Source organism: Cryptomeria japonica, chromosome 4 (assembly GCF_030272615.1).
Source record: "Cryptomeria japonica chromosome 4, Sugi_1.0, whole genome shotgun sequence".
In the NCBI taxonomy this organism is placed as follows: Eukaryota; Viridiplantae; Streptophyta; class Pinopsida; order Cupressales; family Cupressaceae; genus Cryptomeria; species Cryptomeria japonica.
The window spans coordinates 81,405,120-81,477,208 of record NC_081408.1 but is presented as its reverse complement, the minus strand read 5'-3'; positions in this window follow the sequence as shown (position 1 = coordinate 81,477,208).

Sequence of the window (72,089 nt, the reverse complement as noted above, 5' to 3'; positions counted from 1 at the left end):
TCTCTACAAGGATGACTTCAATCAATCAGGCGATTCATCGCTCAACTAGCAGATAAAAGTATCCCATTTAACCATTTGTTGCATAAAAATGTACCATTCAGATGGGAAGCCAAATGTGCAAAATCTTTTTATCAAATCAAACAGTATCTGATGAATCCACCAATTCTAGTACCACCAATAGCGGGAAAGCCACTCATTTTATACATTTCAACAACAGATATATCACTGGGGGCACTATTGGCACAAGAAGATCAACACGGAAAAGAATGAGCTATATACTACATCAGCAGGACTTTGAATGGCTATGAACTCAACTATACATTCATTGAGAAGGCCTATCTAATAGTAGTCTTCGCTTCTCAAAAATTCTGACATTATATGCTAGCACACACAATTAAGCTAGTGGCAAAAATTGATCCTCTCAAATATCTACTCAGCAAGGCAACTCTTATAGGCAGATTGGCTAAATGGGTCATGATTCTCAGTGAATTTGATATCCACAACACAGAACGAAGAGCTATCAAAGGACAAGCAATTGCAGATCAGCTAGCTGAAGCACCACTGCCAGGAAAACAAACTATGGAGATTGAATTTCCAGACAGGGACATTCTTGCTATTTCTACCAAACAATGGACCCTATACTTTGACAGATCCTACACACAACATGGTTCAGGTGCTGGCATTCTATTCATCACTCCTGAAGGACACACTATACCAAGATCATATAGGCTTATGTTCCCATGCACAAATAATGTGGCTGAATATGAGGCATTGGCTATAGGCATCAAAATGGTCGTATAATGGAAAATCATAGAGTTAAAGGTCTACAAAGACTCACAACTAGTCGTCAATCAAATCAACAATGACTATCAGACAAAGGATGACAAACTGCTACCCTATAAGCAAATGGTGGATGACTTCAAGCAATACTTTGTACACATCATCTTCAAGCAAATACCAAGGTTGAACAACAAAGCAGCTAATGCAATGGCTACTATTGCTTCATTACTACAAATTCCAGAGCAACAGAGTCATTATGAGTTTCTGGTAGAGCAACTATTCTCCCCCACCTATGACCACTCTAAATCCCATGTTATCTATGCCTTGACTAGTCCAGATTCTCCGTTATATGGATCAATATACGACTACCTTGAGAACAATATCTTACCCATTGACCTATCCAAAAACCAAAAATGTAACTTTATCCGACAAGCCGCCTATTATACCCTCACTGCTTTATACCGTCAAGGTCTAGATGGTACTCTTCTTCGTTGCCTTGATCGTAATGAATCTGACTTCGCTTTACATGAGCTTCACAAAGGTATTTGTGGCACACATTCAAGTGGTACTACTCTTGCTAAAGAGCTTCTGAGAATGGGATATTATTGGCCGACAATGGAAAAAGACTCTTATCACTTTGCAAAAAAGTGTCTTAAATGTCAGATCCATGGTAATCTGATACATGCACCAGCACAGGAACTGCAACCATTCACGACATCCTGGCCCTTTTGTCAGTGGGGACTAGACTTGGTCGGAAAAAATCATCCTTCATCTTCAAATGGACACAAGTTCATTATAACTACAACAGAATACTTTACCAAGTGGATAGAAGCAGTCCCAATGACTACAGTGACTGGGAAACAAATTGCCTCTTTTATCCTAAATTATCTGATCTGTAGATATGTTATTTCAAGTTCCATTATCACTGATAATGGATGACCTTTCAAAAACCAAGATGTCCAAGAACTATGTGAAAAATTCAAAATACAACATCGATTCTCTACACCATACTACCCATAGGGGAATGGTCAAGCAGAAGCATCCAACAAGACAATATTGAAAATCCTAAAGAAAATAGTGAATGATGCAGGCAAAGATTGACACATACAACTCAATCCAACACTTTGGGCATACATCTATACACCTATAGGAGTGACACCATACTCATTGGTATATGGATCAGAAGCTATTTTACCCCTGGAGGTAGAAATTCCATCTCTCAGAGTCTCTCTAAAAGGCTTAATCCTAGATGAAGAGTATCGAGTTAACCAACTGCAAGAACTTGAATTGCTAGATGAAAGATGTCAACATGCCTACACTCATCTCAAAGCATATCAACAATGCATGTGTAGAGGCTACAACCACAAGGTCATTCTCAGAAATTTAAAAGTTGGTGACCTAGTATGCAAGGAAAATCCTAGAAATTAGCAAGATCGAGAAAAGAAAGGGAAATTTGAACCTAACTGGTTAGGTCCCTATGTCATCATATCAGTCTATGGATCAGGTGCTTATCAGCTAACAACTTCAGAAGGAGATGTGCTCGACGAACCAACTAACAACATCCATCTGAAGAAGTACTACACTTGAGTAGTCTAATAGACGGAAAAAGTCAAAAAAAAAAATCAAGAAAAAGCAAATAAAAAGGTATAATAAAAACAATTGGTGAAAACTTGGCAAACAGGTGCTATTGTGAGAGGACAACTCCTCTATCTATCTTTATTCTCAAGCCTATTATATAGCCATAAATCCAAATACTAATGGCCATTGCCCAACACCTTTATCAAACTAAACACTATCCAAGACATACTTAGCGTAGTCACTATCCTAGCCTATCGACAAATCATTTCATCATATCCCACCATGGCTTGGTAATCACTGTACATATCCACATCAGGCAATAAATCTAGCTAGGGGCAACATTGATCTACATCCTGTCCTATAAATAAATCAAGAACTTGCAGCGAACCAATAGAATCATGTTAAGACAAACATTCAACAAAACACGAAGATAACCAAACATGGATACACTTAACGGATTCATAACACATGAGGGATGATTTTATGAAGTATCAAATGTTGCATCTTGCATAAAGTTCTTACTATTTTCGCACTTAACTCTTTTTGAACTATTGGATCCTCTACATTTCCTCAATGATGCATCGAGCTAGAGAAAGTCATGGAGCCTCCAATATCTTTTTAGTTTTCTATCTATGAGGCGATCATTTGTACTATGTAAATACTTGTCTCAAGATGTGATTCAAAGCATATCACTGAAGACATGAATCCACTTTGCGCATACAAATGGTTTAATCTTGTCTGTTTATACGCAATCGGCACTCAAGTCATCCTGGTTCAATTATACCTTGACGCTTGTGCCATCTTGCAAAATCAAAAACCATGTAAATTTTTCTCAAGTCATTATGGTTCAATTATACCATTATGCTTGTATAAATTTTCAACATATCCCACACAAATCAATGCTCAATGATAATACCTACAAAGAAGGCAAAAACATGTGACTATACAGGGATGACAAACGCAGAATGAGGATGCTCAAATTAGTTGCATATCATTTTACAATTAGTTGCATATCATTTAACAATTAGTTGTGCACAGCATATCATTATCATACATCTCATTTTCATGATACATCTCACAGCATATCATTATCATACATCTCATTTTCATGATAATTCTCACAGCATATTATTATCTTACATCTCATTTTCAAGATACATCTCATATATCATGCATTATCACATTATATTCATCACATATCAAATCACATGCATCTATCTAAGCATTGCATCATCATCATAGAAGCAATAAAATCATATAGATAGCATCATCCATAACACATCACATGAGGATCAAAGATAATGGTGTCATATATATCTCAAAAATGATCAATATGCCAAATATGTCATGTCTGTGCCAAATACAACAAAATGATAAAATACAATAGAGACAACATCTCTCAAGTATGACTATCTCTTAAGGGTGATGGTCTTGCCGCAGATATACCAGCACCAAGATCCCCAGGTGGATCCTGACGAACAGACCCTGTCATGCCTCTACTCTTTGTCCTCGACCCGATCTCCCTAGATCGACTGGATCTCAAACCTGTGAAACTCATAACTCGATGCTCCCTGGGAACCACATCCTCATAATGCCTCCAGTAGTAATCCACCTTCTTGGCTCTCAAAGCCAACTCCCTCAGGGTATCTCTCATCGAGCCACCCACCACTGCTCTTTCCAAAGTCTCTGCTTGAGCCACACCTCTCAATGATATCCCTGTCAACCTGCGTCAATCGTGGTATCAATGACCATGGTCTCAGAAATCGCTCTCATGACTGAACAACTCCAAGTCACTCCTATCAAAAACAATACAAGTCCAATATCAGTTTCTTCATCCAATCAATTCATATCACAAATCAGATTCATATCAACTTGAAACATTGAACATCTGATCAAGTTCCACATCATCTCTAATCCATTTCCATATCACATCATATCAACTTGTAACCCAACTCAAGTTCCACAATCATATCAACTTGTAAAACAACTCAAGTTTCACATTCATATCAGCTTGTAAAACAACTCAAGTTCTACAACCATATCAACTTGTAAAACAACTCAAGTTCTACAACCATATCAACTTGTAAAATAACTCAAGTTCCACAACCATATCAACTTATAAAACAACTCACATTCCACATATATATCAACTTGAAACATTGCAAATCAAATCAAGTTATCTATCCAAAAACCATATCAGAACTCATATTGGACAACTTAGCAAAACAATGACAGCAGACACATAGACTACCACTTCGCACTTATCCCCAGAAAACTGGCAAAAACCTACCTATTTTTTTCTTCATCCAAAATCCCACTTTACCCAAGATTTTCCACTCACCGCTGCGCTATCCTAATCTACCCAGATGCTATCGTATTTCATTAGACTCTACGCACTACGCAACCAATCGTATGCACTACGATTTAACCCAGACACGCTAAACCGTTAAATTCATGTGGAAAAATTCCAAAACATGATCAAAAATGACAAAACAAAAATCGAAAAGGGGTCAAAAATGATGACTTACTAGTGGTCCATACGTGGCAAGCCTTCGATACCTTCGAATGTGCTCAGATCGATGAGATGCAAACATAATCGACATTTTGTCTTTTCTCCAAGTGTCGCTAAATCCAAAGTCAGTAAGCACAAATGAGACAAAATAACTCACTTTTGCCCTTTTATTGGGTAAATGAAAATTAGGGTTGCATGGACAAACACGTAAATTGCTCGTGGTCTCATATCAAACCCTCACAAACATCATTATCAGAAGATGAATCAACTTCTTGCATTCAACATAGACAAAAATTTACAATGCAAACAAAACACATCAAATTTTCAAAATTTTGATTCATCTCCCGAGGGGGCATTATCAACATCATTTATCAAAATCTAGGGCACGACATGAACATCTCGACAAGACATCACACTGATCATAACCAAATTATGACAACACATCATTTTCTTTGAATCAACATGTGCACACATGTCACTTCAAAGAGGGGCAAAATGTAGATATATAAAAATGACCATATTCCTAAATGAATATTTAATATTCATTTTATTCTTATTCCTCTATTTTAGTTAAATCTAATTTAATTAAATCACCACATTCTTCTATTTAATTAAATAAATTATTCAATTTATTTATTTAAATTCACTTAAGCCCTTTATATCATTTAATTGAATAAATCATTTTATTTAATTAAATCCCTTCTCTCTACTTTTAATTAAATTTACATTTAATTAAATAGTTTACCCTAATTAAATAAATCTAATTTATTTAAATCTCCAACTTGCAACCAAATTAAAATAAAGCAATTTATTTTAATTAATCCTTTATCCTCCACCCACTTGTATTTTCCTACAAATGCAAGTTGCACAACTATTTTAAATAAAAATTATTTATTTAAAATCCTATTTATCCTCCACCCTCTTGTATTTTCCTACAAATGCAAGTTGCACAACTATTTTAAATAAATAAATTATTTATTTAAAATCCTAATTATCCTCACCCACTTGAAACCTTTAATGGTTTCCCTTAAAGTCTTCAAACTTAATGGCTTCCTTCTAGAGTCTTCTTAAGCCTTTAATGGTTTCCCTTAAAGTCTTCAAACTTAATGGCTTCTTTCTAGAGTCTTCTTAAGCCTTTAATGGTTTCCCTCAAAGTCTTCAAGCATTTAATGCTTTATCTTCCTTTTTCTCATGTAAATAAATTAAGATTTATTTAAATCCAAAATTCACATTCACATTTAAATAAATTAATATTTATTTAAATATTTATCCAAATACAAATTACACCATTTAATTGAAATAAATGATATTATTTTAATTGAAAATCCCAAAATTCCTCCCACTTGCATTCTCCTACAAAATCCACTTGCATGCCTAAATCTCTTCTAGATTCTTCTAACTCCTTCTAATTAGCCTAATCCTATCCTAATCATTGTCACATCCCTAAGCAAAGGGAAGTCACTTCTCAAACCTTCAAAGTCTTTGAAAACCATTAAAGGCTTTAGGTCTTCAACAACTTAAAAGTCTTCCAAACCATTAATGGTTAACTCAACCCTCTTGCATGGTTAGAGACTTTTTGACTAACTTAACCCTCATGTAACCCAAGGGTCTCATCAATCCTTTAAATGCTTTGACCATGGTTATTCCTTAATCCCTTGCACAAGAGTTTATCCTTTGGGTAAAAGCTTTATCCATTGGATAAACCCTAATCTAATCCTAATCCTTACCTCTTAAGGTAACCATCATGTCCCCTCAAGCATTTAATGCTTCCTACCTCTCCTCTCAAACAGTCTTATGTTGACAATTGTCACCATTTCATTGGTGAAAATCGTAAACATGGATTGATAACTTTCAATCCTGACCCTTGATAACTCCTCCAATCTTGACCCTCCATTGCCCTATTTTTCACTATAAGTAGAGCTCTCCATCCCTCCATTTTATCATCCAAGCTTTGAGTATCTCATTTATGCTCAATTTTAGCTTGCATCTAGCCTCTCTTTGCAATAGGAATTAATCTAATATAGCATTTTAGAGTATTTCTATTATCATTAGCTTAAAATCATTAACTAGTATATCATGTTAGGATAGTATTGCTACTAACCTTGTCATCTTATAATCTAGTTTAATCCATTTTTTAGAAACATGCATAAATAGGATGCATTCATGTTAGAATTAATCTAAAGCATTCCTCATTCTTGCATTAGTCACCCCTAAGTCACTTTTCTCAATGATCTTAGAGCAAAGACATTGGCTTGAGGGACCTTGTGAGATAGAGAACTATGGAACCAACCTTGGGAAGTTGAGCTATCCTTCATAGCTCCATAACTTGCACCAAGAAGTCAAGTGTGTGTGTGGACAAGTCTTTTGGAATATTTTCATATATTGAGTTTCATCAACCCACTTTTTCCGCATACAGTTAGATTCAGTATCGGTGTAGTTCTGATATGCCTTCACAAAAACCTTCCTTCAACCTTCAAATGATGTTTGTGTGTATAGCTCTTCTTATTCTCGCATATACCTTCTTATAATTCATTTTCCCAATCGCATATCGATCTTACAAATAAGATCTTACATATATACCATAACCTAAGACCAATTATAGTAGGTCGGCTCTAAAAGATATTACAATAAAAACAATTTACAAGTAATTTAATAACCAATGCAATAACTGATACAACATGTCAGCTTAATGCATTTACAACAATAATAAACCATTTTCAAAGAGTGCCATGCTGATCTGGAATAGATAAGTCTGTCGGTGCTTATTCTGGACCTATTTGCCAATAACAACAAATATGCAAATACGAATATATCAATGAACAAATCTCCAAGACAAAGTGTCCAAATGATGTCTTCAACATAACCAAGTGTTTTCCATGTCATTCCAAGTGTCGGTGAACATTATATCCTATCGGTGAACCAGATATCGGTGACTGTGCATAAAGTCACTTGCTTGCCGATGATCATTGTCAGTTCTCCAAAGTGTCAGAGTTGATAAGTGTTAATAGGTGTTGACATCAATGATGAAACCATATCAACATATCCAAAATACCAACAATCTCCCCCTTTGGCATTGATGGCAACACAAGATGGAAAAACCATCAAAGTACCAAAATAGAAATGCCAAATACCAAAAACCAACAATCTCCAAAAGAGATCATAACCAGAAATCAAAATTCTGATACAGAGAGTAATCAATCTCTCCCAAAGTAACAATCTCTCCCCCTGAGAGTAACATGTGTTTTCCTTGTGTTTTTCCATATCAATCTCTCCCCCTTTGACATCAAATGCCAAAGCTAATACAAAAACCAGGTTCAAATACAAAATACCAACCAATTCAGTATACCAACTACTCCCCTTGAGAAGTAGCTCTCCTCATCAAAGTCAGAGTAAAAGATTTCGCTATTAATTCTGTCAATTGATGACAAACATCAACTATCTAAGTCTCTACCGGAGAGGGTATGACCCCAAGCTAATCTTTGAGATATTCAAAAGTCTCCTTAGGCAAAGGTTTAGTGAAAATATCTGCAATCTTCTCTTTAGCATTCACATAAACCAATTTTACTTATTTTGCTTCAACATTCTCCTTTAGAAAATTCAGTTTGTTAGAAACATGTTTAGTTTTAGAATGTAGTACTGGATTCTTAGATATATCAATTGTTGCAGTGTTATCACAAAATATAGTTATAGGTTCCTTGCATTTTACTTTTATGTCCTTCAACATTTTCTTAAGCCATAATACTTGTGTATAGTTAGTTGTTGCTACAACATATTCTGATTCTGCTATTGATAAAGATGTGCAACTTTGTTTCTTACTCAACCAAGAAATTAGTCTACTTCCAAGAAAAAATGCTCTATCGGTGGTGCTTTTTCTATCATCCACATCTCCTGCCCAATTTGCATCTGTGTATGCACATAATTCAAAGTTTTCATCTCTAGGATACCATAAGCCAAGATTAGTAGTGCCTTGTAAGTACCGGAAAATCCTTTTTACTACTAATTCATGATTTTCTCTAGGATTACTCTGAAATATTGAAACAATACATACTGCATTCATAATATCAGGTCTTGTTTGTGTCAAATACAGTAAACCTCCTATCATAGATTTGTACCTAGTCGGATTAACAGGTGTAGATTCATTTTTTTATTAACTCCTTCAAGTACTTAGATTGACTCAAGAATATACCTTTATTAGTCTGTGAAATCTGCAATCCTAAAAAGAATTTTATCTCTCCAATCATATAGATTTCAAATTCTTGATGCATTTCAATAGAAAAGTCTTTACATAAACCATCCTCTCCTTTAAAGATTATATCATCAACAAAAACTTCTATAACCAAGATGTCATCATTAGTTACTTTATAGTATAAGTTATTGTCAGCATTACCTTTAGTAAAACCAATCTTCAAAAGATATTTATCCAATCTATTATATCAAGCTCTTGGAGCTTGCTTCAGTCCATACAAAGATTTCTTTAACTTGCAAACCATATCTTTATTATCTGTTAAAGAAAATCCATCAGGTTGCTCAATGTAAACTTCTTCTTCAAAATCTCCATTTAGAAATGCACATTTAATATCCATTTGATATACTTTATAGTTCTTGTGTGCTGCAAAAGCTAAGAATAATATGACTATCTTAATTCTAGCTACTAGTGCAAAGGTTTCATTATAATCAATTCCTTCTTTCTGAGAATATACCTTACACACTAGTCTTGCTTTATTTCTGATTACCTTACCATCTTCATTAAGTTTGTTTCTGAATACCCATTTTGTTCCAATCACATTTTTGTCTTTAGGTCGGGGAACTAATGTCCATGTGTTATTCTTTTCAATTTGTTCTAATTCTTCTTCCATAGCTTTAATCCAGTGTTTATCTTTACATATCTCATTAACTAATGATGGTTCAATTTGAGAAATAAAACATACCTCTTCATTTGTCAGTCTTCCTCTTGTCATAACTCCTTGATGCTTGTTCCCAATTATCTAATTTTCAGAGTGGTTCAATCTTACATACCGGGGTGTCTTTGTTTGCTGCAATTCCTCAGTTACAGTGGAATTTTTCAGATGATACCGGTGTAACTAGATCTTCATTTTGTACCATTGGGTTCAATGTAGGTTCATTTGTCAGTATCTCTATTGCCAATTCAGAGTCTATATACCTTGAAGTTCCTCTAAACTGTTCATCAATTTTCACATTTGTACTCTCAACAATTTTTTGTAGTCTCTTGCTAAAACATCTATATGCTTTTCTCTTAGATGAATAACCAAAAAATATTCCTTCATCACTTCTAGGATCAAATTTTCCAATATACTCATCTCTTTTAATATAGCATTTACTTCCAAATATTCTGAAATATTTAAGAGTAGGAGTAATGCCAAACCATAGTTCATGAGGGGTCTTACCGGTTTCACCTTTGATGTGAACTTTGTTGAATGTATAGACCATTGTACTTACTGCCTCTCTCCAATATACATGTGGTAGATTTGCTTCAGATGACATACTTCTAGCTGCATCCAAGATAGTTCTATTTTTCTTTTCTACAATTCCATTCTGTTGTGGTGTCTGGGGTGCTGATAATTGTCTTCTGATTCCATTTACTTCACAGAATGCATTAAATTCCTTAGATGTAAATTCACCTCCTTGATCTGATCTTAGACATTTGATTTTCTTACCGGTTTCATTTTCTACCATTGCTTTGAATAGTTTGAATTTGCCGAGTGCTTTTGATTTTTATTTGAGAAAAGTAACCCAACACATTCTAGAATAGTCATCAATGATTAGCACAAAATATCTATCACTTTGTAAGCTTTTAGTTCTAGCTGGACCACATAAATCAGTGTGAATTAAGTCAAGAGCATTATTAGATTTTTTTGGAATACTTTAAAAAGATGCTCTAACTTGTTTTCCAAATTGACATTCCTTACATACCAGATTATGAGGTTTAACAATCTTAGGTAAATCTCTAACTGCCTTAGTTGTATTGATTTTCACAATGCAATCAAAATTTACATGATAGAGTCTCTTATGCCATAGCCAACTTTCATCAATATGTGCAATCAAGCATGTCTTTTCACTGTTATTCAAATGAAAGATGTTACCTCTAGTTTGATTACTAGTTGCTATTTCCAAACTAGTTCTGTTCATAATTTTGAATTTTCCATTCTTGAATTGTAACTAAAATCATTTGTCAACTAATTGACCAACACTCAAAAGATTATGCTTTAAACCTTCTACATAGTAAACATTGTCGGTATGATGCTTACTATCAAGAGATATAGTTCCTTTTCCTTTTATCAAACAAGTTTTATCATCTCCAAATCTTACTAACCTCCATTATATTCCTAAAAGTTCAAGAATTTACCTTTATCACCAATCATATGATGTGAACATCCTGAATCAATGATCCATTCATCCTTAACTTCCACTTTAGCTGTCAGGGCCTGCTCTACCGGTTGAACAATAGGTGTCAGTTGATCTTCTGTTATAGCAACAAAAACCCATCCATTGTCTGTCGAATCCTCATCAGAATCATCAGTGACTCCTTCATCAGCAAGATAACAAGATTTATCTTTATTCTTCTTAAATGTGTATCTCTGATATTCAAGATTAGGCTTGTACGTTCTTCTAGCTTCTTCTCTTAATCTAGCATATCTATTAGGGCATCTTGTAGCCATATGACCAATCTTATTATAGTTAAAATATTTAAAAGGTGTTTTACCTTCATACTTACTTCCAATTGGGCCTTTAGGCATTTTTCTTGCAAATAGTGCTTCAAGTTCTTCATTTTCTCTCCTGCTTTCTTCAAGTTCTCTTGCATAAAAGGCTTTCCAATTAGATTTGTCAAATGATGGTGCAGATGATGTTGATGCTTTAAAAGCTAAGTTTGTCTTTATAGTAGCAACAAGACCAAATTCCTCAATTTCAAAAGTTGAAAGTTTTCCAATCAATGTATCCCTAGTTACTGATGTATTAGGCATTGTTTTTAACTCATTTATAGTAGTAACTTTCATTTTGTATGCCGGTGGCAATCCTCTTAAAATTTTTGAAACAATTTTATCTTCACTTAAGGTTCCTCCACAACATTTAATACCCAAAACAATTTCATTTACTCTTTCCATAAAAGTAGAAATCCTTTCATCTTCTTCCATTTTCAGATTTTCGTACCTGGCTCGAAAGCTTTCAAGTTTTGCAATTTTGACTATGGAATCTTCTTCATTTAGTGTTTCCAAATGGTCCCAAATAGCTTTAGTAGTAGATCTATCTGATAATCCCATGATTTGCTGATCTGATAATGCACTCAAAAGTGCTTCTCTCACTTTACAATCATTTTCCTCATCTTTTCCTAAGGTAGGTGGACTAGGCTGATTTTGAGTAGGAGCAATATAGCCATTCTTTGTAACTTCCCAGATTTCCTTCCCAATGCAATTCAGATGTGTCTCTATCCTGATCTTCTATATCCCATAGTTGGTTCCATCAAGTTTAGTAATGTCCTTTCTGAAATAGTTAGAAGACATTGGATCTCCTCAAGCTGTTAAACTTCTGCAAAAAGAGCACTAGGCTCTAATACCAATTGTTAGGTCCCGAAGACAACTGAGGGGGGGGGGGGGGGGGGTGAATCAGTTGTCAAATAAATTTAAACCAAAAACAACTTATCCAAATTAAATGCTTAATACCGGTAAACCAAACTTCATGTCAGTAGACAATTTATCAGTTAATTACAGTACCAGTAAAGATTAATGCATGAAATGAAAAGACAATAAGATCCACAACACATAACACCAATATTTGTACGTGGAAACCCTATAAGGGGAAAAACCACGGTGGGAAACCTTACCCACAATCAGATGATACTATTGCAGATAGTATGTGTATACAAATGGGGTCTGCACATGCAGAAAGGCCAAGCACCTAGAGCTCATTGCTCAAACACAAATAGGAGTCACACTGACTACAATTGGATGGTTAAATCCAATAATAATGTACCACTCAAAATAGCATCTTCATATGCTGGACTCAATACCGGTGTAGTTCTGATATGCCTTCACAAAAACCTTCCTTCAACCTTCAAATGATGTCTGTGTGTATAGCTCTGCTTATTCTCACATATACCTTCTTATAATTCATTTTCCCCATCACATATCGATCTTACATATATACCATAACCTAAGACCAATTATAGTAGGTCAACTCTAAAAGATATTACAATAAAAACAATTTACAAGTAATTTAATAAATGATGCAATAACCGATACAACATGTCGGCTTAATGCATTTGCAACAATAATAAATCATCTCCAAAGCGTGTTGTGCTGATCTGGAATAGATAAGTTTGTCGGTGCTTATTCTGGACCTATTTGCCGGTAACAACAAATATGCAAATATGAATATACCAATGAACAAATCTCCAAGACAAAGTGTCCAAACAATGTCTTCAACATAACTAAGTGTTTTTCATGTCATTCCAAGTGCCGGTGAACATTATATCCTGCTGGTGAACCAGATACCGGTGACTGTGCATAAAGTCACTTGCTTGCCGGTGATGATTGCCAGTTCTCCAAAGTATCAAAGTTGATAAGTGTTAATAGGTGTTGACATCAATGACAAAACCATATCAACATATCCAAAATACCAACATGATATAGATGATATGGATGAGGAAACACAAGAAATGGCAGTTGAATGTGTCAAAAAATATCCCCATGTGTCAAAGGCCCTTGATATTGATGAATATGCTAGAAGTGTGGAACAACAAACATCTAATAAAAAGCGGGAAACTCTTGCTGACATAAAAATTGAATCGACAATATGAATATAAACAACAAAAATTAATTTCTACAATTCATGGGTTAAACTCTATTTTAGTTGCTCTTTATATCTCTATGCTATGGAAATGCACTTAAGTTTTTTTTAAAAATAGTTTTTGTCTCTTTTTCTACAATTTGTTATGTTTTTTTAAATCTGATTTTTTTTCGATTTTTTCTTGATTTTTTCATAAAATCTTATACTTTTGGTTTGTCAATTTTTTCCCCAAACAATTTTTGCTACTATTTTATAAAGAGCCATCCCAGGATGAGGAATTTTATCTGCTAACTAAAGAAAATGAAGAGACCCTTTCAGTGGGGAAAATTGTGCAAGCAACTGCCCGTAGAGTCCTAAATAATCATATAAATGCGGCAAAAATCATTATTTTTCTACAATTCATTAGTTAAACTCTATTTTAGTCCCTTAAGTTTTTTTAAAAAATAGTTTTTGTCTCTTTTTCTACAATTTTTTATGTTTTTTTTAAATCTGATTTTTTTTCCGATTTTTTTCAGCAGCTTCTAGGAACCATGTTATGGATCCATTGGATGATACTATAATTAATCCAAAGTCATATGGACTAGCCAAGAAAATAGCTGAGGATGTATACTATGAAGATGCAAGGCATGATATAGATGATATGGATGACGAAACACAAGAAATGGCAATTGAACATGTCAAAAAATTATCCCTATGTGTTAAAGGCCCTTGATATTGATGAATATGCTAGAATTGTGAAACAACAGACATCCAAAAAAAAGTGGGAAACTCTTGCTGACATAAAGATTGAATCGACAATATAAATATAAACAAAAAAATTAATTTTCTACAAATCATGGGTTAAACTCTATTTTAGTTTCTCTTTATATCTCTATGCTATGGAAATGCCCTTAAGTTTTTTTTTAAAATAGTTTTTGTCTCTTTTTCTACAATTTGTTATGTTTTTTTTTAAATTTGATTTTTTCCGATTTTTTCTCAATTTTTTCAAAAAATCGTATGCTTTTGGTTTGCCAATTATTTCCCGAAACAATTTTTACTACTATGATATAAAGAGCCATCCTAGAATGATGAATTTTATTTGCTAACTGGAGAAAATGAAGCAACCCTTTTAGTGGGGAAATTTTTACAAGCAACTACCCGTAGAGTCCTAAATAATCATATAAAAGCTGCAAAAATCATTAATTTTCTACAATTCATGGGTTGAACTCTATTTTAGTTGCTCTTTATATCTCTATGCTATGGAAATGCCCTTAAGTTTTTTTAAAAAATAGTTTTTGTCTCTTTTTCTACAATTTTTTTATGTTTTTTTTAAATTTGATTTTTTCTGATTTTTTGCCAATTTTTTTTCCGGGCAAGCAGCTTCTGGGAACCATGTTATGGATCCATTGGATGATACTAGAATTCATCCAGAGTCATATGAACTAACCAAGAAAATGGTTGAGGATGTATACTGTGAAGATGCAAGACATGATATAGATGATATGGATGAGGAAACATAAGAAATGGTAGTTGAACATATTATAAGAAATGGTAGTTGAACATATCAAAAAATATCCCCAGGTGTTAAAGGCCCTTGATATTGATGAATATGCTAGAAGTGTGGAACAACAAACATCCAATAAAAAGCGGGAAACTCTTGCTGACATAAAGATTGAATCGGCAATATGAATACAACAAAAAATAATTTTCTACAATTCATGGGTTAAATTCTATTTTAGTTGCTCTTTATATCTCTATGCTATGTAAATGCCTTTAAGTTTTTTTTTTTTAAGTTTTTGTCTTTTTTTCTACAATTTGTTATGTTTTTTTTAAATCTGACTTTTTGCCAATTTTTTCCCAATTTTTTCAAAAAATCTTATACTTTTGGTTTGTCGATTTTTTCCCCAAATGATTTTTGCTACTATGATATAAAGAGCCATCCTAGGATGAGGAATTTTATCTACTAACTGGAGAAAATGAAGAGACTCTTTTAGTGGGAAAAAATGTACAACCAATTGCCCATAGAGTCCTAAATAATCGTATAAAAGTTGTTTCCATACAAAGGGCTATTTTAAGGGTTGGAAGGGTTTACAGTCACAGAGAATCGTCGAACATGTAATGGTTACACTAACCAACCAAGTTGGTGTTGACATAAACCTAGCAACATCACATGAATAGATATTTTCTCCTCTGCAATTTGTAGCTGGCCTTGGACCTAGAAAAGATGCTTCCATACAAAGGGATATTTTGAGGGCTGGAAGGGTTTACAGTCGCAGAGAATTGTTCACCCCTATAGAAGCTATGAAGCGACTTGTCTTTGTAACTGGCAGCCATAGAATGGAGAGGTTAAGGAGGTTGAGGATCCATATTTTTCCAAAGCAGATACCATTAAACAAAGTGAACAAGAGAATGCAAGGAAAGCAAAGGAACTTGCAAAAAAATCTTGATGACAAGAACGAAAGGACCAACCTCTTGTACAGTTGTTGTTAAGCATCTATCTGCAGCAATCAAGTGCCCTAATTTTAAGTTTTACTCATTATTGATGCATTTAATCTTATTCTGTAGACGTTTTAGGGTGAAAGCATAGTGTTGTGTTGCACTTTTAGCTACGTGCGAGTGAAAAAGAAATCCTACTTGGTCGAGTCTACGTGGCGCTGCATGGCTCCTATGTGGAGGACGGGTGGCGGGGCTCGGCCAAGTCCTACTCGATTGAGTAGTATTCGACCCTACATATACCCGTCGACTGCACTTAGCCCCCCATTTGCATAGTCTGAAATAGCTAGAGTAGGAGGGGGGCTAAGAAGTCTCTTGGCCGAGCAAGGTAGGGCCGAAAGGCTTTTTTTTTTTTTGGTTTTTAATTGTTTTAATAATTTATATGTATAGACTTTAATTTTTTAATTATTTTAAAAATAATATATTTATATATATTGTTTTAATTACATATAATTAAAAACATATACAACCAAAAAACATATACAACCAAAAAACCATATAATTACAAACAATATAAGAGAATATAATTTACAAACAATCTCTCTAATTACATTCAGGCATCCATGTATACCTTCCAAGAGTTTGGGAGATCTTTTAGTTTCATGGAGTACCAAAGAATATCATATTTAATAAAGGTAACTTTGATAAGATCATATTTGAGACACCTGGATAATGTCAAGGTTTTGGAAAAACATACACATAATTGGGAAGTAAATTGGACTATAGATCAACCCATCACCTTAAGATTGATAAAAAAAAAGAGAGTGAACCAAATTCTTAAGGACTTGTGAACAAAAAGATGAGAACTTACTTATCATTAATTGAGTTTGCATATGATAACACTAACCATAAACACATTTCTCATTTCTTCATTGGAGGTTCGTAAGCTCAAGTATTGTATCCTTAACAAATAGGCTCAGACATGGTAGTTGTGATTGAACTAGAAAAGATGAAAGACCAAACTTAGATTGATTAGCAATTGGGAAATGTAGTGGTTTTTAGAAAATTTATAAATGACAAAAAAATATACATCAAAATAGTCATGTATCAGAGAGAGTGTTCTAATAAATTAGCCACTGACAAGCTTGATTAATTTTTGTCTTCCAAACTTGCATATCACTTTGTGGAACCTTTTGAGATCCTAGAGCCCTTTGGTGCAATAAATACTATATAGTGAACTTCATCATTTCCACTTCTAATTATAACTTTAGTTATTTAAGTCTTGGCTCCATATATCCCCCACTTCTCTCAAGTTATACCCCCAAATCATGATTCTAAATGTTGGTTCCCTCCCATTAATCATTATTTTGATTAGAATTCTTAGAACATTTTAATAGCTTCAATGACATTTCCTAATTGTTTTTGGTCCTTTGATCTTTGGTTAAATCCTTTTGTGTGAGTTTGATTTTGTTTGTCATATTACCATGGGTTTGGGAGTAGGTGGTGCAGGAGCACCCCATTGTAGAAACACAATCAGGATGTTCAAGGTCACTATCTGATTATATTTGGGTCATTTATGACTAGTAAAGAATATATGTATGTATTTGAGTTCATTTTTATCCAATGTAGTCATAATGTAAGGCTACTTGAGCCATTTGTGTAAAAGTTGCATAGTTGTCCATTTAGGACCTAGTGGGGTCAAAGAGTCAAAATGATGTAAACATGCCATGAAAGGGCATAAATGCTTGTAAAAGGTCATTTAAGTGTTATTTGATATGTTTATAAGGTTTTTGTCAAGTTTTGGGGTCATTTGTGAAAATGTCACAAAAAGTTGTCAAAAAGATGAAAAGTTGCAAAAATGCAATAATGCAAAATTGCATTAAAAGTTGTAAATGGGAAGTTGAAAGGTCTTGGAGGTAGTTATAAGTTCCAAACTGACCAAGAGGCTATAAAAGGTTGTATTTGGTTGAACCAAGTGGGAAAGAGAAGGAGGATAACAATTTTGAACAATTTGTGCATTCATAAGCTTGCCATTTTGATAGTTTCCGTTGTTACTTTGTTGGTTCTAGGCCTTGTATGGACCTGTATAGCCTGGAAACCATGTATAATTATCATGGTTAGATATTATTTTTAATTATCTTCCTTCTTGTTTTGGTTTGGAGTGATTTCATTGTGAAACAAAGAAGTTATGGATGTTTTATGGATTGCAACTTCCAAATTTTCTGAAAATAGTATGTTGCAGCATATGGTACAGATGCATATTAAAGATTTATGACCTATAAATGGATTCATTGGAAATATGTGTGATTAAACTTTATTTCTCTTTAGGTTTGGGTTGATTTCATTCAGTTTTGAGAAAGTTATGTAAGTTTTGGTGAAAACAGATTGAAAACCATAAATATTGGAGGTATGTACAAGGGTTTGTTCATATCTCAAATTATAACCATGGGAAAAATATTAATATTAGATTTTCTGAAATTATATTGAAGGGGATTCAATATTATTTTTTTTTGGGTTCAATTTGTTTTGTTTTGTAGAAGTTATTTGATGCCCTAGTCGGATTGGGCATGGGCATTTCTAGTTTTATTTATGACAGTCAAAATAGTCTCCGTGTAGAGATCATAAATGTTAAATGAACTGTTAGATTTTTCTAATCTTTGGATATGTCTTACAAAACATAATTATCTACAACTCCACCAAAGAGATTTAGCTAATCGTATCAGGTTTGAAAGTTGTGCATGACAGAAAACAAGGTATCAAAACTGTCACAACTGGGACAGATTTGGAAGATGTTTACTAGCATGAATTGGATGGACTCAGTGTTGATGGGTAAGAGTTTGTAAGGGTTTTAAAATGTGTTATGATTTTTTATGCAAGCCTATTGAATGTAATATCCAATATAGAAGGATGAGGTATGGATACCTTAAGAACATGGTGTGGTTCATGACTATGTTGAATACTATTGAATTTGTTTTTGGAACCAAGTCTATTATTTCAAGTTTGGATATTGGATCAAATGTGATAGATTGATCTTGATGAAAGTTGTTTTGATGCCTTAAATGAATAGTTTGGAATGAACCTTGAAGGTTTCTTGAGTGAATGTGTTTGAAATTATGGTGCTCTGCATCAGTAGACTAGTGGGTTGATTGGATAACTATAAGGTAATGGGCTAGAAAATGGAATTTTTTTATAACAAATATCCTAAAGGGGAAAATTTTCTATAGTTGGGGTAAATATTTGAAGCACTTATAGATAGAATATTAACATGTTGTAAAAATGTGAAATGTAAAATTTTATATCTAGTTTTAAAATGTGCTTTTTTGTTCTAATACTTGTTGATGAGCGTTTTGAGACACCCACCAACAGTCAGGTAGTTTATGCAAACACTCACCACCTCTCCTGAAAAGTAACGGGTTCAGAAGAAATCACTACCCAAAGGTCTCTATAATCAGGTCTAGACAGTGATGGATAACTCAATGGGTGATGTGGTTATACCTGTAAAGGGGCCTGCTGGTTAGAACTAAATCTTGCTGGTTTACAAACAGTTCTACTTCCTTTTTTTTTTTTGTATTTTATGATTTAAGACTCTCTGGGGAAATAAAATGCGAAGTGTAGGAGAAATAAGAAAATAACAATAAGGACCAATATAATGACAACTTAATGAATTATCCAATTAATTCCCTGCAATCCAAGCAATTATCAAATATTATCCAAGTTAGCATTCAACAACAAACCTCCAACAAACCTGCAAAATCATCAATTTTACAAGCCTATGAAAATAAAAAACATCATCAATATGGCCTATCGCAATAATTCTCATACACCACTGTCATGCGCAATATGATTCATAAAGTGATAGACAAAAAGATTAAACCACGTTGCTAACTCTAAATAATAGACATTACCAGATTACACAGAATAGTTTGGTAGAATATAAAGTAGATCAAGCAATCTACAAGCTACTTTTCATATTAATCTCCATGAATGTATAACAAAAATAAGTCAAACTTCTTAACAATCTGAAAAATACTCTAAAATCTCTAATTGGACCTCAAATCATCAATTCGTGGACCCTTACAAATGAATCCAACTTCTCAATTTATAGAAGTTCTTTCACCCTATTATTTAGGAAATAGCTCTACCCTAAATTAAGAACTAAGAAAAAGGAGTTGCAGTTAACTTGCAAGTTTCTACTTGGACACTCCACCTAACAACTACAAAACTAACACTGCATGAGCATTATGAAGACCATGCTGGGTGAGCCACGTTTTCGTAATCATGAAGAATTTCTTTCAAAATTGGGACTTTGAGTGAGAGGAGAAATTAAGAAAAAAAGCTTTGCTATCTTTAGCAATTCTGACAATATCCTTTATTTCTTGGTAAAAGCTTTATAATTTTCAATTATACATGCAACTACTTGGGCTGGTGGATTGGCCACATGCTTAATTCTAAATTTGTATTTCTTCAAAGCCTCATCTGCATGTGTTCCCTGTTCCTCTAACTCCTTCACAGTGTCTGCCACCTCTTGACATTGAGTAATCAAATATGTGTATCTATCCATTAGGGTGGCATCGAACTGGGTAGCAGGTCCTAGGTTTTGTGCTTCATATGCATCCCATGGATTCAAAACATGTTGCTGGTCCATTATTCCAGTATCAGCTATTCTGATGCCAAAAGGCCCCAATACATTTGTTACAAAATTTTCATATGACAAAATATCTCTAAGGAGAGGGTCCCGAATATCAGCAATCTCCTTGGCATACTGTTGATACATCTCTACTTTCAACTCCAAAATGTATACATAGGATTGTAGATTATCACAACTATCCCCTCCTAAGAGGTCCTCTTGTATTATCAACTCTTCTCCTAAGCATAGTATCCTTTTCAAGATTTGGAGTTGCTTATTAAAGATGTTCTCTTTCTGCTCCCATTGTGTGGAACAGGTTGCCAAAGCTCCAACTGCCTATACTACCTTGCAATATATTTCCATCATGTTCTATAAAAATAATCTAATCTTAGCTGCATTTGTCTGAGCCCAAGATTTGGCAACCACAGCTACTCGTCTCACTTCCAGTAGTGCCTTTACATCTCCTTCTGGCAAGGATGAGGTTGAAGGCAGGTCATCCATCTTACAGGAGTCCAAAGGCTTGCACATTTCTACTAGGAGATGTTTATATTGTCTGAGCTGTGCTTTAAGTTCTACATTTGAACTATGCTCTTTTTCTATGCGCCCTCTGACAACACTCATGGCTAGCTCCAAGGTATCCAATTCTCCCCACTTGATCTGCTTACCTAGGTTTACCTATGATACTTGGTACTTGGGAGAAGCTTGTCCTTCGGCCTGCGATGGAACCACCACATCTGCAATCACTTCATCGGAACTAGTTTTTGATAGGCGGTGAACCGTCTTTAACTTCTTAATCTTTGGCGGTTCCTTGGTGATTGCTTGTTGTAGAGTGACCTTTGGAAGCTCTTCTTTTCTCTTTTTCTTTCCAAAGGTAAACTCTAACCATTCTGGTATATCTTCAATTTTGTCACCTTGATGTGACACGATCTTAGTAGTTATAACGTGTACCTCTGCCTGCTCCTCTAGTTGCTCTTCTACTTCAACTCCTGTTTGGCCAGGAACCTGGAATGATGAAACTTGGTGGGCTAAGTTAACCTACATAGTAGCTTGGAGAGCTTGTTGTTTATGTAACTCTCCCAGCTTACCACTGACCTCCTGATTGAATGCCATTTCTTCTTCACCTAGCTCCATCTCTGTCTGCCTGGCTTCTATATCCTTAAGCAAATCCTCTTGGTCTTGAGGCATTAGAATCAATCTTTCATTCAGGATATCTTCTACTTCACTTCCTTCTTGCTCACTACCCAGAGGTTGTTGTTGGTCGAGGTCCTCTTCCTCTTGATCACTGTTAGACTCAACATTTCTAATACTCACTTTCTCAGTAGTGGGTGTAAAACCTTACACTCCGGGCTACCCTATAGGTACATTAACAAATGGTGGTGCAGAAGGAGTGGTGCCTGGAAGATTTGTTGTATCTATGGAGGGTGGCTGAGCAGGTACCTCCTCAGTGGCTTCTAGGTTCTCTTCTTGTTCTTGAGTACCTTCTTCTTCCATGTGGCCTATAGCAGTCCTTGGTGGAAGAACTCTAGCAAGTGGAACTACTCCTAGCCCATCGATCACTCCTAGGTCTGCAACCTTCTTTAATAATTCAGACTCCTTCATCTTTTCCTGAAGTTTCTTTAGCAAGTCTTCAGTACTCTCTTGTGGCTTCTTTTCCTCACCCAGGTCAGTGGAGGTATTCTGCCTTGAGGTTGACCTTGTCTTTCTAGCGTACTCCTTGTGGCCTCTTGACTGAGGTACCCCTGATGTGGATTCCTTTTGTTTCACCTTTGATATGCTCAGCCTTACCCTCTGGCTCAACCATTGCTTAGTCTTCTTGATGACCACCTGGGAAATCTTTTCCATATCTATCTCCTCGCTTGTAGACCATTTTACTGGGGAGTGGGGCCTCTTGTCTATCCCTGATTCTTTATAAATTGGATTGAGTAACTCTCCATCATCCCTCAGGTCTTTAGGGAGGTTGGTCTTGATGCCAAAGTCTCTAATCTGCGGTACAGACAACCTGTTATAATTCTTCTCTCTTACTTCAAAGTTGTCCTACAAATTGGCCCAGAAATCTTCCAAGCTAGGCTTATGCCCCTCATATGCCTTCAGCATAGCTTGCTTAAGCTTCCCATAGGGATCATAAAACTCCCTAGTATGATTATATTCTTTTAGGTTCAAATCTTGAAGCTCTTGCTCGGCCGATTTTGCCACTTGTATTTTAGAGTAGGCGAAGTACCCAATGGACACCGAGAAATCAATCCTATCTTATGCTTCAATGATAAGAGTGATTGGAGGCCTACAAGTTGTCTCACATATTCCAACAGGATCACCCTATCATTGCAATAACGAGGCAACAACATTGGATTCCCTATGAATCCACTAACTCTGATGTAGGTGGAATGTGGGTTCTGAATGAACCAACACGCCCACTCCCATATGATAGCCATAGCCTCAGGGCTAATCCAGTATCTGGTGTCTCCAGTCAACTTAATAATTATAGGGAAGATAAAAGCATTGTTAACCCTCTTAAAGTGTGTCTTTGCATTTGTCAGAGTAAGCTGGGAATAATATTCCCATATCTTCTTATGTCCCTCTTTCTCCCCTAATTGTCCATCCACCTGTAGGCTTGAGAATTTTCCAGCTCTGGCAGCTACCCAGATGACATATGATGTGAAGAAGAATTTCTGTGTTTGTTGCACTTCTTTCATTTGCCTATAGATGTTGTCAGAGAGGATCTGTGGCTAGTCAAAGTATTATTTCCCTATCAGAATGGTGGTCATAAACTGGAACATCCAGGGATGGAAGTGTTTGAAATCTAGCTTACCAAAGGCCCTGCTGAGCATGATAATCAAGTCTCTCTGAGGCTCTTTGAAGTCAGCCCTCAAGATCTCTGTAGCCTTGAGCCCTATTTTCCTCTCCTCTTCTAGCCAGTTGGTATTCATGTGTCTTTTGCTGGCAGATACCTTGTCGTTCCATACCATCAAGGCCTCTTCTTCAGTGAGTAAGAATGCTTCTTCCCTATTTGGGATTCCAAAGATGAATCCCATCATATCTGGAGACAAGTCGATTACAGTTTTTCCATTTGCATCAGTGCACTTCCTAGTGTCCAGATTGTAGAATGGGGCAATGGTCATTATAAACTCTGGTGCCTATAGGGACTGTGGGAATACAATAGCTTCTACAAGACCTCACATCTTTATTCTTTGGTGGAGAGCATCTAGGCTAGGTTTATCCAATTGGGTTGCAATATCCCCAATCTCAATGTGTCCCACCTCAATGTCTGTGACCCATCTAATTTGATCATCCAGCTTTGATACATGAACCTATCCTTGATATTGGTACTTCATGGTGGCTAGCAGTCTATCAATTTCTTTGCCCCTTTTGTTGGCAGATGTGTCCATCTAACCCCTAGAACCTGCAGGCAAAACCCAAGTCTTAGTCCACAATGCTAAACATAAATATTAATCTACTTCGGGACTTCGGGGTCCCAGGGTAGGAATGCAGGAAGGTAACCTGGAACTCCAGGGATCCAGGTTGGCATGGAAGTGAAAACTTAGAACTCTAGGGATCCGGGGTAGATGGTTATGAAACTCGGAACTCCGGAGACCTGAGGTTTCAAGGTGGAATGGATATGAAACTAGGAACTCCAGGGATCCGGGGTTCCGAGGTGGAATGGATATGAAACCCGGAACTCCGGGGATCCAAGGTTTTGAGGTGGAAATGAAGATGAAAATCAGAACTCTGGGGACTCGAGGTCCGAGGTGGAAATGAAGATGAAACTCGGAACTCTGGGGACCCGGGGTTCCGAGGTGGATCTAGGGCACACCCAAAAACAGACAAGAAAGGAAAACAAACAATGAAAACAAAAACAAAAGGACAAGAAAAACAAGAAAAACACGCAAGGATGAAAGATTCACCAACCTGGTGAATTGAAAAACCAACAAACACCGAGAGAGAGAGACTCGAAAGACCAGAGGTTCACTACTTGGAGCTAGGGATGAGAAGTTTGATTGCACAAATGAACTTAAAAGTTCATTAACTCGTATATATAGTCTCCCGAAAACCCGTTCATACGAGAACCATAAACACGACCTCGGGACTCTGGGACTCTGGGGTTCCAAGGTCAAGAGGACAAGAAGAGAACAAAACGACCTCGAGACTCCGGGACTCCGGAGTTCTAAGGTCGGAATGACAAGAGGACCTCAGTACTCTGGAACTTTGGAGTTCCAAGGTCAAAAGACAAAGAGGACCTCGGGACTCCGAGGATCTGGGGTTCCGAGGTCAAAAGACCCAAGACCTCAGGACTCCGGGACTCCGGAGTTCCGAGGTCGGAATGACAAAGAACCTCGGGACTCCGGAACTCCGGAGTACCGAGGTAAAACAAAAAAGGACCTCAGGACTCTGGGACTCTGGAGTTCCGAGGTAAAACTAGAAAGAAAGAAAAAAGAGGGGGCCACATTTTGACTCAAGGAGACCAAATGGGGAAACAGATATGCTAGGCATAACAATACTTAAATGATAATCTAAGGTATTTGGGTAAAATAAATTAAAATGTGATATTTTTTAAAATTACATCAAAGAGAAACACGTGCATGTGGTCGCCACATAAAAAGTAGTAATTTATAAAAATATTCTTCAAAATGATTGTGTAGATATGATGCAGGAGCATCTCAATGTAGCTTATCACATTTCACCACATAACATCATTTTGGATTCTGGTAGTGAATAAAATTTTAACAATAACTCATACAAATTATATCCAAAGATCAAGAGTTTTGTATCAAATTGTGAAAAGTTAAACTAGATTAACTAGATTACATTTTACACTAATGAATTTACTTATAAAAGAAAAATGAAAACCCTAGATAAAGTAAAAGGAACCTAAATAATAATTTATTAATAAATTAGGTGATAGCCTATTTTACTCCAACATTATATGTACCTATTCTGAAGTTTTATATTTGAAGTACAATTATGCTAGAATGATTATTATTATTAATATTTGGCGTAACTTTTTAGTTTAATAAAATGATCTCGTAATCATTATCTATAATGGTGTAGTCGCATATGCATATTATAGTTTTTATGTTAAATAAGTTCATGTGTATGTTCATGTAAATTTTTTTGTGATGTAATCTTTAAGTTTCAATGTCTATAGGTCGTAGTTCATTTGATTCGTTTTGTTTAAAATGTTTAACTCAAGCATATTTGTACAATGTTTCATCTTGTTTGTGGCATACATTGTATATGAACTTGTTTTTAATTCAATTTAATGTATACATGCAGATTCACACACACACACACACACATTCATACATTTCACATCATATCTAGATATGGCTTCTAGTGGTTCACAATATTTTTCTTCTGAGCAAAGTGTGCATCTTGATCCTCACCAGACCTCACGTAGGTCTGAGACTCCTGAGAATTCATAGACTGCTCATACTCAAACTATTTTGAGAATGTATTCCTCTCTAGGATAGCTACAATAGACTTTAAATAACACTCATGTGTTAGCCAATAGAGATAAATTAGAACGTATTAGAGATGAGATAATGCATATGATTGATCTTTCTCAATCATACAACCCATATGATGACCCTCACATTGAGTTTTTATAGGACTTTATCTCACACTGTCTATGACATGGTTAAATGGAAAACAATAAATAGAGATGTTTCTGTAGTGAATGTGAAATCCATGTTCCCATTTTACATGGAAATGGTTGTGGTTAGAGGATATCAGTTCACTAGATGTGAGGATCCTATCGTCGCACCATTCATATATCCTAGATGGTTGGTGACATATCATAGGTGGTCACAAAAGGATGAGCTTCCATAATATTTCTACAAACAATTGTATGCAGAATTTCATCTAGGAGATGATGTTGATTACACAAACTTTCCATGACATGTCGGGCAGGGTAGGGGCAGATTTGCAGATAGATTTAGACACCATGATACAGAACCCCCTAGTAAGAGGGCAATGGTGGGTCATAACCTTTCAGTTTTTCTAAAAGGTTTGGATTTGGTCACAGGTCGTGTTGGTGATATGGCAACTGAGGAGGCATTTGTTGACATGTATTCTAGCATTACCAACATTGCTACTCAGGTTGATGAGATGACTTATGATCACGTGGGGAGATATATGTTGTGTTCTCATACTTCCCCTATTGTTGATGAGATAGATCCATTTTATGACCCATATATTCTTTATGAGCTATCGTTGCCTGCAGAGATTGCACGCTTACCAGAGGATCATTTGCGCTAGATGAGCTCCTATTTAGTAAGTGATCTTGTGGATGCTTATCAGGCTCTCTCTACATTACATGGGATGACTCCTCAGCAGCTACCTGAGTTCACTGGATGAGTACTTCAAAGATCCTTGACTAGTACCAGCCATGGTGGAGGAGATTCAGAGCCTGGTAGTTCTAGGCAGGAGGATATTTCAATACCTCCTACAACTCCCGACTATAGTGCATCCTACACCATAGACTCCAAGAGTTTGGCGATGAGGTTTTTCATCTTTTCTTATGGATGACTTTATTGATCCAGATGTTGTGTCATTACACTCTTCGGAGATATCTGGCATCGGGTGTGTATTCGAGGAGAGGAATAAGGTAAGAATCTGGAAATTTTGATTTTAACTTAGTTGTATATATAAAGTTTCTATGAATTCACTACCACTGATATATTTTTTTAATTTTAAATATATATTACAGGAGATTATGATGGACGCAAGATATGAAGATTTGCAGGCACCTGGTGATCCTATTCATCAGGATACATAGGTAAATTTATATTTAAATTGATGTGTCTTATTTTTTTCCTATTCATCAGGATCCACTATATATATATAATTTTTTTAACATGGAAATTATATACACAATGTAGGCCCCTGGAGCAGGCAACGAATCAGATCGGGGATCGGGATAGGGCGTGACATAGCTCATTATATTGTTATATACATGCTTGCTTCTTTTATTATGTATATCTGACATTTCTATTATACGTGTTGTGGACATTTAGATATTATACAGGAACTGTGGACATTGCATTTGTAGCCTTATTTTAGACATTATACCTGGACATTTCATACATGTTACATGTTTATCTAGATATTTCATGTGTTACATGTTTATATCTACATTTCATGTGGTGTACATATTTATTTTATGTGTTACAATGAGCTCTCACTCTGAATTAGGTGCACACTCTCACTCTCCTAATTCATCAACACCTTTCCTTAATATTTATGATTTATTATTTAGTGCATAATTTAGTCAAGAAAGGATGTCTTAAGGGGATCATAATGCATGCTAAATTAGTATTCAATTTCTTTGAACTCATTATTATTGAATTTGTCTACTTAGTTGTGTTTCGTGTTTATAGAAATTTCATAATTCTGAGCTACATGTTTATTTTATGTGTTACAATGTTCAAATTCCATGTGTTACATTTCAGTTATATTGATATGCAAATGATATATACTAGGTTTTATGGTTGGTATTGGTATTGGTTTTATGGTTCATTTTAGTAGGTTGTGGAAATATTATTAACAATATCACATGTTATGTTTGTTGTAACACTTAAACTTTAATATAAAAATCAAAATGTATTTTCTAAATCAAGTAATATAAATAATCACTAATAAATATGAATAATGCAATTATAACTAGTGCCTTGTTCTTAATCAAGAAATATAAATAATTACTAATAATCTAATTTAAGTAATATAAATAATCACTAATAATCTAATGTAACAAAGAAAGGAATTCACACATGTGTGAACTTATGAAAAATTGAATAACAATGTATATATATAATTTAGCATACTTAGTTCATAAGGGGATCTAAAATTAGGACCTATCAGGATGTCGGAAGGGGATGTCCAAAGAGGATGTCTTAAGGGGATGGCCAAAGAGGATGTCTCAAGGGGATGTATAACATAAAAGAGTACATTTAAAATCTTTTCAACCAAGCATGCATATGTAACAATTTATATAATTTAGCATACTTCACATAAGGGGATCTAAAGTTAGGACCTATTAGGATGTCTTAAGGGGATGTCCAAAGGGGATGTCTTAAGGGGATGTCTTAAGGGGATGTCCAAAGACAATGTCTTAAGGGGATGTCCAAAGCGCATGTTTGAAGGAGATGTATATCACATGTAAAAGAACATGTATGTATGTAATTAAAGAATACATAAAATCATAAATATAAAAGCATTTCAACCTCGAGGATGCATAATATATGAAAACCATTGTTCACCATGTCAAAAAAAAAACTAGATATGATCCAATATTAAAAAATCATCTCTAAGTTTTAATATGGTCCAAAAATATATATATCTAGTCCTAGTTCAAATTAAACATGAGTTCAAACTCTAGTTCAAATATAAAAGTATGAGTTACAAAAACAAGTTAGATAGCCTAAGTTAGCTCCTGATACATATAGTTCAGATCCTCTCTATCTTTTATTATCTCCAAAAAAATTTCATGTTATTCAAAAGGTAACCTCCACTTTTGGTTGCCACATCCTTTTTTTGGCAATGTCTCAAATTGTAGCTTTGTTTCTATAACCAAGTGATTGCAATGTAGAACTGTTTTTCCAGGCATGTATTCAATAATTGAAAACCATTTTTGTCTATCTTAGTTTGCTGATAATAGGTGCCTTCTATAACAACTGAACCAGTTGGATATGATTGTCCATCACTGTCTATAGTTACTTCTGACAATTTGAACTTTGCTTTCATGCATCTTAGTAGATAATAATCTACACCTTCCGCATTGTCAGGATCCGCAACCACAACAAAAATATCACCTACATGTATGTACATCCAGATGACACCATATAAATTTAAAACAAAAGTAAGATGTATCTATAAAATTTGAACATGTCACTACATGATCTAAATTAAAACTAAATAAAAGAACATGTATGCACACACGCACTTGAAACAACTAAATTAGAAACACGTTCATAATCAGTTGAATATATAGGATCATGAATGTCTGTCATTTTCATCATCTTCATAAGGAGGCATTCTGATTAACTCTTTCATATCTCATTGCGAGACATATCTATTTGCAATATTCTTGCATTGACTCATTGGATTGTCCTCAACACAGTTAGCACAAAAGCATGATTTTTCTCTTACTTGAATCAATGGAGGCTTGTGGTGTCTTGTAGTCATCACTTGATGTAAACTTCTAATACCAAAAATTGTTTGACAATTGTAAGGATTAGATTGATCAATACCTGTTACAAATATGAAATGAAATTTGCACATTTTAAGATCAACTACTTTAGGATAAAAGTGAAATGCAGAGCTGGTGAAACTTTTTAAGAATTCTTGAGAAAAAAAATATTTTGCCTTTCACTTCCCAAAAATAACGTTTGTTGTATGGCGTGTCTCGACTAGCAAAATTACTTTAACACCATTCAACAATTTTGTTTGCATTCTCTATGCTATTACCTACATAAAAGAACTTAGAGATGTTGTTATGTGCACTTCTTTTTAAATGAAATTATATTAAGAAATAGATACAAACAAATTGAAAACAAAATTAACAGTACCTACAAGTTCATGTTGGCGAAGTGCATGCTTCACACATGCTCCTGCTCCATCGTGCTCTCCTTTTCCATGTCCACTTTCAAAGAATTTCCACAAAAACTTAACATTGTGTCTAGCATGTTGCATGGATAGCCAATTACAGGCTTTTGCAGATTTAAATTGTCTTGCTCCATAAAGTTGTATGTCATGTACACGTACAATTGAACATTTAAAATAAAATTTATCAAATTGAAATCAAATACAAATTTACATATAAATGAAAATGAATTGAAACTTATGCACTCACCTGCACAACCATTCGACCAAATCCAGTGTTGTGAAACATTTATCCCACGATTTGCAAGATCATCAAAAAACATTGCAAAACAATGAGCTACATAGCTCCTATCATGAACCTTATCATCGTTGATATAGAAATGAACCTCCTTGATGATAATGAATTCATTTGGATCAATACAATTTTCTACCCCATCCACATCAAATTGTGCATGTCTATAGGTCACTTGCACAAATATTGCAACTTGATAAGAATGATAATATTGAGCTTGAATCTACAATTGAGGGGCAAATGTATAGTTCTCAGATAAATCTACAATTGAAAGAATACAACCAGGTGGAAAACAATTTTTGGAATCACGAAATTGTTTAGCTTGCCATCGTGCATCATGACAATGTTGGATATGTGGATAAATCATAGTACGAAATTTGTTCATAAATTCAAGGTAGGGCAATTCACTCTCCTTCAATGCAATTTTTTTGGATTCATCTCCCGACTTATTTTGATATGTCTCATATTGAAATCTCTTCCACAAAACTGGCATTGAAATATCAATATTCTCAATTTGTAATGGAAATTTTTGCAAATCTCCACAATCAATGCATGTACTTTTTATACATTGTACATTGAAATCATCTAAATCTTATGATTTATCACATAAAATTGATTTCACAAATTGTGTCGTACTTCCAGGGATGACCATATCTGGATTGAGTACTTCCATAGCTTTTTTATATGACTCTAAGTATAGATGAAACTCAACATGATTTCGACAACAATAAGTTTCACGTACCTTATTTATGTGTACAAAGCAAGGGCGCAACCTCTCAAACATTCTTTGACATATTTTCACATATGAAAATTCTTCCTTGAATGCTTCAAATAGTTCACTTTGTGTTGTATCTACAAAATGTTTAGGATGTGAAATCTTCATACCAGTCTCTTCATCTTTCATCTATATAGTGTCCCATCTATCGAAAGAAACATGGGAGTGGCTGGTCCAATATTCGATGATCAATCTTCTTACATCTTCATAAATTTTGTCTTTTCGAGGAAGTCTACAAATATTTACCCAATTCATTTCAATGTTTGCATCTAACATATTTCTCCTCCTAATATATCTTTGAACATGTTTTCTAGATATATGAAGTAATTCAGAAATTGTTGTAACTTGTCTTTTATGTGACAGCCTCTTACTAGAAATCGTAGTCATCAACACTCTATGTGCAACACTTGAATCAGCTCCTCGACTTGTGGTATCAATAAGGTTCAATGCATCTTGCAAATTTTCAACTATTGTTTCTTTTACATGACCTCCTGAGCTTTTGCTATTATCAACACCCAACAACTCCAAAACATGAGTCATTTCTCTTTTCCTGAATAACTTTACAAATAATTATGCTCTCTCGACCATAGATTTTTTTTAAAATATTCCTCCCACATGTTTTTGCAATGCAATTTAATTGTGCTCTTAGGTACCACGTGTTCGGATGAAATTTGACTAAAAAGAGAATCCCCATTCATCTTGATCAAATTTCTCATGACAGAAGAAAAATTCGTACCTTGACTAGTACTAATTTCTTCTGCTACTTCAGTTGCATCATCTTCAACGTCCACAGGATCTTCCTCAACATCAACAGGTTGCTCTTGATTATATTTTGTATGACCATTCTTTGAATCATCCCTTATACGATCATATTTTTTTGCTCTATTTCTTTTATTCCCCATTACACAAAGTATTGAAATTTGCTTTCCTAAAATCGCAAGTGAACACTCCTTAAGAAAAAATCAACTCCTTTGCAAAAAATCACCTCCTCGATAAAAAATCACCTCCTTCGAAAAAATCACCTCCTTCCTTGAAAAAAATCAACTTCCTAGAAAAAAATTGAAGATTTTATGAATTGTATTTTGTTTTTTTGTTTTTAAAAAATTAAAAAATCACCTCATTAATATATGAGGGAAAGGGCAGTCGCTTCCCCACACGATCGCTCGCGGAGGGTCCCACCGCTTGGGGAACTCGACCGAGCGCTAATCGGCTGATAGGAATCAGCCGAGGCTACCTATGTGGCATCCCACATGGCAGCCTACTCAACAAAACCCCCCCAATTTTCAAAACTTTCAAAATCAGCTAAGAATTTGACCATCAAATTTTATTTTAAAAAAAACTAAAAATACCCTTTTCGAGAGCTCGGAGTGAGGAACATTGACATATATTTTTTTATAGAATTTCAATTAGAATTAGTATATTAAGATTACAAAATACTACAGGTAGGTATAATAACATTCAAGAAGACTTTGATTCAAAAAAACAAAAAAAATAGTAAATCATATAAAAAAAAATTAAAAATTATATATAACACTAGAGGAGAGAGTCCTCTTCAAGAATATATAATTTTTTGGGGGATTGCTATAGTTTTGATAGGGGAAATTTGGTGGGAGAGGAAAACTGTCGATATCGGGAAACTTCGACTTTGAATTGTTATAATGGTGAAAATATACATCGCAATTAGATTTTTTTTTCTGCACTAGATATGGATGTTATCTAAAACATATTTCAAAATCAAAGGAAAACAAGATTATTTACATAGAGTTTTGTGGTGGAAGGTGAAACCCCTGATTTGCCGTATTTTTCAATAATTGAAAAAATAACTTTAATAATTAAAAAAATATATCAATTCTTGTTCCAATTTTTTTTTTTAAACAATAGGCATAAACTTCATCTAGTTTTACACATTTCATCAGTTTACATCATCTTCAAATACCAAATAAAAATATCACTTTTGTGCCATTGAAGTTGAATTGTTTTGCCGTTGTTAGCCTTTTCCTTTATAAAAGTGAGACACGAGTTTGTACTTTTACCCTTTAGGGGTATGCGGCCCAAGAAATTGAGGCTTAACATCAGAAACAACCAAGGGGAGGAGCAACCTATTCAATTATGGACTTCTATTTGGGATTCTCGTTACACAAGATCAAATTATAATTGAATCAAGACCTAAAGATTTTGATGACAGAAAGATAGTGAATCATAACTGGGGCGATTGGTATGTCCAGCGACTTGTCTTTATAATTGGTAGCCACAAAATGGAGAGGTTAAGGTTGAGGATCCATATTTTGCCAAAGCCGATACCATTAAACAAAGTGAACAAGAGAATGCAAGGAAAGCAAAGGAACTTGCAAAAAAATCTTGATGATAAGAACGAAAGGACCAACCTCTTGTACAATACACAACATGAAGCGCAAGAGGTAAGAGGTAGTAACAATAATGGTGACGATCACTGTGTCAATGGCACCGCCATCTGCTGCTGCAATTTTCTTCAATTTGAATTTGGTGAGTAAAAGTAGAGTGAATTCCCTGGGGTTTAGGGTTTCTAGCTCCAATGGGTTGCTTCCCATGAGCGATGAATTTGCAAGGAAGAGGTTTCGTGTTTGATTCTCAATAGGGACTCATGAGAAAGAGAAATAGCTGATTGTGAACGAGAAAAGGTCGCTTGCCGTTGCTACGGGCAAATTCTTCATTAGCATCTATCTGCAGCAATTGTGCCCGCTTCCTCCCAATTTTTGCACCTCGAGCCCGTGTATAATGATGGCGCGTAATTACTTGTTTTTTCAAAAAATGCCACGTGTTAGTCAGAATTCCGATGTGAAATACAAAATCTGCACTATCGGCAAAAGTTAACCCGATGGTAACACACCTAGAAGCATGCAATCAGGGTATAATATACTGATGAAGTCCATCGACATGATACACACTAACGACAATGAAGAAATCTTGTATTGCCGATAGTCGATGATGCTATTGGTAAGACTTTTCTTGATGGACACCGGCAAAAGTAAAAAGCATCAACAAAGGTTAAGATGATATAGGGTCAAAGCTTATGCTGAGGAGACATAACGTATCGGGAGGAGCTATGCCGAGGGAAAAGGCATCGAGGAAATCATGCTCATCGTCTGAACACATTTTAAGCTATCTTGATGGCTGATGAGACTAGTAGGATAACTCACACCGATCAGTAGGAAGAGAGGTCATCGGCTTATGTTATCCTGATGAGTAAGAAGAAATCAAGAGGCTATGAAAATCATTGGACCATATGCCGATCAACAGGTAAAATCTGTGTTCATTGGAATGCCGACGTGAAATTTTACCACGTCAGAATTTCGACGAACACGAGGTAATTTTTATTAAAAAAATAAATCAATCTGACTAAGCAAAAGAAATCCCATAAATCATCGGAAATGCTTGTCGGAAAATCGCTCCAAATGTACTAGTGATTGCTGCTCTAATATAATTGATTTCTCATCATTTTTAATTCATAATATTTAAATATTACAAATATAAATACTACTAAGGGTAAGGTCCCATGGAGGGGGGCTTCTTAAAAAAAATTAGTGGGTGTTGCTAAGATTTTTTAGGAATATTTTAAAGCTCGTGGTTCCATGATTTAGTAGTGCATATCAACTTAAAAGTTCTCTGAAATTTAGGGAAGTTGGTGATCTCATGAAGAATGTTGCAAATAAAATAATGATAAATGAACACCATTTTCCTTCTATTTCTTTTCTGACAAGAATTTAAAATAGTAACTAATTGACAAGCTGCAAAAAAAATCCCTAAGCTAGCAAGGCAATTTATAGTCCCACCCTAATTGCACATGCTGAAATATGTATTCTTGAAATGTAGAGGCTGCTATTTTTCAAGAAAAGATTCAAAATTATCCCGTAGCAGAATTTTTTTGATTCACGAAACATCCTACTCCACAAAAATAGATCACGAAATCCCTCTCATGAAACCTTATCCTAACAAAAAAAAAAATTTGAAACAAAGAAGATATATCCACCTCTTCAATATATCAAATATATAGATTTATCTGAAAATAGACATTGTAACTACCACAACAGCAAAAGCTATTTAACAACGTCAGCAAAATTCCTCTAATTCAAAAAAGAGGAAAACTTCTTATCAGAGCAGCCGCGCAAAATTAGACCGTTGGGGATCACAGGTGGACGTAAAATAGCCGGAGACAAACATATTTACCAACGTATGAGCTCTCATCGGTCTAAATATTTGTCTGTAGTTTTTATAGATCTCTAACTCAACTGTGGGCCTGCGATTTCTTTGTTCTTTTGTATGTTTTTCAAATGCGGGTTTAGGAGTTCGAAGTGCCAAACTTGAGTTTTATAAGTTTCCGATTCTCTTTTCAAGCAACTAGGGTTTGAGGTGTTATAATGAAACGATTACAGGGACGGCCGAAAAAATACCAGAGAAGAAATATGGTTTTGGGTTTTCACAATTGTCGAATGTGGTGGGAATGACAATGGTGCGGATACAGGGTTCAGTGAAACGCTGGGTTGGTAGTATAAGTCGTCTGTGAGGACAAGGAGGCTGCAAAGGAAGTTTAGGGTCTTTGAGGATAATGAATTGGATATTATAGGCGAGGGTTTTGTTTTCAGGACGGGAGTTCTGAAATGGACGAGGGTAAAGGGAGCTTTGTGAGTCTCACTGGAGAGGTTGATGATGGGCAGGAATTGATGTCGGCCCTGTGGACAAGGTCTCAATTGGGATTGATGTCAATGGTCGGTGCTGGAGTTTGAGATTTCAAGGTAGAAAAATGAGGCTGAAATAGGTTCGTCGGGTGCAAAATTTGGAATTTTAAGGAAGGCGGCTATGTAGGATGGGAACTCAACATTTGGGGTTTCAAGCAATTGTGTAGAGGATGACATGGGCCCAGGATTGTGGTGTTAAAGCAATAGGAATGATGATAGGATTGCAGGTTTTAAAATTTCAAGTGGCAAGGCGAATGAGGCTAATGTAAACAGAGGGTAAAGGGAATACAGATCCCATGACTTTAGGGGACGGATAATAAACGCGATATACATACATTGCTTCTAGTAGAGGAAAATAAGGTTGATCTGGATGAGATGCTTTTGTTTGGGAAAAAGGAGGATATAAGTGAGAGGATGCCAATTCAATACTATGAGAATGTGGATGAGAGCCTTTCGAGGAGAAAAAACCGCTCTCCCATTATGGAGGAAGAGGATAGGAGTGCAGAACTTAGGCTTCAAGGGAGAAAAGTGAATCCTAGAGAAGTGAGGTGATAAAATTTTGTGTATGGAAAAATACCCATTTAATCGCTCATCTGGTCTAGAGGTACTTCAAATTATTTAAGCTATTTTTTTGTACGTAAAACATGAATGTTGATTTATTTTGTTTTTAATTATTAAATTGTAAATAACTCACCTTCATATTAGGAAGAATGTGTTTGGTTTCAATATATGCCATGTTTTCACTGTTTACTTCCACTCTTCCCATCATTCAACTATTTCAAATTGTGTAGAGGTACTTCAAATTATTTTAGCTATTTTTTCTGTACTTCAAACATGAATGTTGATTTTTTTTATTTTTTATTTTTTAATTTAAATAACTCACCTTCATATTAGGAAGAATGTGTTTGGTATCAATATATGCCATGTTTTCACTGTTTACTTCCACTCTTCCCACCATTCAGGTATTTCAAATTGTGTCACATGTACGTCTCTAAACTATTTAAAGACTCGATTTGAATCGTGGAAACTGTGCCAGATTTTTATACAATTTTCACGGTCAAAATAACCAGGTAGGGTAACTTGTGAAAACATAATATATATTGACGCCTTACCTATTATTTAGGAGTGTGAATGGGTTATTGGATATTAAACATATAAGTTATTGAAATGAGGTAAGTGCTTGGGAATTGTTGGTATCAACCATAGTAAAAGAAATTGTGATTAATCATGAATCATGATTTATAATAGTTTGCAAATTTTTTCTTCCAAAAATCTGCGTTTGAAAAAGAACTTGTGGTCATTAATTTTTGACCACCTTTTTCATGGTTAATGCAACGACATTGTGACAAACATGTCTCAATCATGTCTACATTGATTTTCAACATTTTTGGACTGGCCTACGACATTATTTTACACTAGAGTTTAAACACATTAATCATTCATTTGAACAAACTCTAATTTGTTTATTTTGCATTTGGAAGGCTTACTTCACACAATTATGACATTTTACTCTTACTTCTTGCAGTTTAGCTCGTTTTGTTGGATTTTATATTGCAGCTCAAGGATCAATATTCATTCAAGAGGAAAGAGTTTCAATCAACATAATTTATGGTTTTCATTATATGTTGAATGATAGTTAATTAGAAAAGGGTTATTGATTCTCTTGAAAATAAAAGAGAAACTACCCAAGTGGGACCAGCAACAAAAGTGAGTTGAAAGCACCTTCCCATGGTCTCCCGAAACATGGGGCAACACTAGATCTTGAGAAATGGCATAAATAGCAGTTGTGGATAATAGTCCTATAGACGTCGTAGCAATTCGAATTGGTATTCTGAGTGGAAACACTAGTGCTAATGACGGTGAAGCCTTACCTATGTTTCAAAAACATGCCTTGATCAAGGAACCTACCAAGTCCGGGATTGACATTTCAATATCCAACTATATTTATAGCGACGGTTAGCCAGGGGAGGGGGGTAACTTATAGTGAGGATCGTACCATTCCTCCTTCCGCCCCACACCCACCCTACTATAGCCTTTGGTGAGATAGTAGGGTCCCTTGCATTCTCCTACCATTCCTCCCCATTGAAAATTTTGTAAAGGATATTGGTCACATATGGTTATTGTAAAAACTATACAACATATCCCTAATCCTCATTTTGAAATTATGAATACAATCTTAAGTTCTTGAAATGAATAATGAAATAGAAGTTCTTCCAAAAAGTACATTTATGAAAAACACCATCAGTATGACAAAATTGTAATTTTGTACTTTTTACCTTTTAAGGTATACCATATCAAGCCAAAACCAACAAAATTGCATTTCAAATCTTTAACAAATTTTAACGAGTTTGAGATGGTCATGCGATACTCATCCCATTACTGTGTGTATTTATATAGTGAAATGGTGATAGTCATCTTAAGATCTGCCATGCACTTTGAAGAACTTTAGGTAATTTGGCATATGGTTGCCTACTTAGCTATCAAATGGTTCATTCATTTTAATGGCAATCTATTGAGATTCAAACCTAAAACATGTTGTTCCAAACAATAAATGTCAATTGGCCTCAATGAGATTGATCCAAATTCAGAGTGGATTGCAAATATGATGATGTTTTCAACAATGGTGATGTTTATGACCTCCTTAGGGAGCGCAACTATGATAGTGGCATGGTTGCACAAATCAAGATAGGCTTTGACCTAGGAGCTTTATCACTAGAACTTGCAGCCCTCTAATGCAACTCTTTTCACAGTAGCAAGAGTCATTGATTATGCTGAGTTTTTTAGAAAGTTGTACTAAGTCTATAGGTTGAGTTTTTACAAAATATATTTTAATCGAAAATTTTAAAACTGTTCTTGTAGTTATCATTTGCGCATTATGTAATTTGCATTTTGCAATGAAATACGATTAGTGATATGAACATAAATGAGAAAATCTATATTCCATTATAATAGAAATGAGAGAAATATTTGAAACACATAAAAAATTTGTAGAAATGAGAGAAATAGAAATGCTTCATTATCTTTCATAACACCACTTTAACGGGGCAACCTTCAATAGAGCATACACTCCAATTACAAATATTCCAAGGTGCCTTTCAATTGAGAAGTCATTACATATAGAGCATACACTCCAATTACAAATATTCCAAGATGCCTTTCAATTGAGAAGTCATTACATGTATAGAATTTTGGCAAAGGCAATGACTATCATCCTATGCATACAGGACAATTACATTATTTTGACAACTAGTGGGATGATTTACAAAAGCATCTGCATTCTTTTATTAAAACTACCAAATGGTGGTTTACAAGCACATGCATCCAACTAATAAGCAATTGCACCCAACTAATAAGCAAATGCACCCAACTAATACTAGGTAATACAAAGTAGATGATCAAATCTAGAGAGAATGTTTCCCATGTGGCATCTTTAGGTTGCAAGCCCATCCATTAGACTAATAATTCCCTTGATAGACCAATTGTACACGTGCTTGGTGTGTCTGTCAATTGATCATGGATAAATCTTTAGATTCTTAGGCATTCCCTTTCCCTTTTAGACTTTGTTTGCTAGCTTGTGGCAAGTTGTCATTGCTAGAATTGAAAAAACGCTAAGTTATTGGATCACTAAGCCTCTTTCTTTGGCTGACAAATTCTAGGTGTGCTCTAAAATATTAGTTGATATGCTACCCATGTTTATAATAAAGGTTTCCGTTATGTTTCTTGGGAGGTATATTGCCTCCCTCATGATGTTAGTGGTTTGGGGCTTCTTTTAATATGTTTGTAGGGTTATTATAGCTTTGGAAGGGAATGATGCCTGGAAAATTCTTATTAGGCATCATATATTTGTAGGAGTTCTATTCGACAACTAGCTTAGAGAAGGCTTGATCTTTACACTTTTCTCACCAAGAGGACTTGTGCAAATTCAAGGCACTTTTGTTATTAAGAGCATTTGGGAGGTTCAAGAGTCAATCAAACTTGGCTCTCAATTAACCAATAGTTAATTTGGTGGTCTCTTGTTCTTTCCAGTCAAGGTCATCCTCTTGTCAAAAGCCCCTTGAATTCATGCTTTGAAATTCTTTAATAGAGGAATTAGAACTATATCTTACCTCCTTGTGCAAATTCAAGGCACTTTTTTAGATGGAAATCAATTGATCATGGGTAAATCTTTAGATTCTAGGGCGTTCCCTTTGCCTTTTGGGTTTTGTTTTCTAGCTTGTGGCAAGTTGTCATTTCTACAGTTGAAAAAGAAAACTAAGTTATTGAGTCGCTAAGCCTCACTTTGATTGACAAATTTTGGGTGTGCTCTAAAATTTTAGTTGATACTACTATCCATGTTTATAATAAAGGTTTCCATCATGTTTCTTGGGACTCATGATGTTAGTGGTTTGGGTCTTCTTTTAATCTATTTGTAGGGCATTGCTCTCCATGTTAATTGATTATTGGAGCTTTTGGAAGAGAATGATGCCGGGAAAAATCTTATTAGGCATCATATATCTGTAGGAATTCCTATTGGACAACTAGCTTGGAAAATGTTGATTTTAATACTTTTAGATTAATATAAACTCAGAAATCAGAATTTAGTTTATAACTAGATTAATTAGCTGAAAGATTTAGAGATTTCTAGATTTAGTCATAACATAGAAATGAACAAAAAAATGAGAACAAGACACGGTTACCCTGGGAAAACCTCCTAGGAGGAAAAACCCAGCCATAAAAGATCCTCAGATCTGATTATGGATTATATTCATATAATGATTACAACACTTATCTCAAGTATTTGAAGATGTTTGCACTTAGGGTTGATAAAGTCTTCAACAAGTCTGCACTTTCATAAGCATCAAGTCTGCCCACTTTAACACATCAACCAACAATCAGGTCCACACCCTAGATCTGCACTTTATTGTATCTTAAGTCTGCACCTTTGCTTGAGACTAGACTGCAACCTTAGCACCTTGAGTCTAGAACAGTTCGTCGTCCTTATGATGGTATTTGCACTTGATATTGGCACCTTTAATGACAGATATAATTTGCAAATATTGCTTCTTCAAACTTCGCATTTAGGCAGATGTATAATTCGCATGGAAGGATCTTGTGAGTGAATAATAATGTGAAGTTGTCACTTATTTGTATGTGGAGCAAGGTCTTAGTTAGGTCAGCTTTGCTTTATAATTAACTTTTATTTATTACTTTCCTTTTGGGCGAATTGCCTTGATAGGATAGGGTTGGCCCTATTTTGTGGGAGCATGTTTGAGTGTGGCGTGAGGAATTAGGGAGTGCCGTGAGAGATAGGGCCCAACCCTACACGTTGAAGGAGGGGCCAGTCCTTTGGGCGGATTCCAATGTTGCCTAAGGCAATTGGAATCCGCCATTCCTTCCTAATTACAATCAACTCTCCCTCTTAATTAGGGAGGAGAAACATAACCATAATCTTCCATCTTGCACACAAGCAAAGAATGGATTACATAATCAGAATATTGTAGTCTTCCATCTTGCACACAAGCATATAATGGAACTACATAACATAATCTTCCAGCTTGCACACAAGCATAGACTGGATCCACCTTACATTTCCTGTAGAGGGTGGAGAGGATCTTTTCTACCATCTTACATTGCCCACAGAGGATGGTTAACAATTACTCCTCCCTAAGAAGATTACAATACCTCCTTACATTGCCCGCAGAGGGGGGTTTGATACAACACAATGTATCACTGAGGTTGAGACTCCCTCTCAATCAGGGTTTCATTTTCCAAAACACCGAGTCCATCTTTGAAGTACACAAACTTCACTTTGGACAGAGGCTTGGTAAGAATATCGGCAACCTGCTCATCAGTGCTGACATATTTCAGCTGAATGGCGCCTCTTTGCACCATATCTCGAATGAAGTGATAATGAGTTTCCACATGTTTTGACCTGTCATGAAACACTGGATTGATAGATATTTTGATACAACTTTGATTATCACAATGAATAATTGTAGGATCCCAAGGCTAACCAAACATCCCAGCAAGAAGCTTATGAAGCCACACTCCTTCTCTAGAAGCTACGCTTGCTGCAATATATTCAGCTTCAGCAATACTTAGTGCAACTGAGGATTGTTTTCAGCAAGCCCAAGAGATCACTGCGGATCCTAAGCTGAAACAAATGCCGGAAGTGCTTTTCCTATCTTTGATGCTTCTAGCCCAATCTGCATCTGAATAACCTTCCAAGGTTATTGAAGTGTTAAGTGGATACTTCAGCCCATAACCAAGTGTGCCTCACAAGTATCTTAGGATGTGCTTGGCTGCAACAAGATGAACATGTTTGGGCATGCTCATGCACTGGTTGAGAGCATTCATTGCAAAGCATATGTCTAGTCTAGTGTTAACTAGATACATCAGTGATCCAATCAACTGCCTGTACTCTGATGGATTTGCAAAATCAGAATTAGCAATTTGATGACCTTTATCTTCTAGAGTAGAAATGGAAATTAAGTTTCTTTTAATTCCAAGAACAAACAAGATGTCACTAAGGTGAAGTGAAATACCAGAATCTAAATTTAAAGTAGTGCTAGAACCTCTTACCGAATATCGAGCATCGTCATCAATTACCACGTGAAGACTGGTATCCTTTTCTACTAAGTCTGAAAGATGATCACGGTAGCCTGTGATGTGTTTGGAAGCACCACTGTCAATCAGCCATGTATTACTATCTGTAGGTATGTTGCTTGACAGGGCAGAGATGAATAAGAAGTCATCATTTTGTTCCGAGACTTCATTTAGGTTGGCTTTGTTGATTATAATTAGGGAATGGCAGATTTCAATTGCCTTGGGCAACATTGGAATCTGCCCAAGGGGGCCAACCCTTTTCTCCAACGTGTAGGGCTGGGCCCTATACCTCATAGCACTCCACGCTACATAATGAAACCCCACGCCACATACAAGGTAGCGTGCTAAACATAAATAGGGCCAACCCTATCTAATGCATTTCGGTTAAAGAAAAGGAAAAGTAATAAATAAATAAATTATAAAAGCTGACATGACTAAAGGCATTGCTCCCCATATAAATAAATATCAACTTCACTTCATCATTCAATCATTCCATCATTTTCCATGCGAAGTATACCTCTGCCTAAAATGCGAAGTTTTAACAAGTAAAATTGGCGATTTGCATTTGTCATAAAAGGCGCTAATATCAAGAGCAAATACCATTACAAGGAGAGCGAACTATTCTACAAATACCATTACAAGGAAAGCTAACTATTCCAGATTCAAGCAGCTAGGGTTGCAGTCCAGTTTCAGGCAAAGGTGCAGATTTAAGATACAATAAAGTCCAGACCTAGGGTGTGGATCTAATTGCTGATTACTGTGTTAAATGGGGAAGGCTTGAGACTTAAAAAGTGCAGACTTGTTGAAGACCTTATCAGCCCTATGTGCAATCATCTTCAAGTACTAAAGATAAGTGTTGTAATCTTCATATGAATATAATCCAGAATCAGATCTGAGGATTTTTTCTGGCTGGGTTTTTCCTCCTAGGAGACTTTCTCAGGGTAAGCGTGTCTTGTTCTTATTTTGTTCATTTCTATGTTATGCCTAAATATAGAAAACTCTAAATCTTGCATCTAATCAATTAGTTAGAAACTAAAATTTGTTTTCTGAGTTTATATTAATCTGAAAGTGCTAAAATTAACATGGTATCATAGCTATAAGCTACATCAACTTTCAGATCATAGAATTTAGGACTCTTTTATTTCCGGATTTTTTTGTCTCATTCACAGGTCAAGTCAATGGGGCTAAAAGTTGAAGATATGATTGATGAGAATCTCAATTTTGCTGCATGGAAGGTTTGAATCATGTTGGCTCTTGAGGAAGAAGATCTTCTTCACTTCATAGAAGCGAAAGAGCTAATTGAACCTACGGGTGCAGCTGAGCTAAGACAATTCAAAAAGGATGCTGTCAAGGCCAGGAAGCTTCTCATTGATTCAGTTAAAGACCACCTAGTCACCTCTATTGCCTCATTCACTACTGCAAGGGAAATGTTCAGTCATCTACAAGGTACCTATGAAATTAACAATCTCAGTAGGGCAATTACTTTAAGACAACAACTACTTAATATCAAAATGTCAAAAGAAGATTCTGTTATTTCTTATTTTATGAGAATTTTAGAACTAAAGAATCAGCTAGCTTCAATTGGACATAACATGGAAGACAAGGACTTTGTCATGATTGCCCTAAATGGTTTACCACACTCATGGGAGTCTTTTATTCAAACCATAAGTGGTAGAACTGAGTTACCTACACTTGATTTCCTTAAGAATGATTGTATTCAAGAAGAGTCTCGCCTTATCACAAGAGGGCAAACCAAAAGTCCTCATGTAGATGACCAACACATGCTTGCAGCCCAATGCAAGAAAGGTGGAAATTGGAAGAAGCATTATCCAAAGAGAAATAGGGAATTCAGACCATCTAGTTCTCAGCACTTTTGGAAGAAACCAAGAGATATCTCTCGTGTTCGATGTTTCAGATGTGAGAAATTTGGTCACTATGCTAAAGAATGTCAGAATGAATAAGAAGTCATCATTTTATTTTGACATTCTTTAGCATAGTGACCAAATTTGTCACATCTGAAACATCGAACACGAGAGATATCTCTTGGTTTCTTCCAAGAGTGCTGAGAACTAGGTGGTCTGAATTCTCTATTTCTCTTTGGATAATGCTTCTTCCAATTTCCACCTTTCTCGCATTGGGCTGCAAGCATGTGTTGATCATCTACATGAGGACTTTTGAGTTGCCCCCTTGTGATAAGGCGTGACTCTTCTTGAATGCAATAATTCTTAAGGTGATCAAGGGTAGGTAACTCAGTTCTACCACTTATGGTTTGAAGAAAAGACTCCCATGAGTGTGGCAAACCATTTAGGGCAATCATAACAAGGTCCTTGTCTTCCATGTTATGTCCAATTGTACCTAGCTGATTCTTTAGTTCTGAAATTTTCATAAAATAAGAACTAACAGAATCTTCTTTTGACATTTTGATATTAAGTAATTGCTGTCTTAAAGTAATTGCCCTACTGAGATTGTTAATTTCATAGGTACCTTGTAGATGACTGAACATTTCTCTTGCAGTAGTGAAAGAGGCAATGGATGTGACTAGGTGGTCTTTAACCGAATCAATGAGAAGCTTTCTGGCCTTGACAACATCCTTTTTGAATTGTTTTAGCTCAACTGCATTTGTAGGTTTAGTTAGCTCTTTCGCTTCTATGAAGTGAAGAAGATCTTCTTCCTCTAGAGCCAACATGATTCGAACCTTCCATGCAGCAAAATTGAGATTTCCATCAAGCCTGTCTTCAACTTTCAGCCCCATTGACTTGACCTGTGAATGAGACAACAATCTGGAAATAAAGGAATACTAAATTCTAAAATCTGAAAGTTGATCTAGCCTATAACTCTGATACCATGTTGATTTTAATACTTTCAGATTAATATAAACTCAAAAATTGGAATTTAGTTTATAACTAGATTGATTAGCTGAAAGATTTAGAGATTTCTAGATTTAGCAATACCATAGAAATGAACAAAAAAATGAGAACAAGACACGGTTACCCTAGGAAAACCTCCTAGGAGGAAAAACCCAGCCAGAAAAGATCCTCTGTTTTGATTATGGATTATATTCATATAATGATTATAATACTTATTTCAAGTATTTGAAGATGTTTGCACTTAGGGCTGATAAAGTCTTCAGCAAGTCTACACTTTCATAAGCATCAAGTCTGCCCCCTTTAACACATCAACCAACAATCAGGTCCACACCCTAGATCTGCACTTTATTGTATCTTAAGTCTACACCTTTGCTTGAGACTGGATTGCAACCTTAGCACCTTGAGTCTAGAACAGTTCGCCCTCCTTATGATGGCATTTGCACTTGATATTAGCACCTTTAATGACAGATATAATTCACAAATATTGCTTCTTCAAACTTCGCATTTAGGCAGCTGTATAATTTGCATGGAAGGATCTTGTGAGTGAATAATAATGTGAAGTTGTCACTTATTCATATGTGGAGCAAGGTCTTAGTTAGGTCGGCTTTGCTTTATAATTAACTTTTATTTATTACTTTCCTTTTGAGCGAATTGCCTTGATAGGATAGGGTCGGCCCTATTTTGTGAGAGTACGTTTGAGTGTGGCATGAGGAATTAGGGAGTGCCGTGAGAGATAGGGCCCAACCCTACACGTTGAAAGAGGGGCCAACCCTGTGGGCGGATTCCAATGTTGCCTAAGGCAATTGGAATCCGCCATTCCTTCCTAGTTATAATCAACAGAAAAGCAGTGTTCCATGGGCGTTGGGGACGGGGGGACGACGGCGGGGGGATGGCGGGGTGGTGGTGCTCATATACTTATACATATACATATAGTACTTGAAAAACTAGTTTTGAAAAGATGTATGACAGTATTACAGTGTAAGAATTACATTTCAAATGAGACTATAGGAAATTTGAAATACTAAATCTAAATACCAAGATTTCTAAGTTGTGTTGTTATATGGAGCCTAATCAAACTCAGAGGTTAGATTTTCCCTACTTTTATTGGCGCGGTTTCCCCCTATATTTTTCAACGGAGGTTTGGGGGCAGCGCCCCCAAGTTGGGGTCAAGGGGCATCGGGTGTTATTTTTCTATTGGCCCACGTCCAATTAGAGTTACCCCTTAACCCTCAAAAAACTAAAAAACTCACTTTTTTTTTAAATTTTAATTTTAAACATTGCATATAAGTGGGGGTGACAAGAGACGTTTGGGCGTCTCCCCGTCCTTGGAGAGACATCTGCACGTCTCTTGGAGACGTTTGGGCATCTCCCCGTCCTTCAAGAGACGTGTAGGAGACGTGGAGGCATCTCCATGTCTCTCTGGGAGACGCCCAAACGTCTCCCAAGGAGACTTCTCCACGTCTCCACGTCTCCCTGGGAGACGCGGGGACGTCTCCGCATCCTGGCGGCGCTTGGGTGGCGGTGGCGAGACGGCAGGGGATGTCGCATCCCCGTCCCCCTGTCCCCGAGACGTTTCTGACGGGGGGACGCGTCCCTGTGGAACACTGCAGAAAAGGTTTGATCTCTACACTTTTCTCACCATGAGGGACTTGTGCAAATTCAAGGCACTTTTGTTATTAAGATCATTTGGAAGGTTCGAGAATCAATCAGACTTAGCTCTCAATTAACCAATAGTTTATTTTGGTGGTCTCTTGTTGTTTCTTGTCAAGGTCGTCCTCTTACCAAAGCCCTTTGGATTCATGCTTTGAAATTTTTTAATAGAGGAATTAGAACTCCTTGTGCATAGTCTAGGCATTTTTTAGATGGAAATCCATTGATCACGGGGAAATCATTAGATTGCATTCCCTTTTCCTTTTAGGCTTTGTTTACTAGCCCGTGGCAAGTTGTCATTGCTAGAATTGAAAAAAAAACTAAGTTGTCATTGCTAGAATTGAAAAAAAACTAAGTTATTTGATCACTAAGCCTCTCTCTTTGGTTGACAAATTCTACGTTTGCTCTAAAATTATAGTTGATACTGCTTCCCATGTTTATAATAAAGGTTTACATCATGTTTCTTGGGAGTTAGGTTTCCTCCCTCATGATGTTAGTGGTTTGGGTATTCTTTTAATCTGTTTGAAGGGCATTTCTCTCCATGTTAAATGGATTATTAGAGCTTTGGAAGAGAATGATGCCTGCAAATTTTTTATTAGGCATCATATATCTATAGGAATTCCTATCGGACAATTAGCTGGGAAAATGCTTGACCATTACACTATTCTCACCATGAGGGACTTGTGCAAATTCAAGGCACTTTTGTTATTAAGAGCATTTGGAAGGTTCAAGAGTCAATCAAACTTGGCTCTCAATTAACCAATAGTTTATTCGGTGGTCTCTTGTTCTTTCCAGTCAAGGTCATCCTCTTGCCAAAGCCCCTTGGATTCATGCTTTGAAATTCATTAATAGAGGAATTAGAACTCTATCTTACCTCCTTGTAAGAACCACTAAGAATTTTTTCTCTTGGCTTGAAGCCAAGTTGAAAATTTGACTCTCCAACCAAGATCAAGGGACTTTTCAAACAATTTTTGATCCCATTCCTCCCCATATGTTTCATAAGATTGGGCTCAAGTCTTTGAATCCTTGGTGGAAAGGTTGGAAATGGTATCCTGAAATATCATCTTGCAGTTACAAACCTCGCAAGAAATATTTGTAGTTCATGTCTTGTCCAACAATGGTGGAGCAATTACACTAGTGTTGGACCTCTTGTCTTTGCTTGGCATTGACAGTTTTGGACTGTTTGGGTAGCCATTTTGAGCCTACATTGGGTCACTTTGCATAATGCATTATTTACCAAGTTAATAATAACAACTATGCAAGGGTAATTTATTCCATTTTATAAAATTGAAATATCAAGCCAAAAATTAATAATAGAAAAAGGAACTAAATTTTTTAGATCTTTCAAAATGGATAATGCTGTCGATATCTGCAATAAATTTTCACCTTTTACTAAAAATTGCATGTCTGGAGACTAGTCATGTGTCAGAATTGCTAGAAATTATAAAAAGCAGCTGATACCAAGGTGGGTTCAAAGAGAGGAAGGTCAAATATGAAGGACGTTTGTATTAGAGAAACAGCAGAAGTTGCTTATGACTGCCAGTGCACTCTCGAAATACGTGGTTCTAAACCCGCAGCTATTATTTGTAAATTGCATGGATGTTAAAAGATGGCTTTGCAGCCCTAGTTCTTCTGGCTGGTGATTGGGAGCTGCTTTTGCTTTTTGTCAGCTTTCAACAATGTTGCAGCTCTGATTCATTGCTTTCTTGGTTGGATTCTATGCTGTTGCCTTGTTGAGCTTTTTGCTATATCTATTGCTTTTTAGATGTAAAAGGGTCCGGAACCTTTCAAAAACTCATCTCTATCCATTAATAAAAATTTGCAACAAAACTTTTAAATGCCATGTCAGCAGTGCAACTTTAAGTTGCTGATTTTGAAAATCTTCCCTTGTATTCCTAGCATCAGATGCCTTAGCAGCTCCCAAGAGTCTTTTTTACCAAGACATGGAATTTTCTTGCATATAAATTGGCATATTTTCCTGGTATTTGTGACACCATGCTCAATTTGTGGATTGGGTGGTTCTTCTGTTTGTAATGAACAATGTCCTAAGCCCAAGTGATCTACTGTAGGCTTATTATATGGGACACCACCATGAAGAACCACTTTTCCATTTGATAATGTTGAGGAGCTTGATGAAGTGTTGATTGGTAAAACTGAAATCACTTTTCTAAACACAAGTTTGAAGCTTTATATCTGATTTTTGCAAAGGTCTATTAATAGAACTTTGTTGAAGCATTTGTTTTTGACTGGGACTATCCAGATCCCTTGATCTGGGCGTTCTCTTTGCCTTAGCTGTCATGGCCCAATTCTGAAATCTGTTATCAGCAACTTAATAAGAAATTGTCTTAAGATAGTAAGACTTTACAATTTCTTATTTCTAACCTTGATTAGAGCGATAGCTGCAGATCGTGATTATTAATATAAGCAGATTGAAAACCTTATTGTGTGAAGGTCATGGTTATTACTGTGTGACATAGTAAGGGATGATTGCCTTCCTTTGCAACAGCGATCCCCTCCTAAGATCGATGAAGGATTAGTTAGTCTTAACAAGGATGGATTAAGAGAGGCAGATTAAATACTGAAGAGGTGCGATGGGTGGCAATTGGGCACATTCCATCTCATCGGTCACAACCCTGAAGCAAGATGCCACACTACAAACCTGATAGAGGGGTATAAAAGGAACATGCCAACATTCAAGGCAGGGGCATTGAAGGATAATTATTGATTTGGCAGATCAGATTCTCTGCAGACGGTATTCATCCACAGGCAGATTATTGCAATCATTACTGGGACATCAGATTGGTATGCTTTGTCTTATTTATGAATCAAATATTTATTTACGACTATATTATGTCTGGATACTATAGCACAACAGTTACATTTGTTCCTATTTTGTACATATAACAGAAATAATAAGATCTATATTGGTTAATTAAGTTTATATCAATTTGCTTATTACCATTGTTGAAATGGTTATTCTTAATGCAAATGATATTGGCATATTAATAGCCCAATTACTTAATTATTTCTGTTTCCCCTCATAGGGAGAGGCGTGGTGTTGTTAGGGAGAGGCAGAGTAAATCCAACCCAAATTAGGTGAGCTCCAAGGGTGGTCTGGATGGATGTTCCTGAAACTTGGGTCCAATTATGGAGATGGTGTCAGTGCACCCTAGACAAGTAAATCCCCAACCAGGGTGAGGATTAGGAAGGAAGAATTGGGGCTTGAATATAGCCACTATCAATTGTACCATGAATAAATATGGCCATCTAGTTTAACAAATTAATTTAAGGCATGATAGTATTAAGTAATGGAAGTTGATGATTGGGAGATTGGCAGCGTCCTAGTAGGGGACATTACATTATCTTCCACAGAAATATTATCTCTATCTGCTCTGAAATATGTACTGACCCACTCTGGCATTCTGGGGAAGCACAAGCTGCCGTTTTCGTAGGAGGAGATCATTTAGCATGTAATGCAAATGGTTGAACAACTAGAGAAATTGGTAGCATGTAAGGTACGAAGATGGAGACACATGTCATTGGTTGTTTCCATTAGGGCCTGCCCATAAATTAAGCATCGTTTTTGTGTTGTTAGAAGTACTCATTTTCAGGGCACATAGAAGCCTGTAAAAGGGCACAGTTGCCCAACGAAATAATAGGCATTTCATAAGAGCAAAGTAGTGGGTGTTTTCTTTGACAGAAAATCTAAAGTCTGAATGTGTGATACTCTGGAATCTGCTGGAGTTTTGCACGTTTGGTCCCATGAAGTTGAGGACACCTGCATTTTATAGATGTTAGTTTGCTATGAGGCAAGACATTATACAAGTCAATCTGGTTCAATTTATTAGGAATTATTCTTTGATTCATAAGGCAAGGCATTAAAGTTTGCTATAAGGCAAGACACTATACAAGACATTCGTTTGCTATAGTTTCTTTTTTTCTTTTCTTTTTTTGATTGGTTAAGCTAGTTTACCTGTTCATTTAGTTGCTTGTTCCCGTCTCTTAAAGAGTTGTACTCCTGTATAACTCGCTCTGTTTGCTGGTTTCATTCTTGATTCCGTCATTTAGTTTAAGCTAGGTATTCCTGCAAAATATTTGTTCCTCCGACTAGAATGATAATAAAAAACATGGGCATGTGGCTATTGGGGGCATCTAACACTATTGCAATGTAAGCAAAACAAAACTGCTTTATAATTTCACTCTCATGTTCGCTGCCTTTTGACTTAGCTCATTAGTAAGGCCTTCACAGAAAAGAGACAAAATGTATCTTTAAACTGCAAGAACAATTCATCCAGCAAATAAATGGAATAATCATGGTTTTGCTGATGCAAGAGCAATGGATAGAGGCTCAGATGAAACTTGTATAAGCATCTTTCTCTAATAAGAAGGAGACGAATTCATAACCATATCACCATACTAATGTAAATACCATTCACAATTGACTTTAGAACTGTGGCAGGTACTTAGCAACTTGATTAATCTTGCTTCATTCACTGATTGTTTTTCCCAGCAGTACCTGCATTTTTGCCAAAGACTTCTGCTTGATACTGCATCTTCACACATTTCCTTTTGCCCTTAATTGCTGAAGTTAAATATTTACGTGATCCATCACTATCATCTTATAAAAAGTTGCTCAGTCTGACTAAGAAGTTCTTATAGTGTATCAAGTCCATTTTGACTAGACGAAGAGCTAGTAGAACTGTTTCGGTGCTTATCTTTGTTGTTGGAAAAAACTTATTAAAGATTTCTATTAAAGAGTTGTGTGTAACTAGCACTAACAAAATAAAAAAAAGTTGGATTTCACTGAAAAAACCATTTGAACTAAAATTTTAAGGCTAGAAGAAAGATCTTCCAATTTTGGACAAGCCAACAGAGGCCAAGTCTCTTCCAAACCATGTTTTTCAAGACTGAAAACTATGCTAGTCACAGAAATTAGAAGAGCTCCAAATGTGCCCATCTATTGTTCTCATGTTCAGCTGAAGTGTCTTATGATCTTATCTCAATGAGTTCAATTTTTGAGGGCTTAGCACAGTGAGAGAAAATGATCTTTTCAAATGGTCTGGCATGGCCAGTTTGAGATACCCAACCATCATCAGTCTCCAATTCGTGTAAAATTATCAATACTTTTTAAATATGAAGTGTGAACACTTAACTTATTTATTAACATTTTCAACACTTTTTATATTTGAATTGTGAACATTCACCTATTTATTAACCTAAAAAGGTTATGTTTCGGGTTCCCACCCTTAAAACATGGGAGAAAGTTTAACAAACCGGTGCAGGAGCACCCAGGGAAGTCAGCAATTGGCACGTCCAAAAAGATTCTCAGTTTTGTTTTGTTTTGGTTTGTTTGGTCTGGCTTCACTCTAATCAGTTTTGCAAAGTCCATTTCTCTCCATGTTTGACCAAGCTTTAACGTTGATGAAAAATAGATAATAACTGCAACTGCCTAGTTGATATCAACTTCATGGCCAGTGGAATTCGTTAACTGTTTGATTATTAATAGAATGCCTTATCAAAATATAGTCTCATGTATAAAAAAGATTGCAGGATTGAAAGGCTTTAGACACCATCGAGCAAATGCAAATTGGCAGGCATTAAGCCAAATTCCATAACCACTGTCAACATCTGCCCAGCCTGTGCCAAAATGGGAGCATTGAAACAGGGTATGGACATCCATCAAGCTTAGAAGATTCAAATGTTGTAGTTGCTGCTGCCCTGTTAGGCATGTATGCAAAATAAGGAAGCCTTTTGACTGATGAAGACAAGTGGAAGAAGTGTAGTCCCAAAAACACAAAAATCAAAGAATTTGGAAGGACTGCATAAGAGAATGAACAAGAGGAGAGCAGCAGTGATTGGCTGCGTGAAGAGAAATGAGAATGAGAAATTAAATGGACACCTCAATAAAACGTTGCAGATGGAGCAAAGTGGCTGGAATAATGTCAATTCTGCAACCATTGTAAAACTTCCTCGCAGCATGTTCAAACCATGACCAGTCGATTCAATTCGCATACTAAACACCAAGCGATGAAGATGAAGTGAAATTGTGGGGTTCATGGTATAGAGAAAGCCATCCATCGAATGGAAAATGACAAGGCAAATGAGCAGATTTAAAAATCATGCAAGGGGAACAGTTAGTAAGAGGTTCTGTGTAATAGAGGGCATGTCCCAAGCCATTTAATGTGTAGGTTTACTATGCAAAGAGTGAGGAGCGATGTATGGTTAAAATGCTCAAATGGCGAGTGCATGAGGGGTGAGAAAGGATTTGCTGCACAGAAAAATGAAGGTTTCTTTTTGTTTGTTTTTAAAAAGAAACTAATGACTTCCTAGCTGCGCAAGGAGGCTTAGAGGAAAGAGGGGAAATTGGAGCAGAATCGATTCAAGAGAGAGAGTGTGAATATAGGCCAAGTGGTGGAGTTGCAGAGTGTGTAAACAGAGCAATGTGAGATTATAGAGAAGAAGATAATATGAATGAGAGAAGCCATTGAAAGGCTAGTTTTGTAAGTTGTGTTCACAGATTTGTTGCAATATGAATGCTAGAATAAAAAACAGATTCTTTGTTTGTTTTGTGTTTTAGTTTTGTGGTTGCAGATTAGAGAAGCAGAGCAATGTGAGATTATAGAGAAGAAGATAAATATGAATGAGAGAAGCCATTGAAAGGCTAGTTTTGTAAATTGTGTTTGCAGATTTGTTGCAATCTAAATGTTAAAATTAAAAACAGTCTCTGTTTGTTTTGTGTTTTAATTGAGTGGAGTGTTTTTGCCTTGCATCACAAAGGCTAAATGAAAAGATGTCCACCCGAGGAGCTGTTGTGACCTTTTCACACATCGCCCCATTGCAAATGGGGACCCCCACTTTTTGCTTTTTAGGGTAGATGTTTTGCTTAGGCTGTCTTAGTTTAGCAATAATTTCCTAGTGTTTGCCTTTTCTTATGAGAGGCTGTCATGTCAAAATGCGAAGGGTTGTTAAAATTGTTAAAATGATCCTTAGTGTCAAGGTTGAATTTTAATTTTGCCTTAAAATTTAAGTGAGAAATGATTAAAATGTTGCAAGTTGATGTTAATTTTGTGTGGAAATGCCAAAAGTCCCTATGGGAGTCGTTTTTCCACTCCTAGGAGGTGAAATAAACCCAAAAATTCACAAAGTCCCAATGGACTTCTATTATCCACCCCTCTAATTTTGAGAAAATGTTAAAAGTCTCAATGGAAATAGAATTTCGATTGCATAAATTGATGAAAATGGATAAGTTTGTACTTTTAAAGTCCAAAAATCAACTTAGTCCCGATGGAAAACGTTTTTCCCCCAAGCAGTTAAGTCATAAAAATCTAAAGTCTTGATGGGAGGCATTTTTCCACTGAGCAATAAAGATGAAATCAACAAAGTCTCAATGGAGCATGAATTTCCACTCCATCTTGAGCAATAAATTGTTAATTTAATGCTAAGGATCATAAAATTCCTGATGGAGGTCGAATTTCCACTCCAAGATTGAGTTTACAAGTGATATTGTGGAAAGTCTCGATGACTAGAGACTTTCCACTCAAGACAAAACTAAGGACAAATTGAGTCCTAATGGAGGTCATTTTTCCACCACGCTTACAAAAGTGAAAATGCATAAGGAAAGTGAGTCTCGATGACCCACATTTTTTCACTTGATGGTAAAATGACCAAGTTAAGGTGAAATTTAACTTTAAAGTGTCTTGATGAAGTTCGAATTTCCACTCAAGGAATAAAGTTTACAGGTCAAGACTCAAAACACAAAACACATTAGTCCTGATGACCTAGGTTTTTCCACCAAGCTGGTATTTTATGATGTTTATCCCACATTCATTGTGGAGTGGAACAAAATGAGGTAAGAATGAATAAACATGCAAGTGGGTGAGCAAATATAATGTAAGTGTTTCAAGGATAAATTTGTCCTTATGCATATCTATTTTCACCTTGCTTGTTCAACATTTTATTTGCCTCACATTTGCTTTGTGGTGAAAACAAGAGGTGAAATGCTGAATAAGAACACAGGCCAGCAAGCAATATATGTCAAGCATAAGGATGGCACCATTAAAGAAGTTTTGCAGCCCAGTTGAAGGTGACATTGCTAGCTGAAAACGCATCATCTCCAACACCATTTCCGGCTATCATTTCAAGAGAAAATGTCTCATTTCCAGCCAAGCAAATACAGATTGCATAAAAAATGAGAATCATGCAAGGAGAAGAATGACTTTCAGCTGATAAAAACCGATTTTCAGACTTTGTCTCAAACTTTTGCACTCAGAAATCAGACCCAAACAACTGAGGTTTTGCAGATTTATCATCTCACTTTCTGAGTTAAGGAAGTAATTTCAGCTTTCTGAGACATTTTTAGACTTTTATACTCAGAAATCAGATTGGGACAACGATCTGGGTTGCAACATTATTCAATTTTTTGAGTTGAGAGGGCATTTTCAGACTTACACTTACAAACTAAAATCAGACCTTTCTTAAGTCTGAAAATCAGGTTACTTTAAGGTGAAATTTCCAGATTTTGATCCAATTTTTTGCATTTTCCAAAATTATGTCTCATTTCAATTTTTTTTATTTTAAGCTAATAAGTTTGGAAATAATTTAAAAATCAGAACCTAAGTTAATTCTGGAAAATTAATTGTTCAAATTACCTATCACAATCTGGGACAAAAGTTGGGATCAAAAGTCTCTATGCGGTTCGATTTTCCACTTAGGGATAACATTCAACTTACCCATCGGGAATGAGGACAAAGTAAGGAACATTGAAGTGTCCTGATGGGGTTCAGATTTCTACTCCATCAAATGGTGATCAAATCAACACAAAATTTTCAAGGACAATCAGTCTCGATGAGGATTGGATTCCCACTTGAGGCTAGAATTACAAGGGAAGAGCATAAGTTATGAGGAATGACGAGTCCCTATGGAGATCGAATTTGCACTCCAAGGGTAAGGCATCAAAATGAAGCGAAATTTGCTAAGAGGAGTCCCTATGACCTTCAAATTTCTATCGTGAGAAAATGATCATGAAGATAGTGATAAAATTCAAGGACTGAATTAGTCCCTACAAGGATCGATTTCCCACCAAGGCTGAAACAAGGTTTATCCCATAGGTGTTTGATTCAATATTTGTTTGTTTTGAAGGTCTGATACAAGGAAGGGAGGCACAATGAGCAAGGCTTGAGGAGAAAGAGGATGCAACTTGTAGGGATACCAAGGGCTCAACACATCGGAGCAACAAATGATGAAGGATCAGCTCCAAAGTGATGCAAGCATGAGGAAACTCAAACAATGCTTGAGGAGGAATCAAGGTTCAAATTCAAGTAAAGACAAGGGTATGATTTGGAGAAGGGACTCTACAAGCATATTGCAAAGACAACGTCACAAATGCCAATGAGGAAGATCAACATTTCAAGGATTGGAAGAGGATTTCAAGACAAGGATTTCCAAAAGTAAAGATGAGGACTAGCTCAAACATGAATAAAACCTCACCATGATGGTGAACAAGTGAGGGAAAGACAAATCCAAGACATGAGCATAGGGGATTCCGCATTATGAAGTAGGAACTACATCAAGGGATCTCAAAGTCAAAGAACGTTAAAGAGGAAATAGTTCAAGGAACTCCCTAAGCATGAAATGCAAAGTATCACAAGGGAATTCCAAACATCATGAAGAATGTTCAAGGCAAATTGATTAAGTCTACAATGCAAGTTGAGTGGCTTCCCAGTCATCATTCATCCAATCAAAGAGTACTAGGTCAACATTCATTCAAGGAGGGAATAGGTGACACATGGCGCTACATCAAATATTATTTATCTTACCTATCCTCATCTCTCATTGGCCAATGTAGTGCAGCTTGTAACAAACCCTAATTGGGGTTTCTATCTTTTAATCTTGGCCATTGATTGTGAATCAATCTGAGCCATTTATTGTAATGAGACCTCTATATAAGGCTCAACTCTCTCATTTGTAAAGCCGAGTGTCATTTGGAAGATTGCTCTAAAGTTGCAGAAGCAGAGAAATTGTAGAACGAATTCTAAAATGGGAGGTGATCTTAGAAGAGAGGAACCTGATAATATTTCCAGATGGCAGGAGATGCCTAAGGTATGGACAAAGTTGGAGAAGGGTTTCATGACGCATTTCATGGAAAAACTAGTGGATTATGTCAAAAGCAGAGTTAACCTGGCAGTTACTAGAGTGACTGAAAACTAGAAAAATGGCTCCTTCAAAATTCATGGTGTTAAATTCAAGCTGGGCGTGGACCTCATCTCTACGGTCATAGGTATGCCCCATTCTGGTCTTAATTTCTTTAGGGACCTGAAAATGTCCAATAATGTTGTGAAGCTCTTTCCGTGCAAAGATAACGAGATAGCGAAATTAGGCAAAGCGTCTGGGGGGTATTATGATGTGTCTAATATTAAAAAAAATTGGGGTTGTGTGCTTAATGTCATTATGGAGTATATCATAGTGGAGGGTCGTTTCGCTAGGGTCCATACCTATCACTTTGTGCTTCTGAATCACTTTAGGCATGAGAAGAGGATTTCTCTTCCCTATTACCTTTTCAGGTCTTTGTCGCGATCATTGAACAAGCACAGTAAGAACTCCTCTTCTCTTGTGCTACATTATGGCCTTATTTTGCTCATTTATGAGCATTATAAGATTTTGGCAATTCAGGAAAACAAAAGGCTTTCGGTGTCGCCAGGGAAAGGAAAGAGGAAAATTAAGGAATCTGGGCCCAGTAAGGATGAGCTGAAACAGAGTAAAAAGGTTAAAAAAAACCTCTATGGAGAAAATTAAAGAGGACGTGGATAAACAAAAGGATACGAAGGCTGATTTTGAGGATATGGGAAAAGAAGGAAATGAGATGGAGACTGATGAGTCTGACGGAGAGGAGAGTCGAAAAGAAGAGGAAATGGGGGAAGAGGAAGGAGGAGCAGAGGATGATTCTGATTAGAACAACCCTACCCATAGCGCGAGTACTGGTAATTTTAACAACTAGCCTATGGAGGAGCAGGACAACCAGATTAATAAGGAGGAAGGGAAATGGACACTGAGCACAACAAGGATAAGGAGGATACAAGCAGGGAAAAGGATAGAGCTGGAGATGAGATTATTCTGAATAAGCTCAAGAACCAGTCTGATGCTCGTCTGGGTTTCGATAGGTGGGTATATGAAAGAATTAATAAAATGGAAAAAATAGCTAATCAACAGGAAGAGAATGGACAAAAAGGTGAAAGTAACCAGGAGTAGTGGAAAAAGGTTATGGATGAAAAAGTGGAGAAGCTGGAAGTTTAGATCAACAAGCTGGAGGAAGGAAATACAACCATGAAGAACTTCCTGATTATGATTTCGGATATCCTCAACTCTATGATCAGGAATATGGAGGAAATTGCCAAATACCTTGATGGCTCCAACACTTCCAAACCTGTTGTGAACCTTGATGTTGATGATGATGCTATTGAGGCTAGGAATGTGGATAGTGCTCTTGGAGGTGCGGCCAAAAGGACTAGGGCGAGTATGAAAAAAGATGCCTTGGCCTCTTCCAAGGAAATCCCAATGCTCAGGGATAATATCAAAGAAATGCAAGGGATTAGCAGAAAATTGCCCGATGCCCTTAAAAACATTAAGTAATTTGTCTATTTTCTTTTTTTGGCTAGATGTTGTTGGTTATGTTGGGATTTTGTGCTGGCTTTTGCCCAGTACTTTGCTAGTTTTTTTTGCAGACTGTCAGGTCTTGTTTCTTAATGCTCTTATCTTTTAAGGTTCTTTCGTAAAGGGTTTCGGGGTCCCTTCAAAACCTTTTTTCCTGTAATCAAAAACTCTCTCATTTGTAAAGGTTAATAGTTTTTGATTACGGGAAAAACAGGTTTTGAAGGGACCCCGAAACCCTTTAAAAAAGGTCCTTAAGAGATAAAAGCATTAAGAAACATGAAGAGACAAAAAGCGAAAAAAACTAACATAAAAATGGGCAATATCTAGCAAAAAAGCCCAACAGGACCAGCATCGTCCATCCAAAAGATAGAAAACAAATTCCTTAATGTTTTTTAGGGCATTAGCCAAATTTCTCCTAATCCCTTACAAATCTTTAATATTATCCCTAAGCTTAGGGATTTCCTTGGAAGAGGCCACAACAACTTTTTTCATGCTCGCCCTTGTTCTTTTTGCCGCACCACCAGGAGCACTTTCCATAGTTCCTGTCTCAATAGCATCCTCATCCATATCAAAGTCCACGACAGGTTTGGAGGTGCTAGAGCCATCAAGGACCTTATAAATTTCCTCTAAATTCTTAGTAATAGAGGTAAGGATATCCGGAATCATTACCAAAAAGTTTTTCATAGTAGTTTTTCCTTCCTCCAGATTACCAATCTGAGCTTCCATCTTCTTCGCCTTTTCCTCCATATTCTTATTCCACTGCTCCTGGTTCCTATCAGCTTTCTTCCCTTTCTCTGCCTACTATTCTCAGTTTTTTCTAGATTCTTGATTCCTTCATAAACCCACCTGTCAAAACCCATTCTAGCCTCAGACATATTTTTGATTTTATTTAGAATTATCCCCTCTCCAGCTTTATCCTTATCCTTGCTTGAATTCTCCTTGTCTATCTCCTGCTCAATTTCTTTGTTCTTATCTTGCTCAATTTCCATTTCCCTTTCCTCATTAATCTTATTGTCCTGCTCCTCCATTGGCTGGCTATTGACATTACCTATACTCACACTGTGGGTAGGACTATTCTGATCAGAAACATCCTCAACTCCTCCTTCCTCTTCTTTCCAGCTCTCCTCTCCTCCAGACTCATCAATTTCCATTTCGCTTCCATCTTTTCCGGTGTCCTCTGAATCAATTTCCATCTCCTTTTGATTACCCTTGTCCTCTTGAATTTTCACCCCAGTAGCTTTTTTGCCCTTTTTGCTCTGTGTCGACTCTTCCTTGCTAGGCCCGCCTTCCTCCATCTTCCTCTTACCTTTCCTCGGGGACACAGCCAATCTCTTATCATAAATGAACAAAATAAGGCCGCAATGAAGCACTGGAGTCGAAGGGTTCTTGCTATGCTTATTCAACGACTGCGATAGAGACCTAAAGAGGTAATAGGGCAGAGAAATCGTTTTCTCATGTCTGAAATGATTTAAAAGCACAAAATGGTATGTGTGGACCTTGGTAAAATGACCCTACACAGTAATATATTCCATAATAGCATTCAACACACAACCCCAAATTTTCTTAATGTTGGAAGCATCATAATACCCCTCGTAGCTTTTCCAATTTTCGCCCTCTCCTCTTTACGTGGAAAAAGCTTAACCACATTATTAGAAACTTTCAAGTCTCTAAAGAAGTTAAGACTAGAGTGGGGCGTACCTGTAACCGTTGCAATGAGGTTTGCATCCAACTTAAACTTAACACCATGAATTTTGAAGGAGTCGTTTATCCAGTTTTTAGTAACTTTGGTGACTGCTAGGTTAACTCTGTCTTGATCATAGTCGACCAGTTTCTCCATGAAATTCATCATGAATCCTTTCTCCAGCTTAGTCCAAACCTTTGGCATTTCCTTCCATCTGGAAATATTATCTCGTTCCTCTCTCCTTAGATCCCCCCCCCGTTTTCAAATTCGTTTTACAATATCTCTTCTTCTGCAACTTCAGATCTTTCTTCCAAATGACACTCGAATTCTTGAAAATGCTTACCCACAAAGTGTGTGGAAGATTAATAACTTTGATTAGGACTCTGCCATTCCGACGTGTCATCATTACCTTTCTATAAATGTGAAGATTACTCATTAAAACTTTCATGATTAATCATGCGATCCATCTTTCCCCATAAATATGTCCTTTCTGATAAGTTCTTTAATATTAAAATCAATATTAACTTCCCCATACCATATACTTTGAACTTTGGAAATTACGCCAAGGTTTGCTAGACCATCCACAACCACATTATTTTCTCTAAAGGCATGTTCAATGATAATAGATTTAAAGCTAGCTATAATTTCTCTAGCTTTAAAAATAATATTTTCTATAGTCCACGAAGGCTCAACTTCTCCCTTAAGGCACTTAATAATGTTAAGTGAGTCTCCCTCCAATCATAGGTTATCATGATTTAGATTTTTTGCAATAATCAAAGTATTCAAAGCCGCAGAGGCTTCAACATAATGACTAGTTTGATTACCCAAAGGGCCAACAACTGCCACAAGACAACTTCCAACAAAATTCCTGACAATGCCCCCATAACCAGCTTTACCCGGGTTCCCCTTAGACGCCCCATCAAAGTTAGCCTTAATCCATCCCTGAGAAGGAAAGCACCAAACAAGACCATCCCTACCCTTATCCATACTAGATCTGTTATTAGAGAGGTTCCATCTTTCATTAAAGTCCTCTTTAGCAGCTCAACCATGATCAGTCCATTTAAACATTCAAAAATCCCTCTATAGATTTTATCCACCACCACTTAAGGGTTAGCATTTTTATCCCTAAAAATCTTGTTGTTGTGCTCCTTCTAGATATTCCATATGAAATTAGAGAGAGTAAGTTTCCAAAGCTCAACATTCTTAGAATTGGAACTAGGACATTACCATTGTTGCCAAAACTCCTCCAGAGTGTTCGGGAAAACCTAGCTCAGCTTCCACCTACTAAAAATAATATTCCAGATTTCCTGACTGAAAGTGCACTGGTAGAGGATATGACATGCAGACTCCTCTTCCCTGCAACAAAGAGAACACCTGTTAGGAAAAACAAATCCACGCTTTTGGAGGTTATCAAGAGTTGGCACCTTATTTTGGATAAAAATCCAAAAGAAGATATTAATTTTGGGCATCAACTTCTTTATCCACACTTTAGCCCACAAAGGGATCTCTTCCGGAACTTTGTTGTGAATAGACACCGCTGAAGACAAAGGGTATTTCCCATTTGAACTCTCCTTCCAAATCAAACAGTCCTCCTCATTGTCCCTAAAAATTTTAGAAGAAAGCAAAATCTCAAGAAATTTTAATCCCGGACATTGCTGGCTGAACTCAATCTACTTCCCATTTCTCCAGTAGTCTCTAACAAAGCCACCATACCTATTTTTGAACCAGTCTTTCCATTCCTTGGAATATCCTCCAATGGTTTATCCATGAGTCATCTGTCTTCCCAAAATCTAATAATTCTTCCATTCCCCAATTTCCACATTCTTCTAGCAGCTGCCCAATTTTTAGCCGTTTGAACTGCATTCCAAATTGCAGAGCCTTCAACAAATTTTTTTTTTCCAAAAATTCTTCCTCAGATGGTTGCATGTAAAGGTATTTCTTTTTCTATATTAAATTCCATTCTCTTTCCTCCCCTTTCATTCTCCAAATTTGTTTAGCTAACAAGGCATTATTCATAGTTATAATATTCCTTAATCTCAACCCCCCAAAAGCCTTAGGAGTACAAATTTTATTCCAAGCAATAAGGGGGATTCTATTTTTATCTTCCACTCCCGACCATAAGAATTTTTTTTGAATTCTTTCAATTGCCTCCGCAAACTTTCTGGGGATTTTAAACAGACTAAGGGCATAGATAAACAAATTTTGAAGAGTAGCTTTAAGCAACGTCACCTTACCCACTTGGCTAAGGATGACTCGTTTCCATCCAGCCAATTTGGAATTGAAGCTATCAACCAGCTTCATCCAGAAATTCTTTGAAGGCTTTAAACAAAGAGGGAGCCCCAAATAGGTTGAAAGAAACTCAACAATTTTACATCCAAGGATTCTTTCAATCCTTTTTTGTCTATCTATAGGGGTATTGATGAAGAACAAAGAACTCTTATCCCAATTGATTTTTTGAGTAGAAGCAGTTTCATAGGAATCCATAACACTCTTCATATTTCTCACTTCCTTAATGGTAGCTTCCCCCATAGTAATCGAATCATCAACAAACTGTTCATGAGTACAGGTTATGTTGGAAGATGTCAGTTTAAGGCCCCTTTGAGTTTTCCATCTTCCACATTTCTTATAATAAATCTGCCCAAACTTTCAGCTAAAATAGTGAACAAGATAGGAGAGATGGGATCCCCATGTCTTAGACCTCTAGAACTTTTGAAGAAACTGGAAGGGGATCCATTAATAATAACTGCAGAGGTGGAAGTTCTAGTCAACTGAGAGGAAAGCTAAATCACCTTTTCCCCAAACCCAAAAGCTTTCATAATTCTGAAAAGGAATTGCCAATTCACTCTATCATAGGCTTTAGACATATCCAACTTTAGACATGATTCAGATTTTTGAGCAATTTCTTCTTTCCCTTGCTCTTCCTCCTTGTTACTTTCTTTTTGATTGTTAGAACAGGCACAAATAGATTTTTCATTATTACTATTCGTATCCTTCTTTTCCTCATTTCCATCTCAGTCACTTCCTTCTTAGGAACACGCTTTGAAGGTGGGTCATCTCTCTTCCCTTTCGTTTGCCATTTCTGCTTCAAACTGCTATCATTCTTGCCAATCTTATTCTTCTTAAGCGGGTAAGATTTCGTCCAATGACCCGACTTTTTACAATGAAAACAAACAAATAGGAGATATTCATATTCAATCACTTGGGTCCATTTCCCCAATTTAGATAGAATCTCAATAGATTGAGGCATATCGGTCATTTGATTAACATTAACACAAATACGAGCAAAAACCAACCTTGATTTAGTTGCTGTCATCTGGTCGATGGAAAGAAGTTCACCAAATGATCCTGCAATCCCTTTAAAGACCTCTTCATTCTAGAACTCCAATGGAAGGCCAGGGAGACACATCCACACAGGCGCCGACACAAAAAAGGACTCATCCAGAGGAAGGTTAGGAGCCCATTTCTGTAAAGCCAAGGTTGACTTGCCGAACATCCATGGCCCTTCACATAGTGCTTTATTCATATCTTCTTTGTTATTAAAAGAAAAGGAAAAAGAACCCCTATGCAATGCCGCCACATCCACTTGACTTTTGAGAACCCATTTTTTTCTTATAAAGTTCCTAACAACATCAATGTTAGGTCTAAAACCAACAAACCTTCCAACCAAGATCAAAGCTAAACCAAACACAGTAAAATCAACCAGCTTATCTAGAACAAAAATAGCAACAACCCCTGTCGCTGGATCAGATATATTTTTAACTTCCGGAAGACCAGATTTCACCAGTGGCCTGACTCCAAAAAGAGCAGACCATTTCTTTTCTTTACCTCTATCATGTGGGTCCCCAGTTTTGGAATCTTTGTCTTCCACTGATTTGACTGTCGCCTTGTCCCCCTCAGTACCCTGAGAAGCCTGGGGACTAGCTTGTTTACTAGCTCCAACCATAGAAAGACTGCCATCCCCATTAAATCCGCCATCTCCAGGTTTGAAATTTGAATATCCCGCTCGTCGCTCCACTTGCCGCTCCTCTCCAGCCATTTTTCCTTTGTAAAGGTTAATAGTTGAAGAGTTAGGAATTAGGAGAATAGATAGGTTAAAAGTTAGAGTGGTGTAGAGTAGGAGAAGAAGAAATTGTTCCTAAGAGTTGTAAATGAAAATATTCTTTTCATTGAAGATATGGTGAAATGTGTTGTTTCAACAAGTTGCATGGTTTCCAATTTTCATTTGTTTTAATGTTGGTTAATTGAATGAAAGATTTTGTAGATGATTAATGATGAAATCCATATATCCATACTACTAGCAGTTTGTTGATTGTAAACTTGCCTTGCGTGGTTCACTAGAATCCTTATTCAAGCTTAACTTCAATTGCTATTAACACATTGATATGCATTGCCTTGATGGTGTCTATGTTGTTGGTAGCAATTTGAACATCATATTATCTACCTTAGAAGATCGCACTAGCTTTGTGGAGTTGTTCATTGATGTCAAAGCAAAGTCTAGTATAGTTTCACCAAGTCATTCACTACATCCTACTTTCATAGGATTGGATTAGACTCTCTAAACCCTTTCCTTTTGTTCTTTCTTTGTTAGATGGGTTAGTCCCAAGTTCCAACAGCATCCAAACATTCATGTACAACGTAAGTCACCTAGTGATTCTAGCATTATCACATCAAACCATTGAGCTTATTCACATGTCAATATCTGACATTAGGAACCTTGGAGTCTTCCAATTGATCACATAGTTTAGCATTTGGGAAGATTTTGTTCAAGAGAGGATAAGATACCTTGGTATTTTATTCTGAGTTTGAACCTTTGAGGTGCATAACAAACACATGAACATGGCCAAATAACCCAAAATCTTGAAAAAGATATAGCCAATTGGTAATCACTTGGTATCATCTATAAACAAAGTTACTAGCTTAACATATACTTGGAAATTTCTACTCGCAGTTTCCAGCTTACTATGGACATGGAATCAGTGATACTTGCAAAAGAGGAATACCCATGATAGTCTCTTCCTACTCATTGCTATGGCCTCCTAAGTTTTGGAGCTTGGCTGATTAAAAAGTGCAGTTCTTACTTTATTTTTACAATTGACATTTAATCTTTCAAAATTATTTGGACAAGTATGCGGGCATGTGCACAAAGACGGTGGTCAGAAAAGTGGACACCACCCAAAAAAAAACTTGAAAAAATAGGCAGCGCGTACGCGGTTTTAAAATTTAAAATTCCCACGTACTCGCTTAGGTTTGTTCTTCTCGAGCCTAGAAAAGGTAGCGCATACGCGCTAAGTTTAGGAAACTGAGCGCGTACGTGCTACGGCTAGCTTAGTAAAACCACGTACACGGTGCCTGATAAAAAAAGTTTTTTAAAAAAAACTAGGTCTTGATTTACCCCAAAAACGCGTTTTTTAGTTTGTTTTTTTCCCATTTTCTAACCTAAACTGCAAACGGGGTGCTAAATTTGTCCTCCAGGCTATGGATCAAGGTTAGTTTTTCTTTATTTTTCTTTCTTTCTGGTTTATGCAATTTGTTTTACATTTTGAATTTGATTTCATTAATTTTGATTAGGTTTTTTCATTTTTTGTTTCAAAAACCAGATTCTTCTAATCCAGGACAAGAACAATCAAATGCACCTCCTAAAAACCCACAAGAACAACCAAATGCACCTCCTAAAAACACACAAGAACAACCCCCAATTCCTCCTTTTGACCGCACAACGAAAACATAGGAAGAATTAATTAATCAGTTAGGGCAAAATACATCCAAAATCAATAGACTGATTGTAAAACTGAAAACTTCTGAGCTTGACCATCATCAATCCCTCGCCACTAGCCTAGAAACATTAGCTAGTGGTGCCATAGTTGTTTCCACATAAATTACCAAATGGGGAAGCTTTAGGGATAGGTATCGTCAATTTTATGCCAATGGGTTATCATACGATGGAGTTAAAAACAAAAATATTTTTAAACAACACATATGTGCCCTTTTTGTTGACCCCAAAACTGGTCAATCATTACCTCCTAATGCAAAAAGGTTTCCCATACATTGGTGTACCAATGTGCAGATGAAGAATCTTTTTTGGCAGAGGTGGTGGATGGTCTTTGATGATCCACCTTGTAATAATTATGAGGTGCCATTATATTTTTTTGAGAAAAATATATTGTGAGTTTGTGCTCAATGTGCGCCCAAATTATTTTGACACGAGAGAGTTTCATGGTAGAGGTGGTGGCTCTGCCCAAGATAGACTTGGAGCCCGTAGGCAATTAGCCATGGAGAGTCGCCGCCCCTAGCACCCAAACCCAAGGTGCATCAGGCTGTCCCATTAGAGAGTTGGAGCCCGTAGGCGATTAGCTGCGGAGAGTCGCCGCCCCCTAGCACCCAAACCCAAGGTGCATCAGGCTGTCCCATTAGAGCTAAAAGAGCCGATGGAGCTACAGACTCTTTAGGCGGCCACAACATTGACCGGTGCCATCATCCAGCATGGGACATCATTAGCACACCCTATTGTATAGGATGATGAGCCGTTAGAGGGCTACAGAGAGCCCATCGAGCATATGTGTGTTAGTTGCTCAGGGTTATGCTTGGGGATAGATGATGCAGCCGGTGCAGATGGATACTCATATCATCTATGCACGATTTGCGGTTGTAGATGTTAGCCTCACACGGTTGAAGATGTCGCGTTGACAGATGAGTTGATGGACATGGTGTTTGCCCATGAGCCACAAACATAGGTGTGTTGATTTGAATTCATAACATTTTATTTATCAATCACTTTAATTTTGTAATTACATAAATGAATTTTCATTTATACATCGATTTAAATTGGGACAAATAATATGCATTTCAGGATGTAGCAACGATATCCCATACACCTCCCCCAGTTACCACACCTGCAACTTCGACGCCTGAGGTATAAATTTTGTAACATGTTAAAATAAAATAGTACACTTTAAATTCAAAAAAATACAAGATATACTAACTATCTTTAATGCTTGGTCCAATTTCTGGTTTGTAGGTGTTGACAGGGGACGAAATGTCCCAGATTGATGACATCACGCTATCAACGATCGATTTTGGCCTACAAGGCTATACGGTATCATATTTTGTACAACTCTTTTTATGCATTGTTTTGATGGAATATACAAGTCATTTCATTTTAGATTTTTAAAATTATGTTTAATTTATTATCTGTACTAATATCTCATGTTAATTTTTTGTTTTTAGGGCACCCCCTCTGCGTCTAGGACTCGTCCAAAGAAAAAGAATATCTTGAAGACGCCAAAACGTGTGAAGAAGGTAATTGAACACATTTTTAGTTGTACAATTTTTTGAAAATGTTGAAATCAAGTATTAGTTGGGGTTTGTAGATTGATTAGAGTTTTTTTGTCTATTTTACATGTACAGTGGCCATTGAGCTTTGTGGATATGTTGAATGCACCTAATTCGCCTGCAAATCAAGAGAGGGCGGAGGTATGTATCTCTACTTTTTTTTTTCTTGATTTCATGATTATATGCACGTGTACATGTGAACTTGTGATATATTATAATCTTATATTTTTTTCTTACAGGGAATATCCATACCTATTTCATCAATGGCGAACCCTCCTCTTTGCACTGGAGAAGCATATCAGGATCCGGTACACTTTTGTTTGATATGTAAAATTAATTGTTTTCAACCTTCAATACTTATCATTATATTAATTGTATTTAATCTTTGTACATTTTTTGTATAGGTAATAGCGATCGTTTCTACATCGATGGTGAGCCATCCTCAGTCCATTGGAAAAGCATCTGAGGCACAGGTACGTCATTGTTCTCTATATTATAGCTTTTAAGTGTTTTTGATATATTTATGTTAGTACATTGTATTAATTGTACATTTAATCTACAATAGACTTGTTCGCGGTACGACCATAACGTGGATCCATTTAAGTATGTCTTCAAGAAAACTCCTAGAGAGACAAGGAGAGGAGAGCGAAGACATTAGCTCCTGGATCGGTCGACGAGGTAATCTACATTTCAATTGCAAAGGAATTAAAGTTAAATGCATAGTTATGATGTTAATTGCGAACTATTTTCTACAAAAGAATTCTAACTTGGCTTTTGAACATCTATAGAGCCGCGTACTGTGCCGAAGAGGCTTGATTTTGATGAGCCACCAGAAGTTTAGGATCATATAGTGTTAGTTTTGGTCATAGAATGACCAATACATATAGATATATTCTACATTTTTATTGTATATCGATTTGGACATGGCATATGCCACATTTTTGTAATACTTGTATTGACTTGGCAGACATGCTATATATAAATATCGATATTCGATCCAATAAATGTGTAATGAGTTCATTATTTTGTATTCGTTGTATTTTGTGGTTGTCCTTTTATAAATTTAAATGAATATTTGCATATGTAATCAACAATATGAATATAAACAACAAAAATATATGATATAAAGCATTGCAATCGTGGAATATGATTTGATAAAATTTCTAAAATGTTGAATTAACCCTACAAAACTCCTTGTATTCAGTTTATTATTGTGTATTCCTTGTATTTGGTGGTTGCCCTTTTATGAATTTAAATGAATATTTGCATATGTAATTAACAATATGAATATAACAACAAAAATTGACAATATGAATTTAAACAACAATGTGTTTGGTGGGAGAGCACCCTCACGCTCGCAATGGTCAAATTTTGTTCCTTGTGTGCACAAACCGACGTCGCGAGCGCGTCCGGGTGGGCATATTTATGCTAGGCATGCCCCTGTCGTGCATCCCAAAGCACCAGAACGTCGAGAGTCATACTCTACTGGTGAGATCTTTCAAATGCTTTGAGTCCAAAAAATTGTCAAAATTTGATGAACTATTTCTTCCAATCCACGACACATACGGTCGATCTATTTGATCTTATGGGGTCACGTGAGGGTCCTCTACAATTGCCTATCTCGGTTTTCGACAACTCGGAGCCATTTTCAATTAGTAGCATTTTTTCGCCTGCTCAAAAAATCGTCAGTTGCTTGCAAGGAAAAGTTGTAAGATTGACTAGAATTGATTTTGTTCCTCGTGTGCACAAACTGATGTCGCGAGCGCATCCGGATGGGCATGTTTACGCTAGGCATGCCTCTGTCGTGCATCCCAAAGCACCAGAACGTCGAGAGTCATACTGTATCGGTGAGATCTCTCATGTGCATTGAGTCCAAAAAATTCTCAAAATTTGACGGACTGTTTCTTCCAATCCATGACACATACAATCGATCTGTTTGATCTTGTGGGGTCGCATGAGGGTCCTCTACAATGTCCTATCTCGGTTTTCGATGACTCGAAGCCACTTTCAATTATTAGCATTTTTTCGCCTACTCAAAAAACCATCAGTTGCTTGCAAGGAAAAGTTGCAAGATTGGCTAGAATTGATCATGTTCCTCATGTGCACAAACCGACATCGCGAGTGCGTCCGGGTGGGTATGTTTACGCTAGGCATGCCCCTGTCGTGCATCTCAAAGCACCAGAACGTCGAGAGTCATACCATACCGGTGAGATCTCTTAAGTGCTCTGAGTCTAAAAAATTGTCAAAATTTGATGGACTGTTTCTTCCAATCCACGACACATACGGTCGATCTGTTTGATCTCGTGGGGTCGAGTGAGGGTCCTCTACAATGGCCCATCTCGGTTTTCGACGACTTGGAACCATTTTTAATTAGTAGCATTTTTTCGCCTGCTCAAAAAACCGTTAGTTGCTTGCAAGGAAAAGTTGCAAGATTGGCTAGAATTGATTCTGTTCCTCGTGTACACAAACCGACATTGCGAGCGCGTCCGGGTGGGCATGTTTACGTTAGGCATGCTCCTGTTGTGCATCCCAAAGCACCAGAACGTCGAGAGTCATACCCTACCGGTGAGATCTCTCAAGTGCCCCGAGTCCAAAAAATTATCAAAATTTGACGGACTATTTCTTCCAATCCACGATACATACGGTCAATCTGTTTGATCCCGTGGGGTCGAGTGAGGGTCCTCTACAATGGCCTATCTGGGTTTTCGACGACTTGGAGCCATTTTCAATTAGTAGCATTTTTTTGCCTGTTCAAAAAACCGTCAGTTGCTTGCAAGGAAAAGTTGCAAGATTGGCTAGAATTGATTCTATTCCTCGTGTGTACAAACCGACGTTGCGGGCGCATCCGGGTGGGTATGTTTATGCTAGGCATGCTCCTGTCGTGCATCCCAAAGCACCAGAATGTCGAGAGTCATACCCTACCGACACAATGTAGAAGTTGTTTGACAACTTTTTTGACAATTTTTTTGACAACAATGACAATTTTTGCTCAAATTGTATCGAGTCTCAATCTATCACCCCTATGACCCGATAATGACTCAAATAATTATCCATGATTATACAAGAATCAAGAATGCTCATGATTGACTAGGGACACATCACATATACTCAAAACATAGTCACAAAACATTGACACAAAATAGTTACAAATCATTGTCACATATTATTAAAAAGTTTGCCTCTAAATATGATCAAATCAGCTCTTCGCTATTTGATTATACAAAAAATTGTCTTACAAATAATCTCATGGGTTTTTATACAAAATTTGGCATTACAATATATGCGATTCAGCTTATCGCCATTTTAATATACAAATCATCTCATATAAATTACCAATGAACTTGAATTTGAACTCATGAATGAGTGCATGTCACTCGATCCTGCAACTGTACAACAATCTAGATAGTTTTCAATGTTAGATTCAGTAATCAACCAAAAATATCTACGAACCAATGACGTACTTGGATTACCTAGACCCATCGTAGACTTACACCATCGCACAATTGTTTCTGCATCTACCAACTCAGCACCACCTTCGTACTTCAATTCTTCCTTGGCTAGGGCTCTTTTCACACATGCTCCTGCACCATCGTGCTCTCCCTTACCATGTCCAGCCTCAGTGAAATTCCAAAAATGTTGTACACTGCTTGTCACATGCATCCTTGTCAGCCAATAAAACATCTTTGCATTCTTGAATTGTGCAGTGCAATTATCTGACCATATTAAGTGTCGGTTGTATCGTATGTTCCTTTCCCTTAAACTATCATAGAAAACTTTAAAACATCCTTGTACAAACTCCGATGAATGAGTACGATCATCACTTATGTAGAAGTGATACTCTCTTACAACCTTTCTATCCTCCTCTGTGCTATCATCTGCATGCATGAATGCTATGTACAAAAATAGAAGCTTGTGTAGAGTGATAATACATGGATTGCACTTCATTTTGAGGTTGTAGTGTATAATTTTCAGCGAAATCAACGATAGAGACAATGGTGCCAAGAGGAAATGTGTCCTTACACAACTTGAATTGCTCATCTAACCATTGAGCTCTATGTGTATGCATTATGTACTCATAAACTAGTTTCTCTTAAAACATTTTTATAATTGAGCTACACATATATCATTTTTCACTAGCTTACATCTCTTCAAATCTTGTCCATCTTTAAGTCCATATGTGACTGTCTTGTATTTTCCAAAAGAAACTAGTTTTGTACCAATTTCATGTGTGTTCTCCAAATGTATGC